Raw genomic sequence first — 72,089 nt, 5'->3', positions numbered from 1 at the left:
GCTATGTAAGCACGACATCACTGTCCACAGAGTCCTATTTATACTCTCTCCAAACATCACTTGTCCTCCTATGGTCTTGCCTCAGCAAAACATCAAGTGAGTCTCTGTATCACATATAACCAGAAACTTCCACTTCAAGTCCCTGTCAGAATCGGGGTGTGGGAAGTTCTGCAAGATGGTGCGAGGATAGGGAAGGGTCTTCTCTCACAGAATCCCAGGAACCAGCAGGACCCCAGCTGAGTCTGGGCAAGGGGAGGCTTGGCAGATCTAAGGCTAACAGAGGACAGGGCTGGTCCCAGGGATGGTATCTCCAGAGAATGCATCTCTTGCTACCTTGGAAATACTCTTTGCTACGAACCAACGTCCCCACTTTCCTTCAGCTGCTTTTGGATCCAAGAAGAAGGCAGGCCAGGGATAGATGGACCAAGGATGCCGTGAAGTAAGAGAAACATGGGACATTACCTGAGCAGAAGAGACTAATGAGAAGAGCTGGAGCTCTGGCTGACAGGATTCTTGGCAGTGCAGTGTGGTCACTGTCACCAGATGTCCATGAAACATTGAGAGTAGTTTCCCCATGAGACGCAACTGCCCACTGGCCATGGAGGTCCCAGTGGTACCGAACATCGTCTCTAGCCTGTTTTAGAGAGCAGAGCAGGGGCAAGCATGAAGGTCCCGTCCCTCATGATCTGGGAGCTGGCAGTGATACTGGGATTCTTCAGCCTCTCCTGCCGAGAAGTTTCAAGCTGTAAGAAAGCCTGGGACTGGACAAGCAGAGCATAGGTAAAGCAAAGGACCAAATGTGGGTCTCTCCACCTTCCTCACTATAGATTAGTTGATGTTCATCAGGGGACTACAGAGAGTTTTCTAGGCTCTGTGGGGCCTAGTGTCTTGCAGCCCTACGGGGTTGATCTGAAGAGAATAGCCTCAGTTTATTCAGCCCCTGTAGTGACTGCTTTGTATCCCAGTTCTTGCTGCAGAACAACAACCAGCCCTTCAGAGCCCCAGGTAACACTGTCTACCTCCTACAATGCCTGAAGCTCCCGCCAGCTCCCCCAGGGTGCCAATCACTCTCACCAGCTGAGTCCTGCAGTAGGGTTCTTGACCCTGCAGCATGAGGAAGAAAAGCAGAGTTTTTGTATCCATTTCTCCTACTCACATGGGGCAGCCTCAGGCCCTGCTTTTCCTGCCTACCTATGATCACACAGGCCCAGGCTCATCTGTCCCAACAGCACCTTGCTCTTGCAAAGGTGTTTAACCTCTTTCTCAGGCTTCCTTGGGGGGTGGGGGCCGCTGGATTTTTTCTCTAACTTCTCTGTCCACTCCAAAGTTGTGAAAGGAGCATGCTCAGATTTCTGGGCAGCCGGTTACCTGTGCAGGAGCTTGGCACAATAACAGGGTTGGAGCTGCTGGTTACTGACTGGATTCTTGACAACACAGGTTTGCTCCAGCACTGTCTTCCGGACTCACAGAAACACTGAGATCAGACCCTCTGTGGGACAATACAGTCCTGGCACTCAGCAGTGTCCAGCTGCCTCCTCTGCTTTCTGTCACATGTCAGGATGACAATGCAATGTCCTTATCACCAGTCCTAGATCTCAGGGTCACATGAGGCTGGGCCAACTTATCTTCGTGTGCAAAGGGGAACAAGGCAGGGACTAGGAAAGGTTTTTTGGGCCTCCACATACAAGAAAGATGGCAGAAGGAAGTGTCACCCAAGCCTGCATGACCCTGAGCATACACAAGGAACAACAGGGGGAAGATCTGCCCACATCCTTTCTAGACCTTGGTCCACTTGATTGTTTACAAGACTATACCACTTAGTGTCTCATTTGCATTCTGTGGTGTAAGCAGGGCATTTCCATTTCCCAGGCTCAGACTGACTGCTCCAGTAACTTGCCCAAAGTCTGTCTCATCTAGTTAAATGGTAAATTCCAGACTCAAATGTCATGGATCTGTTCATATTCCTGGGTTTTGTTTGTTGTTTGTTTGTTCTGTTCTAAGGGGTTGTTTTACTTTTATTTTTATTTTTTTCTATTAATCATTTTATTCATTTACATTTTAAATGATATCCCCTTCCTTAGTTACCCCTCTATAACGCCTCATCCCCATCCCCCTTCTGCTTCCTCCCCTTTGCATCTATGAGGGTACTTCTCCACCCACCCACTCACTCCTACCTCACTGCTGCAGCATCCCCCTATGCTGGGGCATCAAGCCTTCACAGGACCGAGAGTCTCCCCTCCCGTTGATGTCACACAAGGCTGTCCTCTGCTACTTATGTATCTGGAGCCCTGGAGCCCTGGAGCCCTGGAGCCCTCCATGTGAACTCTTTGGAGCTCTGGGTGGTTAGTTGATACTGTTCTTCCTATGGGATTGCAAACCCCTTCAGCTCCTTCAGTCCTTCCCCTAGCTCTTCCATTGGGGTCCCCAGGGTCAATCCGATGGCTGGCTGTGAGTATCTGCATCTGTATTGTTCAGGTGCTGGTAGAACCTCTCAGGGAACAGCCATACCAGGCTCCTGTCAGCAAGCACATCTTGGCATCAGCAAGTGTGCCTGAGTCTGGTGTCTGCATATGGGATGAATCTCTAGGTGAGACAGTGTCTGGATGACCCTTCCTTCAGTCTCTGTTCCATTTTTTTGTTCCTGTTTTTCCTTTGGGCAAGAACATTTCTGGGTTAAAAATTTTGAGATGAGTGGGTGTGGGACTGTAAAAGGATAGCTTGGTTTCTGGTGGAGCACTGGCTAGATATGGCCAGAGACCCAACAGGTATCTCTGCAAGGAACGGCATGCATTTTGCCACACTCCCAGACTCCAGGTTCCTGACACGCAGCCGAAGACATCCATTGATCTGCACCTTTCAGTCATATAGGGCAATGCCCCTACAGCCCCTCCCAAAGAGAGGTTTGTGTTAAAAGAGAATTTTTGAAATAGGCCGAAACTAATAATAATAACAGGGACCTTTCCCTAACCTAAATAGTTAAAAGTGCCTGCCAGCAGGTTTGGGCCCATCTAATTAGTTACAGAGGAGGGGGAGTTACAAGACAAAGGCCTGTTAAGAACATCCCAGAAACTGGCCAAGGGAGGAACTACACCCTGCCCCCATGGTACGGCCTGCTAGTGTTCAAAAAAGTAAAACAACCAATCCTGTGCGCCTGCTCGAAAGTTCGCTTTTTTCCCACCCCTCCCATATATATAAGCGCTAGACCCCTGAGCCACAGGGTCAGTCCCTCTATCCCCTATGTGAGATATGGGGATATGGGCTGGCCCAGAGCTCTGATATAATAAACCACCTCATGTACTTTACAGCAAGACGGTCTCTCGTGTGTCCTTTGGGTGCGTGTTATCCTGTGACTCAAGTGGGCCCCTCTTCTGGGGGGTCCTGGACCTTTCAGTGTCACCTAACACAGGTAGAGGGCATGACTACAGGCTGCAGAGCCTCAAGAGATCTCCTTATTAATGAGATCCCTAAATGCCAGAGGGCTTAGCCAATTAAGCATTCCTTCCCAAACCCTCCTCCCTTTACCCTCCTCTCTCCCTCCCTATTTAACTCAGGTCCACCCTGGGGTCCAGGGGATGGGGGTACATCCACATCCTCTTTCCGCCATGACAACAAATCTTTTAAAACCATGGACTTCCTCATATCTTTGGGACCCACAGTGGAGAACCGTGGAGAAGGTCTTCAACTATCAAGCTGAGCCGTAGTCTAATCTCCCGTGGAGGATCTCTCTGCATTCCTGACACAGAGGCTGCCAATTCAAGCAAGCTAGCTGAGCCAGTAGCTCAGCCAAGCAAGTGCGGTAATCAAGAGACTCTACCCCGTGGGGCACCGATGGAGCTTCTCCCTCTTGTCCCTCTTGGCTGCGGACCAGTCCAGCCCGTCTGCCCACTCCGTCTCAGTTCTTCCGCAGCAACCAGCAGCGTCTGGGAGCCCAAGGACAGAGACCACCAGTCTCCCAGTCAGCCACTTCGGCCCAGAGACCCCCACTCAGGAGCTCTGCCCCGCAGGACTTAAGGCTGAGACCTCTCCACGCCCAGGCGGAGCTCAGCAGCTTTGCAGAGCCCAGAGTCCGCCCGGTGCCTGGTGAAGTAAATTCAGTCAAATTCCTGCACTTTTGCTTCCCTGAGCTGCGGCAGACACACAGGATCCACAACTCCGCCGAACAGGACCCATGCCCACTCATGGGCACTACAGCCCCGCAGGTGGGTTGCCCCATCCCTCAACTGGGGGCTGTGCCTATCTACTGGAGGTAGTCTTTACAGGTTCTAGCTCCCCTTTGTTGGGTATTTAGGCTAAAGTCATCCTCATTGGGTCCTGGAAGCCTCTCTTCCCTGGCATCTGGGACTTTCTAGTGGCTACTCCCAGTTCCTCATCACCTACTGCTACATGTTTCTATTCAATTTCCTGACCCTCTGTACTTCTCTCCTGTCTCTCCCACTACCTGATCCTGGTCCCCAATTTTTCCCTCCTCCTCCTCTCTCCATCCCAGGTCCCTCCCTCCCTCTGTTTCCTTATTTTGTTCCCCCTTCTAAGTAGAATTGACGCATAAATACTTTGGTTTTTCTTCTTTTTAAGCTCCATATGGTTTGTGGGTTGTATCATAGGTATTCTGAGCTTTGGGCTAACATTCACTTATCAGTGGGTACATACCATGTCTGTTCTTTTGTGTCTGGGTTACCTCATTCAAGATGATACTTTCTAGATTCATTCATTTGCCTGCGAATTTCATGAAGTCATTGTTTTTAATAGCTGAGTAACACTCCATTGTGTAAATGTACCACATTTTCTGTATCCATTCCTCTGTTGAGGGACATCTGGCAATCTACAGATTCAATGCAATTCCCATCAAAATTCCAATTCAATTCTTCACAGAGATTGAAAGATCAATTCTTAAATTTATCTGGAATAACAAAAAACCCAGGATAACATAAACTGTTCTCAACAATTGACAGCACCAGTGCTGCCACCGTACCGAGCTCAGGCATAGGCCTGGGGGATTAAAAGAAGACACAGACTTGGGTCATTTGTTATGAGAGAATGCCAAAGCTTTTACTGAGCAGGTTCAATATATACACCAAGCCAGGGAAGGAAAAACACAAACAGAAACTCAACTGGGGGGCAATGAGCTGTCAAGTATAAATTCACTTCCTGGGGCACCATGCCTACATCAGGATGTTTTGATCTTAGAAAAACCACAGAATGTTACTTAGTAGACAGCAGCACACAAAAAGTCTCAGCCAGGGCATGGCAGCCCTTTGGGGTCCTACAAACAATAAAAGAACTTCTAGGGGAATCACCATCCCTGACCTCAAGCTGTACTACAGAGCAAGAGTGATAAAAACTGCATGGTATTGGTACAGAGACAGCCAGGTAGATTAATAGAACAGAATTGAAGACCTAAAAATGAACCCACACACCTATGGTCACTTGATTTTTGACAAAGAAGACAAAACCATCCAGTGGAAAAAAGAAAGCATCTTCAACAAATGGTGCTGGTTCAACTGGCAGTCAACATATAAAAGAATGCAAATTGATCCATTCTTATCTCCTTGTACAAAGCTCAAGTCCAAGTGGATCGAGGGCCTCCACATAAAACCAGATACACTGAATCTAATAGAAGAAAACTAGGGAAGATCCTCGAACACATGGGCACAGGGGAAATGTTCCTGAAGAGAACACCAATGGCTCATGCTCTAAGATCAGCAATAGACAAATAGAACCTCATAATACTGAAAAGCTTCTGTAAGGCAAAGGACACTGTCAATAGGACAAAATGGCAACCAACAGATTGGGAAAAGATCTTTACCAATCCTACATCCAGTAGAGGGCTAATATCCAATATATACAAAGAACTCAAGAAGTTAGACCCAGACAACCAAATAACACTATTAAAAATGGGGTACAGAGCTAAACAGAGGATTATCAACAGGGGAATATCTAATGGCTGAGAAGCATTTAAAGAATGTTCAACATCCTTAGTCATCAGGGAAATGCAAATCAAATGGACCTTGAGATTCCACCTCACACTAATCAGAATGGCTAAGATCAGAAACACAGGTGACAGCAGATGCTGGTGAGGATGTGGAGAAAGAGAAACACTTCTCCATTGCTGGTGTGATTGTAAGCTGGTAAAAAAAAAAATGAAAGAAAGAAGGAAAGAAAGAAAGAAAAGAAAAGAAAAGAAAAGAAAAGAAAAGAAAAGAAAAGAAACTTTGGAAATCAATCTGGTGGTTCCCTCAGAAAATTGGAAATAGTTCTACCTGAAGACCCAGCTATACCACTAATGGGCACACCCAAAAAATGCTCCAATATATAACAAGGATACATGCTCCACTATGTTTATAGCAGCCTTATTTATAATTGTCAGAAGCTGGAAACAACCCAGATACTCCTGGGTTCTTAACCCCCACCCAGAATATAGACTAGAAGCACAGAACTGTCTTGTAATTATGCCTTTTTTCCCAGCAGGGGGCTCTGCGGCATACCCTGGGCTTCTGTATATTGAGTGACAGGTTTCTAGGCTGTGCAGTTTGGGTTTCTCTCCATCCTTTCCCTCCATTTGAGCTACATGCTCTCTCTTCTTCCCCAGGCACATGCAACCCATCCCCTTCTTCCAGTTTCCATTTTCTCATTGTTTATTAGAACCAGGAACATTTTGGGAGGCAGCAAAAGCAGCTACCAAAATGAGCAAACTGGGCTGGACAAACCCAGAGTCTATGGAAGACGGCTCTGCTACCTACCCTGTAGCTTAGTCACCAGCAGGAGCAGCTGGTCAGTTGCAACCAAAGTGTCCTCTGGCTGGACTTCTACTGCCGGGAGACTCTCCACTGCTTCTTTCCAAGGATATCTTCTGTAAGATAAATTCTGGAGGAAACCCTCTTTTACTACTTCTACAGTCCCCCTTCTCAGTGTCTTCACTGGTGCAGGTGGCCTGTCAGCAACCCAGAAAAGCAAGGCATCCCTGAGTGTGAGATTTTGAGGAAGATGCAGGGCATCCCAGAGTGCAGGGCTTTAAGGAAGTCCGACCCTGACTGGGCAGCAAGCTTTGTTTACTAATGCTGTTATATGTGAGCTCACCCTAAGGTTAAGGTAGTTAGTATTCTGTCTAAACTCCACCTCCACAGTTACCTGGCTATTGCCAGGTAGTCCTGGCTATAAAAGGGGCTTCTTGCCCTCTCTTGATCTCTTGATCCTTTGATCTCTTGCTTCTCCCTGTCCCCTTGCCCCTTCTCCCTTCCCTTTCCCCTCTCTCCACATGGTCATGGCCGGCCTCTACTTCTCTACTTTTCTTCTTCTTCTTCTCCTTCTCCTTCTCCTTCTCCTTCTCCTTCTCCTTCTCCTTCTCCTTCTCCTTCTCCTTCTCCTTCTCCTTCTCCTTCTCCTTCTCCTTCTCCTTCTCCTTCTCCTTCTCCTCCCCCCCCCCCCCCCCCTCCCCCTCCCCCCTCCCCCTCCCCCTCCCCCTCCCTCTCCCTCTCCCTCTCCCTCTCCCTCTCCCTCTCCCTCTCCCTCTCCCTCCCCCTCTCCCTCCCCCTCTCCCTCCCCCTCCCTCTCTTTCTCTCTGCCTTTCTCTCCCCTGCAGAAGTTAAAACGTCAGTGTTCAGTGTTTGTGTTCTAAGGTGTTATGAAAGTCAGTGAGGGAATACAGAACAAAATACTTTAGAGCATCATTTCAGTGCAATGGGACCCAGATAATTCTAAGGTTCTGATAGCTGTGTTGTTAAAAGCAAAGAGAGACAGATGTGTTAGTAACTACTCCGAATACTTCAGAGGCTGAGGCAGAAGAATTACAAATTTGAGGTCAGCCTGAGCTACAAAGTTAGAATTTGTCTAAAAAAATGTTTGTGGATTTAATTCAGGTTGTAGACTACTTCCCAGTATGTGTGAAATCCTGGCTGTAATCCATGGCATTGCAAAAACTGAATATAAAGGAAGAAGTCTATAATAACTGTAACTCCAGAACCAGAGAGAGAGAGGAGAGAGAGAGAGAGAGAGATCAAGGAGTTTGAGTACATCCTTGGCTACATAGAGAGTTTGATACCAGCCTGGGCTAACGAGAGATCCTATCCAAAGAAGTTAAAAAGGGGAAGTGATGCAGCAAAACAATTACTTTTTATAATACATTTTATTTAATCTAATAGATCCAAAATATCAGTAGTTCATATGAATTTTGTATAAAAAAATTATTAACATTTTAAAAGTCAGCATGTAATATACACTTATGCCATATCTCAATTCAGATGTTAAATTTTTATTAAAAGTTATTTTCTCCAGGCAGTGGTGGCTCACGCCTTTAATCCCAGCACTTGGGAGACAAAGGCAGGTGGATTTCTGAGTTCGAGGCCAGCCTAGTCTACAAAGTGAGTTCCAGGACAGCCAGAACTACACAGAGAAACCCTGTCTCGAAAAACCAAAATAAATAAATAAATAAATAAATAAATAAATAAATAAGTCATTTTCTCATTCAGATTCCATAAAATATACAGTTCAAAATTAAATGTATATATCCAAGTTTTTTTTCAAGCTAACTCCAGTGTTTCAAGAAGGAACTGAACTGCCTGCCATTTGCCACTCAAATTTAATAAAAATAAGCACTTAGCTTCTAAGCCATGCCAGCTAAGTGTCAAAAGCTGTGGTCTACTGGACGGTACAGAATTCAAGGTTTGTAGAGTAGAGTTATGGGAAGTGTGTGGAAAAGGGATGCCAACTATAGAAGAACGTGGGCTGAGTGTCCGGATCTAATCGCTAGCCTGGAGCTCTGTCCATCCATCCTTAGGCTAGCCTCAAACTCACAGATATTCATCTGTCTCTGCCAAGTGCTGGGAGTAAAGGTGTATGCCACCATGTCTGGCTCTGGTGGTTCCCAATAGATGTTAGCCACTACTCTAGAGTTGTGAGCATTTTTGCACAATTAATTTCCACAGCAATCCTATACAAGGAAGTGTTTACCATTTTCCCTGTTTTTATAAAGATACTGACAGAAGTTTAGGGGACTTACTGAGGTCACAGAGCAAAAGCAGTATTTGTACCTTAAGCCTGGCTCTCTGTTCCTTCCCAGCAGAATACAGGAGAAAGGTAAAGTCTATCTGGGATGCAGTGTCGCTGGGGCAGGCTGTCTGGATGATAGCTCTAGAGCCTGGCTTTGTAGGAATCTGAACCCTTTCTTCCTTGAGCTTATAACTTCTGTCTCACTTATAGAAGAAGGCAGTAATGCAGTGGTCAAGCCCGCTTTGAGCCTGATGGATCTCATCCAAATCTCATGTTAAAACTCTGAGTCTGGGTAAGCCATAAATGTCTCTGTGGAGTCTGTGTCTCCTGTATACTCCAGTAACCTCTTGTGTAGGAGGCTTGCTGGAAATGGCTATAGAATGAGTGAATGAAAGTATGTATTTTAGGTTGTCACAGGATTTTGAGAGCCAATTAGGATGGCCGCTGTGTTCTGTCAGTCACTTGCTCTGATTTCTCTGTTAGTATTTGCATTAATATCTTCATTGTTCTCTTCAAGGCCCTGAGAGAAAGAAGAAGCATTGGCTTCTGCTCCTCCCAGTTTTGTTCTTGGGGATGCCCATTGGTGGTTGCTTCATTTTGAAGAAAAAGAAGCAGTGTAAATGTGCCAAATTCACTTTACCCACCCTTAGGAGCCTCTTTGTTTAGAACCCGGGAGGCTCCTCAACCTTCCCCTGAACCCGGGCTGTTTCTCTCTGTAGACCTAGTTTCTCCTCAGAGTGATGGAAAGGCTAGGTATTAGTTGAGGGTCTTGAGTTAGAAATAATTGTAGCCCAACTGAAATTAGCTCATATTTTGTAATTTTTATTATTCTATGTGTATGTGTGTTTTACCTGTGTGTACAGACATCATGTGTGCACTTGGTGCCTTTGAAGGTCAGAAGAGGGCATCAGAGTCCTCTGAAGAGGAGTTACAGATGGCTGAGAGAAAGGATATAGGTGCTGTGAACCGAACTCGGGTCATCTGGAAGGGCAGCCTGTCCTCTTTATCACTGAGCCAAATTTCCAACCCCAGCTTAGACTTTTGTAGAGTGTGGAGGAAGAACAGGGCATGATTCTTTATTTCCTGACCCAGTGGCCTTAATGGATAAATATCAACAGAGGCCCAGAAACCACCAGATCTCCCCATATCTTATCTGTGTGTTCTCTGTGGGCCAGCTTGACTCTCCTACTGTAATATAGGTGAGGGTCAAGGGAAGGGTGTACCTCAGCAAAACAACCTGCGGTTTTAGATATACACACACTAATCGCTCTCTAAAAGCTGGAGAAGGAGGCTGTTTCCCTCCAACTTCAATTTGAAAACTGTAAGAAGTATCTCTGATTACCCAGGTTGAAGTCATGTGGTTGCTGTTGGACCAGTCACGGCAGACAAGAAAATAAGTGTTCATAATTAGCATCTCCCTCTAGAATCTTAATATTGGAATGATAATGGAGAATTTTTCCCAAAAAGCAAGCGGGCTAAGTAACACATGGTCCTAGAAAAATCACTTCTAGAAGAGTTAGAGTTCTCACTTCCAGAGAGACGCCAAGAAGTCCCACAACATTCTTTGCAGATGAAGATGACCCTGGGCTCTGGAAACTGCTCCCCTTGGCCCTCTGCTTACCTTAGAGTCCCCTCCTTTTCTATGGTCTCCTCCCTGACTCTGTCTTCAGAAGCCTTTCCCCCTCTCCTTTGAGTCTCACAAACTGAAGACACCTCCCTATTCTCAGTCTTGGTGACTTCTTCTACTTGGTTTCTCAGGTTCATCTTTGGCCATCAAGTACAACCAAGCCGAGGTCCCAGATGAAATACCAGGTAATTTCATTGGCAATTCTAAATATGGGTTCCCTGTGCCAGATGTAAAGCCCAAAGCCCAGCTACTCAAAGCATAGTCAGCTGACCAGACATGTAGATTACTTAGCAGCTTGTTAATAATGCAGAATCTTGATCACTACCACTGGAGTACTGAATCCAAAGCTGCCTTCAGGGGCCCCACATGCCTGCTAAAGTTTGAAAATGCAGTGTGCTGAGAGAAAGTGGTTTGGGAACAAAAGCTCCAGGAAGATGGATCCCTTAGAGTTAACTGGAACTAGGAGGCGTGGTCTGTCTACTGGAGCCTCCTGGGTGCTTTGGATATTGACTGTTACCACTTGAATGTGACCTACCATGAGGACTGGGTCATTTTCTTAATTTTGTGAACAGAAAAACAAAGGCCAGGTGAAACAGTAAAGCTGTGGCAGGAACAAAATCAGACGCTAATTAAAATTAGGCTCAAGACTCCTATTACTCAAGAACAGCAGTTCTCAACCGACAGATCGCAACCCCCACAGGGGTCACATTTTAGATAGCCTGGATTTCAGATATTTATATTATGACTCATAACCGTAGCAGAATTACAGTTATGAGGTAGAAATGCAAGTATTTTAAGGTTGGGGGTCACCACAACATGAAGAATTGTATTAAAAAGTCACAGCTTTCAGAAAGTTGAGAACCAGTGCTCTAGAGCACCCTCAGAGTGTTTGCAATACAGGGTGTGTTCTTGAAACAAACTCTTATCCAACACTCAATAGCACAAAGCACATAAAAGCAGAACTGTCCCAGTGGGTGTTGGGGTGTGAGGCTGAGATGCTTGCTTTTACTTCCTCATGCCTATGCCATGGTCCCCCAAATTGCCACCTTGAACAATAGAGCTCTGGTGTGCTACAGAGCCCCTTCTGTCTCCTCAACCCACACCATGCTTCTAAAAGCTCTCTGTCACATCTCATGGAGGAGATCTACCAAGGAGACAGGGTCAGAGGAAGGACTGGGGCTGAAGTCATTATACAATGTCGACTTCCTGAGAGAAAAATGCAACCCCCCCAAAAAATGGGAATGGAAAAAATAAAACTATCAATGACTCCTTATGGCTTTGCTGTGTTTTAAAGTCAACACACCATAGCTGCCAGGTGTGTGGACTCAAGCCAGGCAATCCTGTTTAGACCCAACTTATCTTCCCTATCAATGATAATGTCTCGGTAACACAAGCTCTAACTTTCATTTTCCTTATCTGGAAAATGGGGATGCTTCATTTGCTGTGAGGAGCAAAGCAGAATGACTCCACAGTGGTCACTCGGTGACAGTAATTACTATTGTCCACTATTAGACCAACTCATACAAAGGCAGACAAAGCAAGAACACCGGAACCAAGCCACTGCATTCAAATCTTGGCTCTGCCATGTAGATGAGGACACACTTAACCTTTCTATGATCCAGCTTCTGCTTCATGATGTTATAACAGATTAAAGACACTTGGAGCATTGCCTGACACATCACAGATACTTAGTGAGTGGTAGGCATGTTTATTCTACACTTGGGTCAAATGAGCTACTTTATTTACTCCAAGGCAAGATTGGTACCCACTCAGTATGCAGTGTAAGTTCCCTGAGACAGGCACTTACACGCAGGCCATTACACTTGTTAAGTATTATGAATGGATCCCTTTCTCAAGAAAGTGGGTGCTGTGTTTTAACACTGCCTTAATTGTGCTGCTCCCCACACAAGATACACCCTGTCACTCATCAAAGCTTGCCTTTACTTTAAAGCCCACCTCAATTCTGCCACTTTCAAGGTCTTCTTTATTCTAACAAGAAGCATGCCCTCCCACCTCAGCACTTTCCTTACATCATCCATGTGATACCTATCGGAGACCACCTTATATTAATAAGTAATAAATATTCATGTATATGACTCCTCCCAAGCTAGACAGTGAACTCCAGGACCAGATATAATTTATCATTGTGTTTCCCCAGAATACCTTTCTGTGTTCTTGGCAAGGTCTATCCAGTGCGTTAGTTCTGTTCACTTAAGGTTGCTGGGAAGACCATAACACATTATATGTAGTGAACATGACTTGATTTCTGAGGGGCAAGCAGAATATGAAGTAGTCACTCCAGGTGTTTTGGTGGCTAAGTCTGAGGATGAAGAGGATATGGCATATACACAAGTGACCCTGAATGTTCAGGTGAGCATTTCTAACTAGCACATCTTCATCCTCCTACGTCTAGGACTCTCTGATGGCCTGGAGAAGTTCTTACAAACTGGAGGTCTGTCTGGGGCTAGCACAAGAACCATACAGACTGATGCTTAGTTCAGCCATGATTGCCAACCTTGAGATCGTTTGAAATGGAGGAACTCACTCTTGGGCCAGCATTATGGGGAGCAAGAGAGCCAGAGCACTGTCCCCAGCACAAAAGCAGTTCCCAACTTCTGAGACCAGAACACAGTGGGTATCCATCCTCTGGCCTCAACAGCTATATAGGAAAGGGAAAGATCTCATTCGGTGGGTAATGCTAATCTGATACACCTGTTACAGGGAGAGAACCCACTTCCTCAAAAGAAAGAAGGCTCAAATACAATCTACTGCTCTGTACAGAAGCCTAAAACAGTGAGAACAATTTTTTTCTCAAGACCCATCAAGTAAGAAGGTGTCCCCAGTGATTTTAATTGAAAGTCCTAGATTCCCATGGCTGAGGAACTCAAGTCTACTCAGTATTACAGATTTAATACATTTTATGGTCAACAGGGGTGTCTGATGCACACCTGTGTGACAGAAGACTGAACATTTAATAATCGATTTAATATCTGATGTTGATTATTCTCAACATCAACTATAAGCCTATAGGACTATTTTTTATATAAACATGTGCACACATATAAACAATATATCCTACTTGTATTTCACACAGATACACACAGACACAAACACACACACACACACACACAGAGAGAGAGAGAGAGAGAGAGAGAGAGAGAGAGAGAGAGAGAGAGTCTAAGACCTTGATCCACCAAAATGGTAATTTACAATTAAAAATTAGTCAACAATTTATTGCAAAGAAAATGTGCCATTAGTTACAATATGTTGGTGTCTTCTAGTTTTGAACAGGTCAGCTAATGGTAGAATTTACCATTAAATAACAATGGCTACAATAACTAACTTATATAAAGTCTCACAATTATTAAGGCTTTGACAAACATGTTCTCTACATCCTTGTAGCAATCTCTGGAAATGTGTTGTCTTCACACTCGAAAGCTGAAGAAGCTTTCTCAGAACAATTAATTCTGCCTCCTGTCAAGTTCATGGTCATTGAAAGTTCCAGTACTGCTAACCACAAGCACTTTGCCTTTTTATAAAGTTTCTATGCAAGTATATATCACATGCCGAGCGTATTTCTCCCAGTACCCACGACCTTACCTTTTCTCACCCCTTCCCTCCCTGTTGTAGAAATTTTTAAATCCTGACCCACGTTTCTACCCCACCTTTGACCATTTAGCTCCCAGATAAAAGACACACACACTCTCTGTAGTTACAACAAGCCCTAATTGGCACAAGAGCTGGGCATCTATTAGATAGATAGATGCTATTAGAATCTATCTATGCTATTAGAATCTACTTTCCTATAGATAACCCCAAGTTATCACTTACTGTGTTTCATCTGGGCTGCTCTTAACTCCAATTGGCCAGCCTCAGGACCACATTTTTATGGCTCACCTAACCCATGGCAGCTTCTCTTTCCTCCTTCCCGTCTCCTCTGACCCCAAGCCCAGGAAACCTAAACCCTACCTATGTCCCTTCTGCCCAGCTATTGGCATCTTTATTTACCAATCAGAAATAGCTTGGGGATAGAGTCACAGACCTTGGGGAGGGGTGCACTTAGCATTACAATAGACCACAAGACCAACTAAACCTCAATACCTCCCAATAGTCCCCTTGGTTCCCCTAAACAATTTTACTTCCACTTTGATATCATACATACATACATGATTTTATGTATGTATTAATCTATAAAATCTAGTAACCAAAAATGAAAAAAATCATGTTTGTCTTTTCTGAGACTCTTTAATTCACTTACTTTATCTTCAGTTGCACCCGTTCTCCTACAGATAGCATGACCCCAGTTCTTCTATGTGGTTAAATAACATCCAGAGCATATAGATGTATCACATTTCCTTAACCATTCCTCTTGTTGAGCACAGAGGTTAATTCCATAATTTAGTTCCTGTGACCTGTACAGCAACAAACAATATATATATATATATCTGTAATTTGTTGACTTGGTGTTCTTTGGGTGAATGCCCAGTGGTGGGATGGCTAGCTATAGCTCTCCCTCTCCCTCTCCCTCTCCCTCTCCCTCTCCCTCTCCCTCTCCCTCTCCCTCTCCCTCTCCCTCTCCCTCTCCCTCTCCCTCTCCCTCTCCCTCTCCCTCTCCCTCTCCCTCTCCCTCTCCCCACCCCCTCCCAGTCTCTGTGTTTTATCTTAATTTTTTAATGTCTATGCATGTTTTTTCTGCATGTTATTTCTTTACACATCATGCATGCAGTGCCCACTGTGGCCAGAAGAAGGAGTCAAATCCCTGGAGCTGGAGTTACAGAGTCGTAAGCTGCCATGTAGGTGCTGGGAATTAAACCCAGGTCCTCTGCAAGAGCAACCAATGCTCTCAACAATGAGCATCCACCCCAGGCCCCTACTATAGTTTTTAAAGACAACTCAATGCTTACTTCCATAGAGACTAGATTAGCCTACACTCCCACCAATGGTGTGTAAGGTTCCCTCTAAGCACATCCTTGGCAACACTTGTCATTTGTTTTCTTAACGACTCACATTCTTTTTTTGGTTTGGTTTGGTTTGGTTTGGTTTGGTTTGGTTTGGTTTGGTTTGGTTGTTGTTTTTTTGTTTGTTTGTTTGTTTTGTTTTTCGAGACAGGATTTCTCTGCGTAGCCCTGGCTGTCCTGGAACTCACTCTGTAGACCAGGCTGGCCTCAAACTCAGAAATCTGCCTGCCTCTGCCTCCCAAGTGCTGGGATTAAAAGCATGCACCACCACTGCCTGACACGACTCACTTTCTAACTATGTAAGGTGGAATCTTAGTTTTGTTTTTTGTTTTTTTTTTTAATTTTCATTTCTCTGATGGTGTCTTAGTTAGGGTTTTACTGCTGTGAACAGACACCATGACCAAAGCAACTCTTATAAGGACAGCATTTGATTGGGACTGGCTTACAGTTTCAGCGGTTCAATTCATTATCATCAAGGCAGGAGCATGGCAGCATCCAGGCAGGCATGGTGCAGAAGGGGCTGAGAGTTCTACATCTTCATCTGAAGGCTACTAGCAGAATTCTGGCTTCCAGGCAGCTAGGATGAGGGTTTCAAAGCCCACAGTGACATACCTACTCCAACAAGGCCACACCTCCTAATAGTGCCACTCCCTGGGCCAAGTATATGCAATCCATCATAAATGGTTAGTGAAATTGAATGTTAATATGTTTATGGGCGTTTTGTATTTTTAGGGGGAAGCATTTTCTGTTTGGTTCATTATCCTACTTATCAGCTGGGTTGTAGATTTTTGCTGCTGCCATTGTGTTAATGGGATTTTTTTCATTTCTTTGTACACTCTAGATTATCAGTCCTCTGTCAGATGCAGGGATTGTAATGGTGCTCTCCCAATCTGTAGGTTCTCTGCACTCATTTAGCTGTTGTCCTTGCTGTACTAAAGCTTTTCAATTCATGAGTCCCATTTGTTGATTAATAGCCTTAGTTCCTGAACAATTGGGTGCTATTCCAGAGTGTTTACCTATGTCTACATCTTGAATTATTTCTCCCTTTTTTTCCCTAGAACTTTCAAAGTTTCAGATCTTTTACATTACAGCATTTGATCCCATAGGGTTGGTTTTGAGCAGAGTAAGAGACAGGAATCCAGTTTTACCCTCTTACATGTGGGCATCCTGCTCACCATCACTACTTGCTGAAGAGTCTTCAGTGTGTGTTGTTGGTATATTTGTCAAAAATCAAGTGGCTGCAGTTATATGACTTTATGTCTGGGTCCCCTATGTGGTTTTGTTAATCTGTGTGTCTGTTTTGTGCCGTTGCCAGGCTGTTTTTGACACTGCATGGCTGGACTATAACTTGAAATCAGGGACTGTGATATCTCCAGCAGTGTTACTTTTGCTTGGGATAACTTTGGCTGTGTTTGTGCTTCCATATGAACTTTAAGATTGTGTGTGTGTGTGTGTGTGTGTGTGTGTGTGCACGTTTACATTGCTTTGTGTTAGATGGTCAACTAATATTAATTCTTTCAATCCATGAGCATAGGAAGTCTATTTTCTACCATATTCGATTTGTTTAGTTGGTGTTAATTATCATTGTATATACCCTTCACTTCCTTGGCTAGCTTTATTCCCAGGTTTTGTATTGTTGGATCTATTTGTATGTTTCATTTTATTTTGTATATAATTGTAAATGGAATTTTTTTCTCCTAATTTCTCTCTCAGCATATTTACCACTGGTCTGTAGAAAAGCTACTGACTGTGTATGTCAAATTTCTATCTTGACTTTTTTTTAAAGTATTTATCAATTTTAAGAGGGTTTTTTTCTTAAATATGCCTTAGCAATTATTCTTGCTCTGAATCTGGCTGATTGTTTCATCCTCACTTTTCTCAAAACATTGAGTCCTCTAACACTTTTGCTGTTGAATCTACCCCCAAATTTCACCCACCCTCCTGTAAAACATTCAATAAGATTTTTTTAAACTTTAAAATTTTTCAAACTTGCTACTGTCTGTAATTAATGGTCCAGTCAGTGATGTTTATTGAATGCCTTTTATTCACAATCAGGTGGTGCTGTGAGGATCCAGATGTGTTTGCAGCAGCACCCTGACTCTGAGGCTATGTCTTTTATCAGTCATTTGATAGAAGAGGTTAAAGTTGAATCTGTCAGTGAAAGAAGGAGAAAAACACTATGTGATTACTTAATAAGTTGTTTTTAAAATTTCACAAGTTTTTTTCAGATGCTAGTGTAAGACCTCTAGGAAGTGAGGACCTCACCCAAGCTTCAGGAATTCTGGGCCACCCAATAACTCACAAGACACCGAACTCAATGCAATCAGCAAGAAGTATATTTTAAGCAGCATGCTGAGGTCAAGACCCATAACCCACACAGGGGCAGTGGGGTCTGACCCCAGGCTTTGGAGATTGAGGGAATATAAAGGCAAAAGCCACAAGGAGAAAACCACAACCCAGGGGAGAAACCACAGAGGGAGTGAAGGGGGGTTATTGGAAAGTACCTGTGGAAAGTCCCAGCCCATTACTCAGTTTGTGACAGGGTCCAAGGAACAGTCATGGGGAGCATTTTGTATAAGTTATTCTCAAGAGCCTATTCATATTCAACCATCTATCTTGTAGTCAGTCAAATTCCTGAAACACAGAGCTCACGACCAAGCTGACCTGCACTCTTGGTTCTGCTCAGCCTGCTAGGAGTTTTTGAAAATTTTTAACCCTTTCACTAGTAGTAGCAAATATCACTGCACTGGGGGATAGATCAGTTGTCACTGCACTAGGGGATAGAGCAGTTGTCATTGCACTGGGGAATACAGCAGCTGTCACTGCACTAAGGGATAGAGCAGATGTCACTGCACTGAGAGATAAAGCAGATACAACTTCAGAAGAAAAAAATTGAGTTGGGATTTTGAAGATGGATACTCTGCCAGGTATGGTGCCATAGCTTTGATGTTTGAAGCTGGAGAATTGCAAGTTTTAGACCCTGTCAGGGGAAGGAGGAAGAAGCAGAACATCTCAATAAACAGGATTCAATAATCACATAGTCAGAGAGCAGCTTAGTTTGTCATCTTTTGCCTCCTCCTGACTTCAGGCCTATGGTTTAAATGTTTAGGGATTTCTCTGTTGACCTTGAGAATTAATTTATATAGTTTACGATATTTCGTAGCTGCTTTCTTCTGCAGTCTAATTCTTTGGGTCAAATTTACAGCTATGAATATTAATTGTTCTTTACTCCAACTTTTAATGTGGCCCCAAGACATCACATGCAGGGCTCCACAGCACCCCCACCTACTCTACAGTAAGAGGAAACTAGTGCATTTCCTCAGCTATGTTCTTTGCAGAATTTATCTGTCTTCAGGATTTGGGGGAACCAGGAGTTCTAGTTCTGGGTCCAAGGCCATCATGTTTCAATCAGGAATTTCTCAAAGCTATATTAATCATTTTCTAACATACATCTCTGGACAGTGTCTTGACACCTAACCTCCTCCCACCCCACACCCATCATCAGTTCAAGTTTCATCTTCTCTGTAGAGTATTTGCTATATATTCTCCAGAACTGAGGTCTAATTGGAGCCTAACCTCTTTTATCTAAATTATTACATACATGCTTGCCTCGTTCCTATAGTTACACAGACTGGAATTACTCAGTGGTAGCTTATAAAATGCAAGGTATTTTATTGTCATTTTTAAACCTGTAGATTTGCTTCACTTAACTATCTAGTACACCCCTTCAGAAAGTCCAGCCCATGGCCCTTATCACTAGGAGACTTGCCATAAGTTAAGATAGACAAGCCTTGTGCTGGCCTTGCATCTTACCAGCACTGACTAAGAAGAGTCAGGTTCTCCATGGCTTTGTTAGCCTTATTCTTGCATGTTCTTTTTGACTCATCTAGACTGTGCACACACCACAGCAAGATACAGAGGCTCCCGAAACTCATACCTATGAACATTTCACCTGAAGCGAAGAGCAGCTGCTACTTCCAGGAGTGAGGATTTGGAGGAAAATGCACATCATAAATCCTGCTGTTTCTGCAGAAAGGACACATTGGAATTTCCTGCCATGGCTTAGACTTGCCTGAATTTGATGCCTTCCCCTTCTTGTCCTGATGTTTACCTCATGAGCCCATCTACAGGCCAGGCAGAGTCTCCTTAGAGCCTACAGGCTTTGAATACACTTGCTTTATCTGTCTCTGTTCGTCCTTTACAGTTCCTCCTCTGAACTAAAATGCTTCAGAGAGTGTTCTCCTGCACATGGCTTTGGACCCACTTGGCTTCTGTTTCCTGCACTGCATATATTAGAGTACCTATCAATTCAAGCAGAGCTTTATACTCAGTGAGAACTTAAGTATGACCAGTGTGTGGTTTGAATATGTGTGGCAGCCCCTCATAGGCTCATTTACTTGAATGCTTAGTCATACAGTGAGGGAGAAATGGTTTGAGAAGATTAGGCGTGGGTGTGGCCTTGTTGGAATAGATGTGGCCTTGTTGGGAGAGTGTGTCACTGGAGGTGGAACTTGGACATCCCAAAAAGCCCAGTGTCTCTCTCTTCCTGCTGCCACTCATCTGGATTGAGAACTCTTGACTCCTTCTCCAGCTTTTTGTCTGCTTACATACGACCATGATTGATGAACTAAACCCCTAAAACTGTAAGCCAGCCCAATTAAATGCCTTCTTTCATGAGAGTTGCCTTGGTCCTGGTGGCTCTTCACAGCAATAGAACACTGATTAAGACAGAAGTTGATACCAGGGAGCAGGAGTTTTTGCTGTGACAGGCCTGAACATGCTACTTGTTGGAGGAATATGAGACTTTGGACTAGCAAAGTGGTTGGACACTTTAAGCAGGGCTTAATAGACCATCCCACTAGGCACATTAAAGAAAGTGCCTTGGGTGATTTGAACTGTGGGGACCCAGCTCAAGATGTTTCAAAAGAATCAGCGGTGTTCCTACATGGAGGCCAGAGAGGCCATTACATGAAGGTGTGCAGCGAAGCCTGGATCACCTTGGGGACCCCAAGGTGTTGGAGATGCCAGAGCCGTGGGATATCTTCCACGATGAGCTGCAGACTAGGTGTGGAACTAGCTTAAGCTAGGGAAGTGTGTTGTAGTCAAGAAAGCGGAAAGGAATCAGAGATTTGAAAAGCACTTTGCCATCAGACTAGGAGATGCAGAATTTGGAGTCTGTCCTGCCAGTTCTCGTTCTTATTTTGCTCACTATGCACCGTTTTCTCCCGTTTGGAAAGGTAATGTGTCTTTTGTGCCACTATATGCTGGAAGTATGTGATCTGCTTTTTTTTAATTTTGATTGTGATTTTATGGGGGTTACAGTTAAGAGATTAACATGAGTCTCAGAAGAGACTTTGAACTTTGGACTTTTAAACAGTGTTGAGACTGTGACAGGCTACAGAAATTTTTAAAGTCAGACTTTTAAGGCTATAAGCTTATGGAGGGGGGCAGGGAATGCAATGTGGTGATGGTTTGAATAAGAATATCTGTCTATGACTCGGTTGCCTGCCTTTGGATCCCTTTTTCATATCTAGGCTGCCTTGTCTGCCTCAGTGGGAGAGGATGTGCCTAGTCCTGTTGGGACTTGATGTGTCAGGGTGGGTTGGTACATTCTCTGAGAAGGGGAAAGGGAAATTGGGGGAGGGATGTGAAGGTGAGACTAGGAGAAGGAGGGGCCTGTGGTCAGTATGTAAAGTGAATAAATAAATTAATGAAGAAAAAAATTAAAAATAAGAACAGCCCCCATAAGTCTGTATACTCGAATGCTTAGTTATCAGGGAGTAGCACTCCTTGGCCATGTTGGAAGTGTGTCACTGGGGGTGGGCTTTAAGTTTTCAAAGGACCAGCCAGGTCTAGTGGGTTTCTCTTCCTGCTGCCCATGGATCAAGATGTAGAACTCTCAGCTACTTCTTCAGCACTGTGTCTGCCTGCGTGTCACCATGCTCCCATCATGATGCTAATAGATGAAATGACAAGCAGGCCCCAGTGAAATGCTTTCTCTCCTAAGAGGTGCCATAGTCATAGTGGCTCTTCACAGCACTAGAACACTGACGATGACAGCCAGTTTGTCAGCTCATTTGAAAGGATCACTGTGTTTGTCTAGTGTCATGGCAAAAGCTCAGCAATCAGATATACAAGCATGACAGTGCTGTATACAGAACATCCCAGAACAGGGAATTCCTAAAAGACTACTTGCAAAGGGTTTCTTCCGGTCAAATGATATTGAAGGAGACCAGGACTGACCATCCTTCATACCCTCTTCTAAACAGCCCCTCCTCCCCAATGTATTTTCACACATGAGCACACAGGTCTATATGAAACAATGCCCACTCTAGTATTACTTAAAATAGAGAGTGGAAAATAACCTAAAAAGCCATTTACTGAGACTCTGTTTAAATACATGATAGTATCCCCAAGCAGTGGCAAACTTGTAAAGAAAGCAAAGTCTAATACGCTATATGGAATACATTGTTGGGTGTGAAGAACAAAGTCCAGAGCAGTATATATTGTGTGCCATCAGCTAGATTAAAAAATTGTGAATCTATATGCTTATATAAGGCATGATATAGTCTAAATGGAAATATAAAACCAGTGGCTGCTTCCAGAGGAGAGACAGAGAATCTTAAGACTGAGGGGACATTTTTATTGGATACTGTTTTGTATTGCTTGATAGGGAAAAAAAACTTCAAAAATTAGTGGTTTTACAACCCTTTTAAAAATATTTATTTCATTTTTTTAAATTATGTGTATATGTGTGTGTTTGTGTTGGGGTATTTGTAGGTACCTGCAGAGGCTCACTGATTTGACTTGACTGGTCACCTATATTGCTGGCCAATGAGATTCAAGGATACATCTGTCTTGGTCTCTCCTATCTCCCCTCTTCCTGTCCCAGCAGTGGGACTATAATGTGTACTGACACACTCAGCTTCTTAAGTGGGGTGGCCGGGATACAAACTCAGGTCACCATGCTTGTGTGGTAGGCACTTCACCAGCTGATTCATCTCCCCAACACCTTTTTAAATAGCTCTTTAAAATGTTTAGGCCAGACATAGCACCGCATGCTTATAATCTTTACATAGGAACTGAAGCAGAAGGATCACAAGTTTGAAGCCAGCTTGGGATGCACAGTATGACTCTGTCTCAAAAAGGAAAAACTACTTAAAATGCCTCTGTCATACAAGATACCAATATTCACCCAGATATTCATCCTTATTATCAGACTCAATAAGGAACAGACAGAGCAGCTCTCCTCTCCCCCAAATTTGGCTGCAACCTGACCCTGACTTGTAAGATGAAGTGTGTGTGACTTCAGTGACATTCTTGTTACTGTAGTATATACTCACATCTCGTGCATCTCACAGCCTTCTACCCTTTACTGTTGCAAATCTGCTCCCCTACATATGGCCTTGAGATCCACATGGTTGTGTGCTGTAGTGTGCACATTTGTGCTCCTGGACATTCAGATCATACTGCATACTCAAGATCTTAATTACTAGCTGTTCCTCAGTTAGGAGTATGCGTCACTGTCCTTGTGAGGCGCTACTACAGGAGCTCAACAATCAGACACACAATACAGTGGTGACGTACACAGCACACTCCACAACACAGCCTTCCAAAAAAAAGCCTGGGCCTTGGAGTTTTTCTGCTCTCAAGAACTACGAAGCCCATGACATTTCAAAGACTAGAAGAAAGTAATGATAGTGTCGGCAAGATGGCTCAGCGGGTAAAAGTCCTGGCTGCACAGCCCGGAGAACTGAGTTTGAACCCCCAAACTCATAAAAAGGTGGAAAGAGAGAACCAACTCTGCAAACAGTAATTAAGATAGTGAGTATGGAGCACCCATGTACCCACTCCCCGGGCACAACCGTGTGGACTTCAAGGCCATGTGCAGATATGTGAGCAGATGCAAGTCCTTAAAGGACAGAGGGCTGTAGGACCTCCACATGCATTCGTGCACACACACACATACACACACACACACCAATACACACACTACTGTTTGATTTCTGACCCTGGCTCAAGGGACTGAGGCACATATTTTACACACCAAAGCAAACCTGGTTCCAGGTTCTCCCAGAATCCCTCAGTCTCTACCCATTATACCCTACTTCCAACCCTGAACTGCCCTTCCCCGAGAGGCTCTTCCCTATGTAATCCAGACATTTTGGTCTCTCTCTTCTCTATTCTTCTCCTCTTCTTTCTCTAAACCTACTCCCTTTCTCTTTTTCTCTTATTCTCTCACCCCATGATGACTCCCCCAGCCTCAAACCTTAGGCCAGCAAACTCTCCTGAGTGCAGCTGCTTTTAGTTTAATATAATCTAATCTGGTTTGAATTGGCTCATTTCACTGATGATGAAGAAATAACCCATCAACTACTACTACTACCATAAAAATAAAGAAATCAATGGCAGTATCTTCGGCATTCATCTGAACTATTGTTACTCCACCTTTAAGATTTATGTTATGTGTATGATCATTTTGCTTGCATGTATGTACATACACCACATGCATGCAGCACAACCTGTGGAGGTTCAAGAAGAGCAGCGAATCACCTGGAGGCCCAGGAATTACAGGCTGTTGTAAGCCATCTGATATAGGTACAGGGAGCTGAACCTGGGTCTTCTAGGAAAGGAGCAAGTGCTCTTAACCACTGAGTCGTCTCTCCATCATTTTATTTTTCTGGGGATTGGGGTTGAGACAAGGTTTTTCTGTATAGCTTTGACTGTTCTGGAACTCACTATGTAGACCAGGCTGGCCTCCAACTCACAAAGGTTCACCTGCCTCTGTCTCCTGAATGCTGGGATTGAAGGCATGTGCCACCACCACCCAGCTTCTCCTTCATTTCTTATTGTCTCTGCTTACCAAACACCTTGACTCAAATACCAATATCTGCCTCAGACCACAGAGTCTTTTTTAATATACTCATTTCTTGGCACTTGCTTTAAGATGTGCTCTCTCTGTGTTTCTACCTAAGGGGATGCTAGCCTACTTGGCATGTACAGGGATCAAGCAAAGCACAAGTAAGCCCAAGGTTTGGCTATTCTTCATGAGGCTCCGTAGGCCAGGTCTCCTGGCTCTCTGCTAGTTCTGTGTGAACAAGACCGACATCTGGCCAGAGTCAGTTCCACATCCAGGAGAATTTAAATAGTCATGTTAATGAACGTTAATCAATGACCCATGCACACTGAGTACGGAGAAGCTTATCAGCTTAATCCAAGCAAAGGATCGACACTGCCTCTGACAGAGAACAAGTTTTCATGCCACATTCCCATGATAAGTTCAGGGTGAAACTTGAAGAACAAGACTAAGACTCTGAGCCAGGAATGAAGTTGTTTGCCTTTCATTCTAGCAGAGGCAGAAGGATCTCTGTGAGTTTGAGGTCGGCATGGTTTACACAGTGAGGTTCAGGACAGCCAGGGTGGTATATTGAGACCCTGTCTTCAAAAAAAAAAAAAATTCTGAGCTTTGAAGTGAGTCCTTTCACAGTTTATACTTGTTGGTTTCTAGAGATCATCCAGTCTTGGGCCTGCTCCTTCTTCATTGCTGACAGAGTTAGCCTAAAGAAAGATGGATAGCATGGTGCGCTCAACCGCCTCATCTTCAGCAATCAACTATTTGAGCCCTCCCTTCAAGGTATATCAAGGAGAGCACTTCTCAGGACTCTGAACTTGGACACCAATGGTGTGAGCCTTTTTCCCAGATGTATCACAGGGAGCACTCCTTGGGATTCTGGGTTTGGATAGCTATGGTTTCTGAAAGATTTCTACAAAGAAAACAAAATTGGTTGGGTGTGGCGGCACACAGCACTGATGCTGGCACTTGGAAGGCACAAGCAGGTGGATCTCTGTAAGCTTGAGGCCAGTCTGGTCTGCATAGTGAGTTTCAGACCATCCAGAGCTACAGAGTGGAAAACTGTCCTGAAGAAGATAAAGATGAAGACAAAAAGTCAATGACAAGGTAGATTTCTGTGATAGGACTTTGTAATCCAACCATCATATTGTGGGCAACAGTCGTCTTAAGCACCTGTTAGCAGGATGACGTACATGTTGGGTGATTCTTGTGTCCAGAGACTTGTTTGAACTACACCATCTTATTGCGCTTCTTTGCACTCTCCCTTGTGAACAACCGGCCAGAAGATGTGGTGTGATCAGGGCTTTGCCAAATGGAGAGGAGCCAAGATTCCAGCCTCCGTGGAAGAACTGCCAGCCAACTCACAAGCCAGATAGCATAGCCTCAAACCTCTTTAAGAGGTTTTCCTGTGCTTCCTTTTCCTTTGAGTCATTGTCATCTCTCATTGTCCTTGCTTTGGAAGGTAGACAGAGGAAGAGTCTAGAATACAGGCATCTCATAAAGGTGTTGGGGATGGTGGATAACATCTTAGAGAACCACAAGAAGGGAATCTCCCTCTACCTCACATATACAGTGCTGTATAATTTTAAATTATATAATTGATAATAAAAATAAAATAAAAAAATAGATCATAGATTACAATGGCTCAGAATGTGGCCAACACAACCTGTCTACCCATTCCTATCTGATCTATAAGTTTGGGGGATTTTTTTTAATAACCTTGATCATACAGTGGCTGTTAGAAGTTGTTTTCAAGCCATATGCAGAGGTACATGCCTGTGATTCCAAAGCCTGGGAAGTGTTGGCAGGAGGATCAAACATTTAAGGTCATCTTTGGCTACTTAACAAATTCAGGCCATACGGAGCTATGTCAGATCCTGTCTATAAAGAAAAACAATAAAATATAAACCATGAACAAACTACATCCTTTCCAGTTTAGAAGCTGGTCCACAGACACATACAGACTCGGCATCATTTGATGTGCTTCCTTCCAAAGTCAATGCTCATGCCTGACACAGGACAAGACCACTTCCAACAACTATCAATAAACATCGAAGTTCTCCAGCTCCCTGCGGCTCAGCCTGGCAGGGTTGTGAGCTTTCAGCCATTGCTTGCCAACCTGCAGGGAAAAGGGAAAAACTTCAAACCTTCACCTGGATTATCCTTAAAATAACCTCGTAGGGTGTGGTTGTCTATCTCCATGTTACACACTGATTAAAAAAGATCAGAGTGTATAACACGTCCCTCAAGGCCAGTGATGAGTGTGGAGTGAATGGAACTTGAATCCATTCTCCTACTCAATACTGGTATTTTTTCCCATGCTTCTTTGCGGCCCCTAGCTTGCCTTGGCCATACAGTCTCCCTTGCAACTCTTGGCATTATGCCACTGTGCAGCTAAGATATCCTCACATATTCCCATAGGCAACCACACAGCTTCTCCCTTGTGACTAAAGATGACATTTATATTAGACCTTGGGTGTTTCGATTACAATATGAGGCTAATACTTAGGGTGTTATTTGTACCTTAATTTCCCTGGGTATAGACTGTAAGCATAGAGACAGGGCTATAATTCAGTGGTAGAGTACTTGCTTAGCACACCCAAAGCTGTGAGTTCTATACCTAGCACTGTAAAGAACAAATGAAGGGTATGGTTATATTATACTTACCTTATAGAATGAAGCAATTTATGCACAGGCACTGGCAATTTGTCTTAGAAATTAACCCCTTAGGAAAAAACTCCTGCCTTAGCAAAAACCCTAATAAATGTTAGATCCCTCTTTCTTTCTTCCATGTAGAATTAATGGGTGTCAGTTAGCTACAGGATTCAGTTTGAACAACGTCCTCTGCAGACATCTGAGATCACCCACATTCTGAAATGGTTCCAAATAACTTCCTAGTTTTAGGAAATGACTTAGAGTCATTTATCTTCCCCTCTCTGATTCTCCTCTGTGTGTCTCACATATATCCTTTAACATTAACACACAACCAGGGAACAAGGTTAGGGACAACCCTAGCTTAGAACCCACACCTCACAGACTTTAACATATGATATGACTTTGAGTTAGACATTTAGTCTTCTGGGACCTCAGTGTCTTTCAGGATCCCTAAAATCCCAGCAACCATGTGGTTGTATGGGTGACCTTGTTATAGGTATATCTTCTTGGCTGGATCTCAGGAGTCCACAGACACGAAACCCAATGTGAAGGAGAGTTCCAGAATCTTACCTCTTCATACACAGTGCAATTTAAGGAAGGGTTCTGGTTCCTCTTCTTGGATCCAGACTAGAAATTAAGGGTTAAGAGGGTTTAAGTTTAGGATAAGAAATGCCTTATTCCTCCTGACTCTCATACAAGATCCTGAGGAGAAAACCCTCCACCTAGAGTCAATAGCAGTCCTTAATGGTACCCAAAGAAGCATGATGCATTCTAGTCTATGATGTGACCCCCTGAGCTAAAGTCAGAATTTAGTACCCCATACCCAATACTCCAGTACCTCCAATCCACAAACACACATTCCTCCTGTTCACACATGTAAACACATGTCCCTCAGGCATACCTGAACCTATGTATCATTGCAATACACCCTCTTCTATGCAAACAGCTCAGGCATATACATGTATGCAAACTTTATACATACCCTGAACACAATGGTATTATGAATCATTAGCTATGCTTTGAGTAGTATGTGGAATGTTTTATTACTGTGCATATAGTGTGTGTGTGTGTGTGTGTGTGTGTGTGTGTATGTGTGCATGTGTGCTGTTGCAGTGTGCATGCAAGCCGCTACCTTGGAAACCTCTTCAATGGCTCTCACCATAGCCTCAGCTGTCCTAGTAAAAGCTCTCAGATCCTTCTGTACAAAACGCTGATTTTCTATTCCTATCCTTTACCTGCCACAAAAAGTCTAAGAAAATCTTACATTCCATTGTTCTGTGGACTTCAAAACTGCTTTTTTCTCCAGGCAGAACTAGAAAAACATTTCTCCTTGTTAGTCCCTTAACATTCAGATAGAATCATTTAACAGAAGCTTCTCAGCTACACAGAATGAAAGACAGTTCACTGGAGTATAGACCCATGCTCTGCAAACACACTAGAGTACACACATGTAAAACGCACAAAACCCTCCAGAAAAGTAGACTCCTCACCTTCTTGGAAGGATGGACTACTGAATATATTGTGTGTTTTTCTTGTGATGTGGAATCAGAAGGCTAATGAAAAAAAAAGGTATTTCAGAAATATAAATTGAGCACAAACAATCCTTTGCCTGAGCTGTGCTTCAGTGGGAGCTGTCAGCGTTGATCATCAATGAGAAGCCTGGAATGGCTGGAGGGCAGGCCTGAGGTTGGCCACTGTTACTGTTAGTAACAATCACCACTATTTATTGTACTCTTAGTCTATTTATATATTTTATTTCCTAACCCTTATGTTATACAAAAAAAAAAAAAAAAAACCAGAAATGTCCCTTCTACCACAAACAAGATTACAGATTCAGGAGAAGGGGTACGGGGAGGAAAAAGGAAGAATGAGGAGAAAGAGGATGAGAAGGAAGAAGACAACCTCATTACACAAGTAGAAGACAAAATGACCCCAGTATGCCAGTAGAAGAAGAATTCAAACCCAAAATTTTCAAGGGTTCCATAACAGTTCAATGGCTCCACCTGGTGAAGTCTTACTCCTCTAGACCTGAAATACATGTTCCTCATGGCAGGCAACCCACCATCTCCCTGGTAAGATGCTTCAAAGGAAGAATCTCATTCTCATTCAGCACCCACATCAAGAGTTCTTCCTCGGATTTATTCAAATTATTCTCTCAGGAGTCCAAAGCAGCTACAGGCAATGAACAGGCAGATATTGATCACCAGTAAAATAGATTTCTTTGTGATACTACTTTGCCAATAAGCTGAGGGTTTGACTGTTCCTGAACTTGGTCCTTAAAGAGGGGAGTGGAGGGAGGAGGAGAAGAAAGTCAGATGAGAAGTGAAGAGCAGAGATGGGGAAGAAGAGAATGAAGGAGAGGAGACAGGGAGAGGAGATGGCAGAAAGAGGAAAGTTTTTATTAGAAACCTTCCTCTGCTGCCCATCATTAGGCATTTTCCCTTGGAAGAGAAATACCTGACATGGGTTATCAATGAAGTCATGTTATCTGCCAATGTTACAGAATGTCTTTCTAATTCATGTATGAACATCTGTACTGTCAGGAGTTAGAGGCATGGCAGGAAGAGGAAGGATGGAAATTGAGAAACTGTTTGGCTCAACTTTCTTACTATTCGGCTATGTGGCCTGGAACACATCAGTAACAAGAATCTTAGTTTGCTCATTTATAGACATCATAGGACCGTCAGGTGAGATTAAGAGAATGGCCATTACTATTAAGTCTAAATAAGATTCTTGAAAAGACCAATCCACATCTAGTCTTTCTTTCCTTAATAGAGATAATGATTAGGGATACCATTAGGATAATCAGTACAAGGACTCCAGTTCTTTGAATCAGAGGAAAAACAAGCTGAATCCTGTAACAAAGTTCATTCTCCTATAGACAACATGGTCTAGACTTCTGCTAGGTTTGAAAGAATGAAAATCACTGTCAAGACACTCTAAGTGTACTGATCATTTCAAACAATTTGATAAAGCACCTGTGGCTGTGTTCTAGGCCCCAGGGAACACCAGCATCTCATTCTCCATTCAGTGGTGTGTTTTAAGTGAGGCTTAGGAAGCCCTGTAGACTGAAATAGGACGGGTTAAAGAGGCCAGAGGGTACCTTGCACTGGACCATAGAGTACATGGCGCCTCTATCTCCAGGGAATTTCTGCTCTGACATCTGCTCCAGCACCTGCTCCTGCACAGAAAAAAGTAAAGGGGCATAAAATGATCTCTGTCTAGGCTCAGGTTGAGCAGAGAGAGACATCACAAAAGAAGAGGTCTCCAGAAGGAGAGGGGTGTAAAGCTGGGAGACCCTCATTATCAAACAACCCAGAATGAGAGATGAAAAGAAGTGTGATTTGCAGTGGACCAGCAGCAAGGAACAACCCAGGAACCAACAACCTGACAGGTTCCCTGTCTCCTCCTTCCCTTTAGTAACATGGAACTTCCTTCTTGCCTTCGCTGACTTTGGAGTGAAAGTTGCCAACGTAACCACTGACAGTGGGTAGAGCTCTACTCAGACTTGTGGTCCTAACTTTTCCTCTTTAGGGCATTGAAATTCAGAAGGTCCAAATATTTTAAAGACATGGCCATCATAAGGTCTCTCTCTAAATCCAGGCTTCAGGGTCAGCCTAACCGTGGCCTCAGTCCAACCCCAGAGAAGTTATAATGCTGAGTGAAAACCTGGGTTCTCTGACCCCAGCAAGGGTCAGAGAGCACATGACCTTTCCTGCTTCCCTTCCCTCGTGCCTGCTCCACAGGCAATTAGAGAAGAAAGTATTCCATCTTGCATGTACTCAAGAACATAATGTCTAATGGGTCTTTCATAGGGATCGGGAAGGCTGAGCTCTCCAGAAGAAGTTGAGAAGCAGAGAAATACTGGCCCTTCTTGGCAGCTAGAAAGTCAGCGGGAGATTGTTGCTTTTCTCTTCTGTCTGAACATATGTGAATTGTCTCCAGAAATATCTTCTAATACTGCCCCATTTTCTGCCCCATTTTGTTGCTCTCCCCACCTCTTTTTTTTTTTTTTTTTTTTTTTTTTTTTTTTTTTTTTTTTTTTGAAAAGTTCTTAAATAAGAGGATGGAACCAGCTCTGGCTAGCACAAAGGAAAGCTGGCCCTGAACTCAGATTCTTTACAGTTTATATAGGTTCTAACTATAACACTGCAGACAATAAGTACATGAAGACTGTGCTCATCCTAGCACTCAGCCCTGCTGGTGAGACTTATCTGGAATGAGAAAGATGCAGGGACGCAGCCTGGGGAGGCAGCAGTAGACACATTCTGCCCTGTGCTACTGATTTCTACTGAGTCCCACCCCTTGGCAGATGGAGTACAGCACCATGATGCCCTTTCTGCCTCGTTTTCATTTTCTCTGCTCTCTTTCTTTTCTCCTTTTTCTCTTTGGTCAAAGCCAGGAAACTGGTAGAGGAAAAAAAAAATGGAAGAGAGCTGAAGATCACCTCGAAAAGACGCCTGTCCGATTCTTTTTGTCCCCTCTTATCTTCCTGGACAGCTGAGGAAGATCCAGAGGCCCTAGAATGTCCTTGCTGATCCCTGCTGACTTGTGAGTCCTTGACACATTCATATATTGTCAAAAGTTCCTTAGGGCTGGACTCTGTGTGAGGAAGAAAATAAAGACTAGAACTTCAGAAACCAGAAAGTTTCCTGACCAAGATTCCACTTCACAAGTCACACCTCTACCAAAGATGGTCATGATTTTTAAAATGGCTCTAGAAAACAGGCAGGCTAATGCTCTTGCCAGAATACACAAAGAGCATAACAGAGAAATTACCCATGATATATATTCTCCACCAAGCTAGAAAATCACCAGCTAAGCCCAGTACCTTAGATAAATCCACATATTGGAGACCATGCTGTAAATATCCTCAAGCCACCATAGATAGTGTGGACGGGAGGTGGCAGAATTTGGTTGCCCTCCCCAACCCGTATTCACACATATCCCAACACCTCTCCCAAAAAGAGAAGGTGCTGTGTTTAGAGTATAGCCCATGGACACAGGGTCAACCCACTACACTTGAAACCTCAAGCAACAACATCCCTTCAGGAGCCTTCTACTTACGTGACTGCTTTCTCTTCTTATTCCACACATAGAAGCAAATGACTGCTCCAAGAAATAGTGTAACTAGAATACTGATGGTCACCATCAAGTGTAGAAATCTGAATTCTGCAGGACACAGAAGGTAAGAAGACTGAGCACCTACTGCCCCATACATTAGCTTCAGAAACTATCCCAAACCCACTGTCCTCTCATAGCCTGTCTCCTCACATCCTAGGGATTCATAACCCTTGTTGCTCCGCCTCAGTTGGGTGACAGACTGGTCCAGCTTATAAATTCCAGAAGACTGGTGCTGCTTACTTACCTTACTTGAAAGAAGGAGATAATGTTTTCTGCTTCTAGGAGCTAATTACATGATCTGATACCTGTAAAACATCTTGTTCCACAACTAGTACAACTATCTACTGTTCTAACTCAGCAAATATTCACCACAGATCTAGTACCACCAGCCTTCCATTTTTCCTTCCTGGTTCTTCCTCATTTGAACTTCTACATTCACCATCTGTGTTACACATAGACGCTGATCTGTCATCCAACCAACAAGAAGAGAACGGTAAATAATTTCACATTGCAGGTGTCCACTAATGAGCTTTTCATAAACATTATCTCATTTGATCTTAACAGCAATCCTATGAGGAACCTCTGATTATTATTCCCATTGACCTAACAGAGAAATGGAAACTCACAGAAATTAATTAATCTTCCTGGGATCAGAAAACTACAGAAATGATGAAGTAAAGCCGGCCAAGGCCCCCAAACCAGTGTTCCTGCTACTGTGCCTTCCCTCACTCCTGTTTGATCATTTGCTGCCTATGAAGAACTTGGTTTTGTTGCCCCACCCCTTGAAGAAAAGTTCTTAAATAATAGGGTGGAATCAGTTCCGGCTAACACACAATGGGGAACTGGTCCCGAACATAGATTCTTCACAGTTTATATAGTTTCTAACTATAACATTGCAGTTTTATACAAGCTTAATCTGCAAGTCTCTTTTGGGTCCCAGAAACTTGGAATAATTAAACATGTTTTACGGAGACAGAAACTGCAAATTTTGTTCTTTGGGGACATTTCCGATGAAAAGATACTTTTAGATATCTTGAGATAGGCCAGAGATACTTTTCCAAGGCAGCTGTTAACCGTGGTCACCTTGCCTGTCTGGCAGAAGTGTGCTTTTCCGGATAAAAGGCAGAGAGAGGGTTTAAAGAGCGGCTATCAGCCAGGGTCATCTTCTCTAAACCTCCCAGCAGAGGCATGCTCCATTTGGTATGGGAAAGGCGCCTAAAAGGCAGCTGTAAGAGGCCAGAGCCATCTCCTTTGAACTTCCCAGTGAAGGCAGCCTTTCTACTGCATTTTCATATGCTTTAAAACTTCATGTTTTTAAAGCAAATATATTGGCAGGGAGATTCTTTACAATGTTAGCTTATTACTTTCATTTTCTCCTTCAGTATCTACACTTTGAGTTAATCCTGTTTAGGTCTGTAATTCCACAGAGGGAATCCTAGCTGAGGATTCCTACAGGAGGGACTTACAGTTCTCTTAGCCACGAGCTTCTGGAGGCTAAGAACTGGGCCTTTTGCTCTGGCTGCTTGCTAAGAATTTGGAAACTACACTCACTTGGGGGTCTGCCATTGAAGTAAGGAGGCTCAGAGACACAGGCCATTGGGTGGAGTAGTGGCTCAGGACACTGTCGTGACAGGGCTGCACTTCCTAGCCAACTCCACCCATAGCCATGCCAGTTTCCTTATGACTAAAGTGACTGATAGTAGACTGCATCAGTAGTCCAGGCCTGAATGCAGAACACGGAATACTTCAGGTCCAGTCCTGTGAGAACCTAAGGGTGTTCCAAGTAAAGCTTCTGAGAACCTACTCCTTGTGCTTTTTCAGAGGTTTTCTCCTCTGAGAAAGGGGAGATGTACCTGACCACAAGATAAGAAAATGCACTTTATGGAGCAAAACTTAGCATGGTAAAACCTGAGCCCAGAGTAAAGCGCTACAAATATTCTCTGCTGCAAATTTAAGGATAGAGACTCTGAGGGCTGGGTTGGGGTGGGGTGGGTTGGGTTGGGGTGGGGTGGGTTGGATTTGATGAGATGAGTTGGGTGGATAAGATTGGGTTGGGTGGCTTGGGTAAATTAGATTGTCTTAGGTTTAGAGGGTTGAGTCAGGTGGGCAGGATTGGGTTGAGTGGCTTGAGTAGGTTGAGTTGAGTCAGGTGGGGTGGGGTGGATACGGTGAGTTGGGTGGGCTGGGTGAGTTGAATTGGGTTGAGTGGCTTGGGTAGGTTGGGTGGGGTTAGGTTGGGTTGGGCTGAGTTGAGTTGGGTTAGGTGGGTAGGATTAGATTGAGTGGGCTAGGTAGGTTGGGTTGTGTTGAATAGGTTGGGTTGGGTTTGGTGAGATAGGTTAGATGTATAGAATTAATTATGTTGAGTAGGTTTGATAGGTTGGGTGGATGAGGTCCATGAAGTAGGATAGGTGGGTTGGGTTGGTTTGAACTAGATCGTTTTACCTATAAGTGCCATGCTGATAACACATTAAGTCTTTATATAGTAAAAAGTGATACAACCTTAACTCAGATATCTTAGAATAAGCAATAAATGCAGGGCTGTGCTAAGTACCTTGGCATTTTCCTGCTGCCCTCACTGACAAGATACAGTGTTATTACCTCCCAGGAAACTCTCCAGCTTGAGGTAAGACATCACTCCTCTCTTGCTCCCTTGCTCTCTTCTCTTCCCTCCTCTCTTTTTTCCACATGTTCATGGCCAGTCTCTCTCTACTTCTCCTCTCTCTCTCTCTCCCTCTCTCTCTCTCTGCTTTTCTGCCTTTCCACCTCTACTACCCTTTTAACTCCCCTCTCTTAATAAACTCTATTCTATACTTAAAAACAAAACAAAAAAGACATCACTCAGGAGAAACTGGGTCTTCAATCTCTCAAATTAAGAAGACAATGTTCAGGGCATCACAACAGTCACTAAACAACTAAATATTCCCTGTAAGGAAGGAAACTACTATTTCCAATAGAAGAAGAAGACATAAGTCCTTCCAGGCTAAGACAGGCCTGTTCCCCTGAGAGGCCAGGCACGTGCTGAGGAAAGGTCCAAGGCACTGGGCTAGAAAGCCATGTGACCTCACACCGGGGTCTCATGTGAATCTGGTTGTGGGATTCACATGAGACCCGGGTGTGATGCTGTGGGTCAAAGTGCCCCCACTTACTGGGAGAGATACCCTCACAACTGCTGCTGAAGGTCCGGGTGTGGTTTGCCCAGCTGGCTTTGTTGCTAACATTGCAGGTGTATGTGTGTAGGCTGCTGGGGTCAGTCTGGATCTCCCAGTGGGTCCCATTCCTTTGATTGGAGATCAGCGTGCTCCCTCTGTACAAAGCATAGCTCACATTGTCATCCTTGGGCACCGAGCAAGACAAAGACAGTTGACAAGTCCCATTAGCCCAGGACTTCCACTGGACCTTCAGGTTGGGTGTCTCAACATGATCTGGAAGCAGAGGTTCTGGTCAGAGAGTTCTGGAAATACAAGTCCTACAGGAATCAGAGGGACAGAGTGGATAGTGTTAAAAACTCACCAAATATAAGAGTCTGGAATTTCTTAGTGCAAACTATTCCTCTATTGTTGGTGATCTCCAGCTGGTAGTGACCACTGTCTTGCAGCTTAGCTGACTTGATACTAAGAGCAAAATTGTCAGAATCAAAACCATAGGTTTCATTAAAAGCCACAGTTGGGCTTTGGAGATCAGAAGTACACCAATTCAGGATCTCATAAGTTTTTGCATGTGAGCCCTGTTGTGTCTTCTTCCATTGAACAGAAACATCTTTTGTCTGTATGTTGGAAGGCCGCAGCCAGACTTGCTTTCCTGAGACACCAACCACTTCTACAGAAGAATCTGAGCAGTCTAGAAAAAAACAAGCAAACAAACAAACAAACAAAACCTTGTCTGAAAACAACTGAAAAGAGTATGAGACCTGAGAAGTGTAGGCAGCTGCCTGTCACTTCCTTAAGCTAAGGACCTGGAGCAAGTGTGAGGAAAAACCCAGAGGCACATCTGTTTCTCCTTGTCCCCAGGCTTCATCCTCTAGTTGGAAAGGACTCACAGACCAACAATGACAGCTAAAATCTCTTTTGAAGATTCATTTTTTAAATATATATATATATGCATGTGCGTGCGTGTGTGTGTGTGTGTGTGTGTGTGTGTGTTGGTTGGTTTGTGCAGATGAGGGCAGTGCCCAAGAGGCCAGCAGAGGGCACGGGATTCCTTAGAGTTGGTGTTTACAGATGTTTGTGAGCTGTCCCACATGAGTGCTAGGCACTGAACTCAGGTTGTCTAGAAGAGCAGGTGCTCTCCGAACTGCTAAGCCATCTCTCCAGCCCCAAACTAGAAACTCCTGACCCTACATGACAGACAAGTCTCAAATGTGTTGCCAGTACTTAAATTCACAAGAACCCTGTGAAGATCTTATCCTCATTTTTATAAGTAAGGAATTGAGTTAGAAAATACTTAAGTAGTGGCTGGAGAGATGGCTCAGTGGTTAAGAGCACTGGCTGCTCTTCCAGAGGACCTGGGTTCAATTCCCAGCACCAACATGGCAGCTCACACCCGTCTGTAACTCCAGTTCCAGGGGATCTGACACCCTCACACAGACATAATTTCAGGCAAAGCACCAATGAGCATGAAATAAAAATAGGTTATATACATTTCTTAAAAAGAAAATACTTAAGTAAATAACCCCAGCCACACAGCAAAATAGTGAGCTTTAGAGAGAGATTTCTGTTCAGCTTTTTTCTAATATAATTTACTGTGGGGTATATGTACGTGTGTGTACAGGTGCGTGCACTTGTGCATGCGGAGACTGGAGGTGGATGTTAAGAGTTTTTATCATTCCCCACATTGTGTGTATGTGGGGGTGAGGTGAGGGGGGACACACTCAGCCTGCAGCACACATATGAAAGCCAAAAGAGAACTTTCAGAAATTGATTCTTTCCTTCCATCTTTTTGAGGCAGGGTTTCGTTTATTCTTTCTCCAATTCTATGTACTCCAGGCTAGCCTGTGCGCTTCCAGGTGATTCTCCTGTCTCTGCCTACCATTTCACCTCAGGAGTGCTAGTATCACAGATGCTAACTACCACACTGGTTTTTGTGAGTTCCAGGGATCAAACCCAGGTTGTTAGAATTGTGCTGCAAGTGTTTTGACCTACTGAGCCAGCTTGCCAGCCCTCTGTCTTATTTTTGGAGACAGGATCTCTCACTAAACCTGAACCTCATTGGTTCATATAGGCTGGCTTTTTAATGGGTGCTGGGGATTTGAACTCCGGTCTTCTTGCTTTCAGGTCAAGTGCTATTACTATCCACTAAGCCATCTCCCCAGACCCTTCTTTTTGGATTTTGAAACAGGATCTTACTAAGTAGCCCAGGCTGGCCATGAACTCACTATCCTACAGAGTAGATGGAACATGTTCCCCCATGCTCAGTTCCCAGAAGATAATTTTATAACCACCAATGTTATAAACCCCACGTCACTGGTGTGACTCACTCCATTGTAATTTGGCTGTCAAGTTTCCTCCCAAATGTTCATATGCTGTAAGATTGATCCTCAGCTGATGGCATCATTGAGAGGTGGTTGACTCATGGGCACTAACTTCATCAATCAACTACACAAAGATGGGGCTTGGTCAGTGGGTCACTAAGGACACAGCTTCGAAGGCGATGTCTTTCCCATTCCTGACTGTGTGTCTTGGCTGCCCAGCTGCTAGAAGGTGAGTACCTTTGCTTTGTCAGATCCTCCCACCATGACATTCTGCTTCATCACAGCACAAGTGTGAGCCAACCGTCAACTAAGACCTCTGAAATAAGGCTGGAGATATTACCTAGCAAGCACAAGGTCCTAGATTCAATCCTTAGTGCTACTTAATGCCAAGAACTAGTGTCATACAATAGTACTCTCAGCACTCAGAAAGTAGAGGCAGAAGAATCAGAAATTTAAGGCCATCCTCAGCTACATGGTAAATCAGAGGCCAGCCTGGGCTACATGAGACCTCATCTCAAAAGAAAAGAACGATTAAAAACTCTTAAATAAGCCAAATATAAATTTACCCCATTCTAAATTTGTTCTTCCAGGTATTTGCCACAATGACAAAAAAAAAAAAAAAAAAAAAAAAAATGTGACTCCCAGAACACCAAGGGAAACACACATGGCCAACAGTGACTGCCAGAAATTTTGAACAGTCAGACCCAGTAAAAATAACGCTGGATTCATAGCTCATCTTGTGCCCTAAAATAAAGCTGGACTCATAATCCTCTCAAAACACTTGGCACATTGCACTGTGGGTGGTACGCGCTAATGCTTGGCGTTTACTATTGTGTTAGGAACCAGACAGTCTCTGCAAGAGTACTCATGAAAGTTTTAAAACTGTGCCTTCCAGGTATATGTCTGCACTTCCCTCCCTAGGGATCAAGATGTGATTTACATAATATCGTGGTGGTAGACTATAACATAGTAGTAGACTTTAGATAGCTACCTCAGGGCAGCCCAGAGCAGTAAGTGACTCCATTTGCTAAGGAAGCCATGTGGTGCCATCCAGAGGTGGTAGACAACAAGAGTGACAATCTTGAGTTAAAGAGACTGCAGCGTGGAGTAGAGGGGTCAGAGAGTAAAGTAAGAGAGAAGTAGTAACACACATGGTTCTTAACAACGTAGCACAACACAAGATGGTGGCTAAGAAAGATCCTCCAGTATCTTCTTCCCACACCAAATTACCTTGATAAAACTTAAGATGATCCAGTGGGGGCCACAGTGCCCAATCATAACAAAATACAAATATAGAAAGGAACCACCATCCATGTCACATGCACCCCAACTCCAACCAGTCCAGTGTAAAGCGTGATGTCACAAACGTGGGAGTGTGAATGAGTTAAATTCTAGCTTTAGGCTCAAAACCATGGACAGGCCTGACATGGTGAAACTCACATGCTGCAGAGTGCTGCAACTCCTACCACCAAGCCAATACCCACAGACTGAGTTACCAGAACTACATTAGTCCAAGAGGCTGAATGATGCACCTCTCTCTCTTGTAACTTCAGATAGCAGGGCAGGAAATAAGACTCCAGTAGCTGGGGGAGGTGGTAGGCATGTCTTAGAGCTCAGTGACAGACCTGTCATAGTAACAATCAGAACTGAGAAGAAACTACACACGCAGGACAAAGCACACACACACAGGCCCTGCATCAGATGAAGACCTAAACACTAAGGGCCCCTAAGACTGATGTCTTAGCCCACATCATCCCCAGCTGTGGCATGTCCTCATGCATCCCTGAAGCTGTGTAAGTCCTTGAAGCTGTGACACTCAAGCATGACCCAGGTTAGCTCTAACAGACTGACTTCACCAAAACAACCTGACACAGGTTTTGACACTGGCTTTGCCAGTCTCTCATGGGTCTTTAACATGGCCAGCTCATGTCAAGCAATACACAGTCACTCAGAACTTGATTCAGTCAGGACTTCACTGGCTCCCTACACCCCAACACTCAATAAAATGTGCATCCCAGCACTCTGGAGGGTGTGTCTGGGAGAATCAGAAATTCAAGGTTACTCTTGCTTACATAACTAGTTTGAGGCCAGCCTCAGACACATGAGATCTTGTCTGAAGAAGAAGAAAAAGAAGAAGAAGAAGAGCCGGGCGGTGGTGGCGCACGCCTTTAATCCCAGCACTTGGGAGGCAGAGGCAGGTGGATTTCTGAGTTCGAGGCCAGCCTGGTCTACAGAGTGAGTTCCAGGACAGCCAGGGCTATACAGAGAAACCCTGTCTCGAAAAACCACAAAAAAAAAAAAAAGAAGGAGGAGGAGGAGGAGGAGGAGGAGGAGGAGGAGGAGGAGGAGGAGGAGAGAGAGAGAGAGAGAGAGAGAGAGAGAGAGAGAGAGAGAGAGAGAAGAAGGAAGGAGAAGGAAGAAGAAGAAAAAAAGAAAGAAAGAAAGAAAGAAAGAAAGAAAGAAAGAAAGAAAGAAAGAAAGAAAAAGAAAGGAAGGGCAGGAGGAAAAATGAGAGAGAGAGAAACAGAAAGATTGAGAGAGAGAGTGATTGAGGGAGGAGAGGAGAGAAAGGGAAAGGGAGAGGGAGAGGGAGGAGATCGGTGGCAAATGAAAGAAACACTTATCTCTAAGTACATTCATAACCTGGAAATGAAAGGTTAGAACAAAATTTTCCATGAAAATGAAATCAAGAAGAGAGTACTCATCCATCTATCAAAAAACAAACTTTAAGTAGCTACCAAAAAAATCCTAAGAATGAATATTACTAAAGAAGTGAAAGACCTCCATAAGGAAATTTACAAAACATAATGGAAGACGTTGGAAAGGACTAAAGAATAGAAAGACACACCACATCCTTGGATTTGAAGAATCATTATTATGAATGCAAGCCACATCAAAATATCAATGATATTCTCCACAAAAATAGGAAATTATGTGAATGCATATGTAATCTACATGTGGGTGTGAGCATATGAATGCAGTTACGCACAGAAGCCAGAAGAAAGTGACAAACTTCCTCTTTGTGCTGGGCATTACTCCAGGACTGGGGGTGGTGGTCCTGAATTCAAGCCTCAATATCTTACTATTCAGGGCCCAAGAGCACCTGGGTATTGGTTGGGAGGAACTTGTGCTATGCACCATTTAGCAGTATCCCTGGCCTCTGCCCACTAGATGCCAGTGATACCCTAGCTTCAGTCATGACAAACAAAAATGTCTTCAGACATTGCCAGACGTCCCCTGGGGGAAAACTGTCCTCATTGAGAAGTACTATTCTGGGGCTGGAGAGATGGCTCAGCCGTTAAAGGCTAGGCTCACAACCAAAAATATAAGAGAAGTACTATTCTGGGTATTGGGGTAGTGCCGTGAGGAAGAGAGTCAACATGCCTTCCCCTCCTCCACCCCCTAACCCCCACTACCCACCACCCATAAAGCTCACATTCCAGTTGGAGTGCATGTTGTAACAAGCAGAAAATTAAAACAAGACTTCTCAGAGAAGCCTGAGTGCCATGACTTTAAATTTAAATTTAAAAAAAAAAAAAAAAAGCATTTTAATTTAAAAGTTGACACCAGAGTGCCTGGGGTAGCATGAGGATTTCTTTAGATTCCTGGTTTGGGAAAAGCTCCATGCTAGCATGTGCCTGACTGGGAAGTGAAAAATCAGCTGAGGGAGGGGCTATCAGAACATTTCCAGGACATGAATGAACTAGTTTAAACCCTTTTTTGGTAAAGGACCCAAGCAGCGGGCATGAACCTGTTGCAGACTTTTTTTTTTTTTTCCAATATTGAGGATTAAACCTCAGTCCTCATGGTAGGAGGGAGGGAAGGAGGGCAAGCTCTCCTTCCCGATGCAGAACACCAGAGAGAAAATAACCAGGACTAGGACGACATCTGATCTTGCAGTTGGCAGCATTGGAAAAGAAATAGACACATGTCATAAGACTTCGATTCCTAGAAGCATGGCATTACAGAGATAAGCTATAGATTTAGCTTATAGAGATAAACTACAGAAGGGAATAGGGGAAGGACCAGACCACACCGTAGAGACTTATCTAAGTGAGTGGGTTGGAGGAGAGCTTTTCATTGGTTGATACACACGAACACAGATATGCTCCTCTCAGATAACAGGCGATGAAGGGGAAGATCTGAGGCACCCAGGACTGATAATTGATCAGCAATATCAGCTACAGGAAGAGTCAACAAGAGTAAGGTCCAGACAAAAAGAAGCTGCATCGATGTCACGCAATTCATCAGCCTTGTGCTGAGCTGAAAGGTCTGGGAGCCAGACTCCATCCCCCATAAGGCTGAGATTATAGATGGGCCCTGAGTATTTCACAGGAAAAGACGCCAAGAGCAGCCAGCAGTGCCAAACCCAAAGACTCCGAGAAAAGAAGCTGATATGCTTGCCACAGAATCAAAATCTACAGGGCAGGATTTTAAATAAGAAATAGAATCCTGATCAATGAAAGGGGAGCAATTAGAACAGAGAATGAAAGAGGGGTGGCTGAAGGGTGTGACCATCCCCGCATCGATGGCTGGTGTGACTGTCCTGCATCGCTGGCTGGTGCCTGGATGCATCTTACAGAAGTTCAGCAACGTTGCTTCAACAAGGAGGTCTGGGTTGTTCAGTGCCGGCTGTCATGATTGTCCCCCTACACCTGTAGGTAGTATTTTTATCATTTTTATTTTTAAGAATGGAGCATTGGGTCATGGTTTACTTAGGATTACTATTGCTGTGATAAAACACCATGACCAAAAGCAGAGGGGAGGGTTTATTTCACTCCACAGTTCCATAATAATACTCCATTATCAAAAGCACTGAGGGCAGGGACTCAAGCAGGCCAGAGCCTAGACACAGGAGCTGATACAGAGGCCTTAAAGGGGTGCTGCTTACTGGCTTGCTCCAAATGACATGTCTAGTCTGCTTTCTTATAGAAATAAAGACCACCAGCCCAGAGATGGCACCAACCCACAATGAACTGGGACCTCCCAGATCCATCACTAATGAAGAAAATGCCTCACCAAAGGACACTGTCAATAGAACAAAACGGCAACCAACAGATTGGAAAAAGATCATTACCAATCCTACATCTGAGAGAGGGCTAATATCCAATATATACAAAGAACTCAAGAAATTAGACTCCAGCAACCAAATAACCCTATTTAAAATGGGGTACAGAGCTAAACAAAGAATTCTCAACTGAGGAAACTTGAATGGCCGAGAAGCACCTTAAGAAATGCTCAACATCCTTAGTCATCAGGGAAATGCAAATCAAAACAACCCTGAGATACCACCTCACACCAGTCAGAATGGCTAAGATCAAAAACTCAGGTGATAGCAGATGCTGGCGAGGATGTGGAGAAAGAGGAACACTCCTCCATTGTTGGTGGGATTGCAAGATGGTGCAACCACTCTGGAAATTAGTCTGGCAGTTCCTCAGAAAATTAAACATAGGATTACCTGAGGACCCAGCTTTACCACTCCTGGGCATATACCCAGAAGATGCTCCAACATATAACAAGGACATATGCTCCACTATGTTCATAGCAGCCTTATTTATAATAGCCAGAAACTGGAAAGAACCCAGATGTCCTTCAGCAGAGGAATGGATACAAAAAAATGTGGTACATTTACACAATGGAGTACTACTCAGCTATTAAAAACAATGAATTCGAGAAATTCTTAGGTAAATGGATGGAACTAGAAATTATCATCCTGAGTGAGGTAACCCAATCACAAAAGAACACACATGTTATTTACTCATTAATAAGTGGATATTAGCCCAAAAGCTTGAAATAGCAAGATTCAACTCACAGACCACGTGAAACTGGATCTCTGAGTTCGAGGCCAATCTGGTCTACAGAGTGAGTTTCCAGGACAGCCATGGCTACACAGAAAAACCCTGTCTTGAAAAACAAAAAATAAAATATTAATAAATAAATAGAGTGTGGGATCTGTAGCCCTTATCAATGTTGCGTTGAACTGAGGGCACTTACTAAATTACACTACTGCATTTTATTTTTAGAAAAATAAAGCGAATAGGTTTATATACCTAAGCTGGGTTTGTCTGTGAATAAAAGAGAAGCTAAGGGGGCAGCAGGATTACTCAGAGGATAAAGGTGCATGCTGCCAAGGTCACAGCCTGAGTTCAATCTTCTGGACCCAGGAAGGAAATAACCAACTCTCAAAAATTTACTTCTAACCTCCACCTGAGCACCATGGCCCAGGAACACACTCACCCACTCCCCACACACACACAGGCACATGCACAGACACACATACATACAAATACACACAGACACATGCACAGACACACACAAAAAGTAATTAATTAATTAATTAAAATATTTGTATTTTTTTTAAAAAGAGGAACTAGGCTGAGGATGTAGCTCAATTAGCAGTGTTTGCAACGCCGCCCTGGGTTGGATACCAAGCACCACATAACACAGGCATGGTGGCTCACATTAATAATCCCAGTACTTAAGAGTTGAAGGTGGGAGGATCAGAAGTTCAAAGCCATCCTCAGACACATAGCAACATAGCAAGTTTGAGATCAGCCTGGCCTGATGAAACCCTGTCTAAAGGGTGGGGAGGTTAGGCAGACCCACAGATGTCATGACGGTTGTTGGTTTGGGTCTTTCAGGTGGGAGAAAACTTAACTAAGAGTGGGAAGCTAGTGCTGGCCAAAACCAGAACAATGGGAGGTAGCAACCACACTCTCCAAGTGACTGTGTGCAGGAGCAGACAAGGTGGGAGACACTGGGAAATGGTGGGCAGGATCGAAAAAAATCCCTAACCATGTTTCCATTTTCTGAACAGTTTTCAGCCTTTAGCAGCTGAGCAGGAACCTTGAAAAGATGGTCACTGTTCAGTATCACCTCTGGGAGGATAAAGACACTGCAGACCAGGGGGAAAAAAACTCCCAGAGGGGCGTGGGCCCAGGTCCCACCAAGAGCTAAGAAGCTATTCACAATTGATAGCGACCAGGAGAGGGTATATTATTACCTTCGAGAATAGGACCCATGTTCAAGAGTAGCTGATCAACACTGTGTGTGTGTGTGTGTGTGTGTGTGTGTGTGTGTGTGTGTGTGTGTGTGTGTGTGTGTGTGTGTTGTTTCTTAAGAGAGAGAGAAGCATGAAGTTAGGTGGGTATGTTAGCAGGTACAGGAGAGTCTGGGAGGAGTTGGGAAAGAAGAGAGAACGTGATCAAAATATATTATATGAAATTCTCAAAGAATAAATTAATGTTTTCAAAGGGAGAGAGGAACTCAGCTGCGCTCAGAGGCTATGTATCTGTGCTTGCTTTTAGCTGGGTTTTCTCCTTCAGGTCTCTACAGTCCAGTGGAAGAAGAAAGGCAATTGAGTGGGTGCGCACTTCATGCAGGAGCCTAACAAGGGAGCCTGAGTAGATACAGCGGAAAGACAGGAACTGGGAGACACAGAAACCCGCGTTTCCATCCCAGGGAGGTAGGCATTTTAAGGGAGTAAAAAAGAAATGTTAATATGAAAAGATAACGAGAAAAAGGAAGAATAACTTCACAAAGTTCTTACAGACTCGGAGTGAGAAAGGGAGCAAGAAGAGAGTGTACACATGACTGCCAGTTCAGTAGGGAGTGGCCACAGCCAGTTCCGGTGGTCAGGGATGCCTCAGCCAAGGCTGTTGCTGCTGCTCACAGCCTTGGGGGCTCTTTTCCGGTGGTTAAGAATGGATGAGGTAAAATATTAAGTCTATAGAAGAAGAACGGGGACAATTTTATGGACTTTAATGCAGCTTGTGGGGAATGAGGACAGTTGATGAATTCCAGTACAGCTTGGCGGGGTGAGCACCAAGGAGAAAGAATGGTCTATGGATCACCTGTGCTGCCATACCACAGCGATCAGAGTCAGCTCAGCTTTCTCCAGCCTAGACTTACTGCTCACCCGAAGCTGGGAGGCCTGAGTTCTTGTGAGCACGCGCACGCGCGTGGGGGGTGGAGGTGGGGGGAGTCTGTGATAGCTGGGGCTAGAGATGGAAATGGGGTGGAGTGGGGGTGAGAGGGGGGTATAATCCCACCAGCCTGCAAAAAGGATGTTGAGGTTTTTTGGGGGTTTTTTTCTCAGTTGGTTTAGAGGAGGGACAACAGATCAGGTCAATGCTGGGAAATGAACAGAGCAGGCTGAGCTCTTGCAGGACCAGCCAAGGCAAACTCACAAAGTAATGAGAATCTTGCACAGGCCACAGCCCACTTCCTGCTTAGCGCTATCCTGACTGACCACCGCCTCTTCTGTCTGCAGGCAAGCTGATTGTCCCTGTCTGTCAAAACTGTCCCAGCTGTGTCCCTTACTATTTTCACTGAAGTATTTGCTTTCTCCAAGGCAACTACCGTACTATGCCTCTCACTTAAACTCCTGGTTTATTTAGACTATTTCTGTGCCCGGATTGGTCCACTTTATTGGGTTTTCTGAGCTCTTACCACTCCAAGCCAGTCCCTCTGCTCCCCACCTAGAAGAATCCAGCATCCTCTCAGATTCCTTCCAGTGTCCCCTGACTGTCAGTGTCAGGGCCTCTTCTGCCTTCCCATGGAGTTGGTATTGTACACACCCATTTTTCTGACTGGAAGATTTTCATGGGTAAAATCTGGGGACGGGAATGTGGTTTAATTAGTGTGGCCCCTGCCTCCCATGACCAAAGCTCTGTCTTTCAGGCCGGTCTGAAATATGTGGGATTCTAACTTAAAAAAAAAAAAAAAAAATCAACCTCAGTTTCAACTGTTTCTTTGCTAAGTTTTGCCTAGTTCTCATAACATAGTAAGGTTGTCGTGACTCTGTTAATTAATTCAAGACTGGCTCTGCTATAGAGATGTCATACAAAATACCAAAGAAGCTATAAGGTTGAGGGTCCCTTGGCTCTGGCCTTTTGCTTTGTGGGCTTTACATCATTGCAGTTTCATTTCCTGGTCACAGGCCCTCAGAACAGAAAGCCCACTGCCTTGAGGCAACTGAAATCCCATGTAGTATATGGCATAAACTCTCCTGAAAACAACTCGGCAACACCTGCTAAGAGTATATACACTTAACCCCATGAGTTGACCTTGAAAGTGTACCGTCGCCTGTTAGGGTCGTAGCCTTGTTGTAAAGCCGTGCTGAAGATCCAAATGTCCAAATGTGCATCCGTAACACAATGAGCAAAGAATGGGACACGGCTGGGATGAAATACTGTCATGTCACCCAGACCCACGGCATCCAGGGACTCACAACTCCCATTAAAGAGATAAGCTGCAAGTAGCAACACGGACAAACCTCATGAAAATGTCAAGTAAAAAAAGCCAGGAACCTATACCATGGGATGTCACTTACATCCAGGCAAAACTAATCTTCGAGATTCAAAGTGAGACTATTGCTTATGTTTATAGAAATGACAATAGATGATGACTGGACATGAACACATGATTGTTCCAAAGTCATCCAAAAAGCAGCTCACTGACACATGCATTTATGTGTACCACACTTTAGTAAGAAATGTTTCTCAGCACGCCATTTGTCTGCCCCAGGGTGACTTCTACTGAACTAGAGTCCCTTTGAGTCCTGAGCCAAAATCTCTTCCTCAGGAAGCTGCTTCTCCACTCACACCTTGTTTGGGAGGAGGTGAGGTAACCAGAAGCAAATGAGTATGGCCTGCTTGAGGGCCTCCCTGGATCCCCTCCAGCACAATGACAACTAGAAACCAGTCTCTGAGAAATGCAAGGCTCAACCCAAAATACAGCTGAATCCTGAGATACCACCTGTTCCTCCTTCCTTACCTTACCTCACCCAGACCCAAAGCATACAGGGACTCCTCCCAACTCCCAACCCATCCTTTTCTTCAGAATGGACAACCAAAACTTGAATTCAGTGGGGAAGGTGACAATGACAAGGTGGTGTTTGGGCAAAACTGTGATGGGATGAAGGAAAAAGCCCATGGCTGGTGATGAAGCCATTCCCAGAGCAAGAAAAGGGAAGCCTAGTGCACACACCGCTCCAGGGAAACCCAGTGCACACATCGCTCCAGTTTCCACACTTTTCACACGGACTAAATTCCATGCAGTTTACAATGGCCTGAGGGACCTGGACCCACCTCTCCAATCTCTCCCCTTTCTCCTTGTGTTCCAGGTGACTATGGAGATGGCATAATCAGAGACTCTGAGTTCTGATCTCCCTCACACAGTCAGGCACCCATGGATCCATGCCAGCCCCCATCCCACACCAACACAAGAATCCTTACCTTGGCTTTGATGAGCCCTAAGGAGCAGAAAGATTGTAAACAGGACAGCTTGCCCCAACATCCCAGCAGGACAGAGCAGGCTAAGGGGCCCCTCTCTTCTCCAGATGCTAGGATGTCAATAGGTTTTGCAGCTAACAGTCAGCAGGACACAGCACAACTGCCTCCCTGCCTGTCCAGCCACAATTTCCTCAACTCAAGGCTGTTCAGTTCTGCTGTGCACTGACAAGGCCACCGAAAAAGCCTCAGTCCCTCCACTTGGCTTCCCACAAGCTACTGCCTCCAGTGGGTGGGTGCTCAGAGTGCACACAGTGACTCACAAAACCAGCTGCAAAATCTCAGCCCTTGGTCCTCCTCAGCCTGGTGCGGAATCCCCAACAGCACCGGCATTGCGGAAGAAAAACCAACAGCCATTATTCCAAACTGCCCCAAACCAACACACACAGCAGAAAGAAAAGTTTGAAGGAACTTAGGGGTAGGGTGGACTGAGAAGAAGAACCCTGAGTGAGAGTGTACTGACGTTGAAGGAGAAGTGTGTATAGGGTGATTAAGGAGGAGATGTAAAATGTAGACTTGCTGGGAAATATCTAATCAGCCTGGGAAGTTTATGATTTCAAAAGTTCAACATATGCAAACTGCGTTCCTCCTTTCACCCCTCCCCAACCAAAGGATGTGAAACCATCTGTGCTGTTCACCCCCTTCCACAGCTGGATTTGTCATGTAGAACAGCAGGCAGCAAAGATCCCTTTGAACATCAAGGAAGGATGGAGTCAGTGGTACCCACCCACCCCACTCCCTCAGAACACTTTACTTCAAGGCCATATCCAGAAGCCAGGTCTCTTGCTTTCTTCCTCTTCTTTTCCCCTTAGCAACAAATACCTGTGGTCCCTCCAAGCCCATCCTCTCTTTTCACCCTTAGATCTATTTCTAGCCTGAGCAAAACTGAGCACAAGTGGCATTGGCAGGACAGGTGGCTGCCAGCAGAGGCAGCAAGATGCTCTGGAGTCCAAGACTCCAGCTCACTGACTGCAACCTGTGTAGTGCTAACCAAATTCCTTTCTGAGTCCTCAAGATCAACTGCACTTGGGCAAGCGAGATGGCTCAGTAAGCTGAGGTGCTCACCCTCAAGCCTGATGGCATGAGCGAGATCTCGAGCCTACAAGATGAAGAGGGAGGGTGGACTCCACCCCTGACTTCCAAGCATACCCAATCGAACACACACATGAATAAATAAATATATGGGTTCCCCGCCCCCCCCCCATAGAGATCAGCAATATGCAAATCCTTGGCTTCCCTTCAAGATAGTTTTCAGGATCAAATTTATAGCTATCCTTGAGAGTGTGAATATAAAACTCTGGGACACACTGGTGTGAAAATGCCATAATAAGGGCTGGAGAGGTGGCTCAGTGGTTAAGAGCACTCAATGCTCTTCCAGAGGTCCTGAGTTCAAATCCCAACAACCACATGGTGACCCTCAATTATCTCTAATGGGATCTGATGCCCTCTTCTGGTGTGTCTGAAGAGAGCAATAGTGTACTCATATACATAAAACAAATAAATCTCTTTTAAAAAAGAAAGAAAATGCCATAATAAAACCCCTTATTCCATATGGTAATCTTTTTGTTTATTTTTATTTCATGTGTATTGGTGTTCTGCCTGAATTTATATCTGTGTGAGGGCATCAGATCATCTGGTACTGAAAATTACAGACAGTTGTCAGCTGCCATGTGGATGCTGGGAATTGAACCAGGGTTCTCTGGAACAGCAGTCAGTACTCTTAACTGCTGAGCCATCTCTCCAGCCCAAGTAGATTTTTAGTTTTAGGTTGTTGTTGTTGTTGTTGTTTTCAAGACAGGGTCTCTTTATAACTCTGCCTGCCCTAGAATTCACTCTGTAGACTAGGCTGGCCTTGAACTCAGAGATCTGTCTGTCTATGCCTTCTGAGTGCTGGGATCAAGCATTCTGATTTATTTATTTGTTTGTTTATTGTTCTTATTAACTTAAAAGATCAATAAATAAATGAATCTGTGCCCCGCCCTTCTAATTCATATCTTGAAATCTAACCAACCATTTGGTGGTATTAGAAAATGAAGTGTTTGGGGACGTGATCAAGGCTTGAGAACCGAGCTCACCAGAAGTGAATTAATGTTCTTATTTAAAAAGTAGCATCAGGAGACCCCACAGGCTCCAAAAATCCTGTTCATTTCTCATTCTTTCTACTATGACTGGAAAAAATAAATAAATAAAGCCTTCCCAGAACCTGAGTATGAGAGCATCCTGATCTTGGCTTGTCTAGCTTTCAGACCCATGAAAGACAAAGGTATAAACTACCTGGTCAGTGTATGGTGCTTGAACAACCCAAGCAGACTTCAGTGAAGTCCTGCATCTTTACCATCAGCCTGCATAGTTTTTCCATATCTCCTCCTAAGATGGAGCCCTCAACCCCTGGAGCTTCCTCACAGTTGCCTACCAGCATCCTTGACTTTGAGAGGTAGTGTCCAAAATGGAATGCAACAGACTCAATTTCCTCACATGTCAGATGGAAGACAAGGTCCAGCTTTTGGAAGCAAATAACGAACAGTGAATGTAAAAGCTGCCATACACTGAAGGAGGAGGCAGGACATTGCCTTGAGCCAAAGGCCAGCTTGCAATACATATTGAGTAACAGGCTGACAAAGCAATATAAGCAAGACATTGTCTCCAGAAAGAAAAATCTACGTCACCAATCCTCACCCCAGGACCAGCTCCATCCTTCCTTCCTAACATAGACGACCTACCACCACCTGGAAACTGAACTGGAAGAAGCTCCATATGCATTTTTCTATCTTTTGCTCCTAACAAGTTCTACCCACATACATAGAATCGCCATTTCTTTCTATGCACTGCCCTGTCCAGCCCTGAGGTCTTCAACATAAGTGCTTTCCTTAGCTAAATGTTTTGGAGCCTACTTTTTTCCAGGTGGTTCAACATTATTTGGTGCTGAAGAAATGAATTCCCTAAAGAAGGCATTTTCATTGCCACTGAAATACAGTGGTAAGCTATTCCCTCATACCCTTTCCCCTCGTGATGGTTATACCTGCCCTGCCAAGTTCTTGGACGGGAAGCTTCTAAGATTTAGCCACTTTATTATAAGGATTCAAGACCGGACAAAATTTATGTAAACTCAAAGGCTGATCTAACTCTGTGTTTCACTCATGGATGGATAGATGGATGGATAGATGGATGGATGAACGGACAGATAGAGATTTCTCAGGTCTCTGAAAGTCTGAGACAGAGGCTTAATCAAGGGCTTTGAAAATAAGCAGCCAAGAAGAGATCAAAGGTTCCTCAAGCTCTATCCTCTTATGCCTTTACTACTTTACAGAGAGTCAGGTCGGCCTAGGAAATCCCACCTCCAAGACATTTTGCAAACGCGGGTTTGCAAAGCCTACCTTAAAATTTGTTAGTTCAAATAATTCATTAAAATCTACTTCCAGCTGACTCCTAGCACAAATAAAAATACAGACAAAAATGAAGCAAGAGAAGAACATAGTGCAAGGTCCAAACAATTCCAGTAAACAGCGTTCTGGTCCTCAGAGAGGTAGGCAGACGCAGTCTAATTCTCAAAACAAGGTTATGGTACATTGTACATGTGTGCAAAATTGTCTCCAAACTGATGTTAAATTCAACCAAATATTTAACAATATAACTAAAGTTATTGATTTTCAAAGTCATTTTAAAACTATAGAATAAATAAATCACAAAAAAATGAATTTTTTTAAAAAGAAAAAACTTACTTACTTCTCCTAGAAATTGTATGTGACAATATATATGGAATATTGCAACCAGAAAGGCTTGCAAGCCTTGTGTCTAGTACTTGGTCACATACATTCAGGCTTACCATGAACAGAGCTGACCTCACTCTCTGACCCTTCAGAGGCTGATCTGGTGCTAAGGGGACCAAGTCCTACAGGAAATCACTGTTGACATGGACCATCTGTCATAGTCCAAGGTCCCATAAATGAAGATACTCTTGGTCAGCAAGATTCCCAGGCTTAGAAATTAACTTGTGAGAGCCGAGGGGAAAGACCAAAGCCTTTCTCTGGGTAAGGTTAATCATTTTGTGTACGTCTCAAAAGAAACAATTTTTCAGGCAGTTAAAGGTGAGCCTTTCAGAAAGGACCCAGCTGGCTTTACAAGTATATTAGCCAGGTTTTAAAGAATTAGTTCAGTGGCTTTATTTCTATCAGTCTCATTACTGCCCATGTTCTGCTCGAATGCCAGGATGATATCACAGCAGCAGGAGGCCCAAGGGAATAAGCAACCACATCAAAGACAGAAAGCCAGAGAACTACTCAGGAGATAGACACAGTTCAAAGGTTCCAATGAGACATACTGTTGTTGGTTGTTGGTTTTGTTTTGTATTGTTCTACGTTGAGTTTCTGGGGTTTGGGGGGAGTTTGTTTGTTGTTTTGTTTTGTTTTGAGGAAGGGTTTCATTCTATATATTCCAGAATTCATTATGTAGCCCAGCAGGCCTCAAACTCACAGTGATCCTCCTGCCTCAGCTTCCCACATGCTGGGATTATAGGCATAAGCCACCATACCAAGTCCAAGAGATGTACTTTGATTCCTTCTATGTGTAGTTTCCCCATATAACCTCAGAACCTCTCACTGGGCTCTTCCTCCTGCTGGCCCAATCACCTCTCAGCACACTGCTAACCATGCTCCAGAAATATAAATACTTGGGGGGAAACACACAAACCACACTCACCTCAGCATCATGACTAAGCTTTTGACAGGAAAACTGTCCTTTTTTTCCATTGTTATTTCTCAAGAGAGTATAAAAGTGCTTCCCTGTGTGTGTGTGTGTGTGTGTGTGTGTGTGTGTGTGTGTGTGTAGTTTCTGCACACTATAAACTTTCACACTCAGCACACTCAGACCTAAGAAAGGCTTTGCCTTCCCTCTGAGCCTCACCCAGAGAAGACTTTGCCAGTCACGTGATGCTAAAACATCAGGATCCTTGACATTGCTGTGCCCATGGCAACAACACACACTGGTTCAGGACTGCAGCAGTCCCTAGAAATTAGCCCATTGTTATTTGCTTTTGCTTACGGTGACTTTCAGCTTCAGGCTAAAGGAATGTAACTGTTTCATAAGGAGGTGAAACGGAGAGCGTCTTCAAACAGTACATGGGGCAGCAAATAACCTGGAGCACCTGCAGCTACTCCTGGGAGCACCTATGTCTGTGCCTGGGAGCATCTTGGCCTACGCCTGCACTTGGGAGGGAAGCACAGAGTGCAGTTCACAGCTCGGCTCATCTTGAAATTTTAACCTGGGAAACTTGCTGCTCCTAGCTCCAGCCGAGAAGCAGCCCTGAATAATTAGAACCGATGACTGGCACTAGCAGCATGGGGTAAAGACGGGATGAATAGCTGTCTATCAGAATCACACAGAAGTCTAATGAAAGACCTTTGTCAAATGTCAAGAAAAATGTATCTATAAAGTGCCTTGTACAGCTTAAAGGTAACTAAGTCACTGGAGAGATGGCTCTTCAGGTCAAGACTGCTGCCTCCATGCCTGGTGACCTGAGTTTGATTCTAGGAACCCCTAAGTTGTCATCTGACCTTTACTCACTAGGCTTGGCATACACACACACACACACACACACACACACACCAAAAATATAACTTTAAAAGTAAAGTAACAATAAATATAAATTTGTCTTACAAATTTGTACTCTTATCATACTTTATGGATTCAAATTTGATTTAGCAACATCATATTCTCAAGTTTTTATATTCTGAGCTTGACATATTAATATACCAAAGTACTTTTAAACATGCACACATATACCTACCACACACAATGACTTCTGGGTACTTGATTGCCTGCTTTGTAAATTACAGAGACTTTCAAAGTTCTAAGTATAACTGAACAACTGAAGTTTTAACGATAAAGCAACTTGTACACGCCCATGCTCCCTTCAGTTCTTTCCACTGTCCCTCTCCAGAGCCCCTAAAAAAACACGTACACACAACCAGAGTTCAGTATCACCATCCCCTAAAAACCATTGACTTAGATCATTGTAATGATGGGCATTCACAGTGGACCAAAAATGAAACTAATTTTATACAACAGCTACCTTCTGGAAGATTTAACTCCGTTTCGTGTTTTTGTTTCTCTATCTTGTAGAATCCGTAACAGAGCTGACAGATTCCTTGGCTACATGCTGCCGAGAAAGCCAGGCATGGTGTGTTTACACACCCACACAAGATCACAAAAAATTAAGAGACTAGGTCTCACTTCCTCTTCCTGTCCCACTGAGCTCTTTTCCTCCCATTCTTGTTCCACTGCTGCCTTCCTACATGACTGTCACGAGCCGTTCTCTGTGTTTTCTGGCACATCTTGTCCTTCCAGCTGCCGCTGATCTGGACCTTAGCACATCTGTGAACCCCTGAGGAGCATCCCCTCCCCTGGCTCAGCTCTCTGCCAGGGCTTCCTTCCTGCCTTCCCTTCTGTGCAGAACAACAGCACTCACAGTTAAACGGATTGTACAAGAAAGACACTCAAGATGCACGAGACAAAATGCATGTCTTCTTGCAGTTAATGCCCTCAAAGCATCATGTCATATTTATAAATCCTGATCAGAGCCTTTTGATGCCCATGTTTAAATTTGGAGAGTCCTTTCCAGCCTATATAAGCCCAATGATTAGATCTCAAGTCCTAGTCCCTTCCCATCTCTGCCTCTCATATCTAGACCTTTCCCCGACTTTATGCACATTTGTACCTCCTGCTTTCTTGAATTTTCAAGGTAAGGTGAAGAGATGACTCACTTTCTCATCCTCTTTCTGCTCTATGATTCTAAGAGTGTGTCAGAGTTTCTTTAAATGTATTTAGTGTATTTGTTACCAAGAGATTTTATTCAAACTTACCTCTCTAGGTCATCAGAATTACATGGAATTTACAGTGAATCTCTCTGATAAACCAGAGTTGTTCACAGAAAAACCAGCTGACATTTTTAGTAAAAGATTTTGTGCATAGAAAATATCAGCAAGTGCTAAATGTAATCTCAGCACTCAGGAAGCACAGGCAAATTCAAGGCCAGCCCTGTCTACACGGTGAATTCTAAGCTAATCTAAAGGGAACGACATATATAAATACTACACACACATACACACACACACACACACACACACACACACACACACTCATACACAGAGAGATTCAGTTTCCCTAAAAATTAGAGATATGCAAATTAAAAACATTTAATTGGCAAAAATAATGAAGTCTGATAACACCAAATATTTGAGAAGATAAAAATTAATTAGTTATAGCATAAAATCCTGTCTCAAAAAAAGCAACAAGTATAAACTATAACATCTTTATTTCCTAAAGCTGTGCTAATCATAAAAGACTAAACCAATCGTTAACACTAAAACATTCTATACCTCAAAACTTCAAAAGAAACCATCGATAAAATTAAAGATATAATGAGAATGTATGTTTTGACACGCATATCAAAGGATCAATAACAAGTAAAAATTTCTTGTTTATAAAGAACTTATATTAATCAGCTAATAAAACCAACGGGAAAAAGACAATCTAACAAAAAAACTTTGCACGAATAAATGAGAATTGTACATGAAAAAGAAACACAGCCAATCACAGGGGCTGAGGAGAGGCTCAGTGGGCAAAATGCTTGCTGCGCAGCCATGAGGGCCTCAGTTTGGATCTCAGAACCCACATTTCCAAAGTCAGGTGGCCAGGTGTATCGCAACATGCTTGGAGCCCTAATGCTGGGTAGTGGGGCGGAGCCCAGGGGCTTTCTGGCCACCCAGCCTTCCTCTTGGTTCAATGAGAAGCCCTGACCATTGGAAAGGTATTCTAAATCAACCTCTGGCCTCCTCAAGCATGTGCACCAGTGAGTACATCCCACGTATCCCACACATCGGTTGACACATATGCATATAGTATACACACACACACACAAAGAGATATTCAGTCTTACTGAGAATTAGAGACAATTTAATCAGCAAAATAATGAAATCTGATAACATCAAGTATTCTATAGGATAAGGATTAACTGAGTCAATCATATACTGACAATGGAAGTGGGGTTTTTTTTTGGAAATAAGTTAAAATTACCTTATTCACAAATCTAATAATACTCTAATAAACTAAATAGTAACAAAACTAGTGACCCAGCAATTGACTTCTAGTTATGGACCCATATATCCAAATGAAATTTAGACACATTTGTATCTAGAATGTACCTAGAAATACACACAACAATGTTTGTAGCACATTACTCATAATTTTAAAAAAAACAGTTTTGAAAGATTGCTCAGTGGTTAAGAACACTTGCTGCTCCTGGAGAGGACCTGAGTTCAATCCCCAGCACTCACGTGGTGGCTCACAGTCATCTGTAAGTCCAGGTCCAGAGGATCCAATGCCCTCGTCCAGCCTCTATGGGCAGCATGCACGTGGTACATAGACATACTTACAAGCGAACATGTAGGAAGCCGCAGTTAACGGTGATACATTTCCCCATTCCAAGATGGCGCAGGCATCCTGTCCTCCCACTAGTAAACAACTGACTGCGCAGGTGCAAAGGGCAAAAAGCGCGCCAAAAGTCACTGCCCATCCCGGGGCGTATTATGGGTAATGAGTGAACAGCCAATCAGAAGTGAACACGTCACTCTAGGGTACATATAGCAATGCCTTTTCTGGGCTTGGGGTCTTTTCCGCTTCTGCTGATACAAGAATAAAGCCTCCCTGTGGTAACCACCCGAACACTGCCTCTCGTGTCTCTCTTCCACGGGTGAAGGGGACACGGAGGGGCGCGGAACATCTGGTGCCGAAACCCGGGATCTTCAAGGCGCAGCGGAAGATCACCCGAGACTCGGGGCGGGTTAAAAGACTGCAAGATCAAGGTACATCTCTGAGAGATATGTTTGGGGTGGAAGCTTTCATTGCGGGTGGATATTCACCCATTGCCACCACAGCAATAGTTGGCCTCTTGCTTGCGTTGCTTTTGCTTCTAGCTTATTTGTGTTGTAAAGATCCAGCTCGCAACACAGCTATTAGTGCAAGTCAAGAGGTTTCAGGAGAGGTCCACTCCAGAGTATCAGAAACAGGGCGTGTTAGCCGGCATCAGGCCAAAGAGCCTGGAAAGGAGAAGCAGGCAAAAAAGCCTGGGCAACAGAAGCAGGCCAAGGAGCCTGGTCATAGGAAAGAGTACTCAAAAGGAACAGGGGCCACCGCAGGGCCTGTTAAGGTTAAGGACCCTTCACCAGCTGGTGAAGAGAGAGTGGAGTTCGGGGGGACCCCCTGTACCCCATTAAGGAGCTTGTGCCCACAAATCTTAGCAGCTCCGAGGAAGAAAGCATAGAGCAGGAGGCAGCTGTCTATACAAAAAACAACCGTGCTGAGATAAGACTAAGAAAGACCTTGAATTCTTCTGCCCCGCCCTTGCCTCCGGCCTATGCCTCGAGCAGTGCCCCTAATTCATTTCTCAGCCCAGGAGATAGGAGACAGTTACAGCTTGCATTTCCGGTCTTTGAAGCGGCAGAAGGCACTCGTGTTCATGCCCCAGTAGACTATAGGCAAGTCAAAGAATTAGCTGAGGCAGTACGTGCATATGGAATTGGAGCTAATTTTACTGTAGCCCAAGTGGAGAGGTTAAGTACAGCTGCTATGATGCCAAGAGACTGGCAGGACACAGTGAAGGCGGTACTTAACAATATGGGCCAATACCTAGAGTGGAAGGCCTTGTGGCACGAGGCGCTGCAAGCACAAGTCAGGATTAATGCAAACACTGAGGGACAACAATTATGGACTTTTGACATGCTGGCTGGACTTGGCGTACACGTGAACGACCAGACCGCTCATCCATGGCAGGTCTACGTACAGATAGCATCAGCTGCAATAAAGGCATGGAAGTCTCTCCCTAGGAAGGAAGGCAGCAACCTTTATTTGTCCAAGATAATTCAGACATCTAATGAGTCTTTCTCTGACTTTGTGGCCCACATGACTGAGGCAGCTGGCAGACTCTTTGGGGAACCAGAGCAGGCAATGCCATTGATAGAACAGATGATCTTTGAAAATGCCACAGCTGAATGCCGTGCAGCCATTGCTCCTTAGAGAGCCAAAGGGCTACAAGACTGGTTAAGAGTCTGACGTGGCTTGGGAGGTCCCCTTACTAATGCCGGACTTGCAGCGGCTAACTTAGAAATGGCTGTAGTCCTCCTTAAGGGTCAGAATCGTGGAAAATTCCCTTCAAAACATATGGCCCAATGCTTTGCCTGTGGGAAGGCGGGACATATGAAGAAAGAGTGCCCAAATAATCAAATACCATCAAAGCTGTGCACTAGGTGTGGAAAGGGCTATCATCTGGCTCGGGATTGCCTTTCTGTTAGAGATATAAGAGGTCAGATCCTCCCTTCAAATCCCTCAGCCATTAAGGAAGAAAATTTTTTCAAAAAACGGATATATGGGCCCAAGATCCCAGGGCCCCAAAAGATATGGGACGCTGCTGAACAGTCAGGGGACTCTTTTCGCTGCAGAGACACAAGGGGTTCCACAGGAGTGGACCTCCGCTCCACCTCCCGAGTCCTACTAATGCCACACATGGGGGTGCAGCCAATCCCAGTTGATTATAGAGGCCCCCTGCCAGAGAGAAGTGTCGGCCTTATTTTAGGCCGATCCTCTCTTACCTTAAAAGGGCTCGTGGTATACCCCGGTGTAATAGATCAGGATTATACTGGAGAACTTCAAGTTCTCTGTTCTAACCCACAAGGTGTATTCTCCATCTCCCCTGGGGACAGGATTGCTCAATTGGTTGTCCTTCCAAGCTTACATGATTGTTTTCCATCCACTGAGAAGCTTAGAGGTACTCACGGACTTGGTTCCTCAGGAACTGACTTTACTCATCTGGTGGTTGATTTTAAAACTAGACCCACCTTACAGTTAGCAATAAAGGGGAAGAACTTTACTGGAATTCTGGACTCAGGAGCGGATAAAAGTATCATTTCTTCTAATTGGTGGCCTAAGGCATGGCCTGTAAAAAGATTGTCCCACTCCCTACAAGGATTGGGATACGAGGCCAGTCCCGCAGTCAGTTCTCGCTCATTGACTTGGCAGGCACCAGGAAGGGTCAAACAGGAAGTTTTATTATACCTTATGTGCTTCCTCTCCCTGTCAATCTCTGGGGAAGAGACATTTTACAAGACCTAGGGCTAGTTCTGACTAGTGAATACTCCCCACAAGCTATAAACATTATGAAGAGCATGGGATTTAAAGAAGGGAAGGGTCTTGGCAGGAACGAACAAGGAAGGTTAGATCCTGTCTCACAAGAATCAAACACAGGAAGACAAGGCCTGGGTTTTCCCTAGTTGCCACTGAGGGTTCTATGCCCATACCCTGGCTCACAGAGGAGGCCATGTGGGTTCCTCAGTGGTCCCTATCCTCTGAAAAATTGGAAGCTGCTACAAAACTAATTAAAGAACAAGTGCAGCTCGGTCATTTAGAACCTTCTACCTCTCCCTGGAATACACCCATATTTGTTATTAAAAAGAAATCCGGAAGGTGGAGACTTTTACATGATTTAAGAGCCATCAATGCACAGATGCAACTATTTGGCTCTGTGCAACGAGGCTTGCCTTTACTCTCTGCCTTGCCTAAGCAGTGGAAAATCATAATTATAGATATTAAAGATTGTTTTTTCTCTATTCCTTTGTGTCCACAAGATAGACCAAGATTTGCATTTATACTACCTACTATTAATCATTTTGAACCTGATAAAAGATATCAGTGGAAAGTTCTGCCTCATTCTGCCTCAGGGCATGGCCAACAGCCCCACTATATGTCAGCTGTATGTACAAATGGCCCTCGAGCCAATTAAGAAACAATTTCCCTCGCTGCTGCTGGACCATTACACAGATGACATTATTATGTGTCATAAGGATTTAAGTACTTTACAGACCTCATACCCCTTATTATTAAACACCTTGGAACAGTGGGGTCTACATGTTGCTACTGAGAAAGTTCAATTTTCAGAAATTGGCTCCTTTTTAGGGACGGTTATCTATCCAGAAAAGATAATTCCTCAGAAATTGGAGATTCATAGAGACCATTTACATACTTTGAATGATTTTCAGAAATTATTAGGTGATATAAATTGGTTAAGACCATTTTTAAAAATTTCCTCAGCCGAGCTGAAACCTTTATTTGATATTTTGGAAGGGGATGCTCATATTTCCTCACCGAGGGCCTTAACACCGGCTGTGAGCCGTGCCCTGCAAATAGTAGAAAATGCTTTACAAGATGCCCAGTTGAAACGCAGAGATGAAACCAAAACCTTTGACTTATGTGTTTTTAAAACTAGACACTTACCAACTGCTGTATTATGGCAGGAGGGGCCCTTGTTATAGATTCATCCCAATGCTTCTCCCGCAAAGATTATTGAAAGGTATCCAGATTCAGTCACTCAGCTTGCCCTTCGTGGACTAAAAGCAGCCATTACTCATTTTGGAAGGGAGCCTAAGGTTTTGATAGTGCCTTATACTGCCCATCAAGTCCAAATATTAACAGCGACCTCTGATGTTTGGACAGTTCTGGTTACTTCCTTCAATGGTCAAATAGATAATCATTATCCTAAGCATCCCATCTTACAATTTGCCTTAACTCAAGCTATCATATTTCCACATATTGTGTCTCAGGAGCCACTCCCAGATGGAATGGTAGTTTATATGGACGGGTCAAAAACAGGAGTGGGTGCCTATGTGGTTAATGATAAGGTTACATCCAGACAATACCATGAAACCTCACCTCAAATTGTGGAATGCTTAGTGGTGTCAGAGGTTCTGGAAATCTTTCCAGGTCCCTTAAATATTGTTTCAGATTCCTTCTATGTGGTTAATGCAGTGAAAGCATTAGAAGTTGCTGGGTTAATTAAGACATCTAGCAGACTTGTAGAAGTTTTTCAAAAGATTCAGCTTACCCTGGCTAAGCGAAAATTCCCTGTCTTTATAACTCATATTAGGGCTCACTCAGGCTTACCGGGACCTATGTCCCGTGGAAATGACCTGGCAGATCGAGCCACAAAGTTGATTGCAATTGCCTTTTCACCAAAATTAGATTTGGCTAAAGCCTTTCACAAAAGGTTTCATCCCTTCCAAAAGTGTCATGAGACACTACGATGTTGGTTTAACATCTCTAGAAAAGAGGCCAGAGATATCGTGACTCAATGCCAAAACTGCTGTCAATTCTTACCTGTTCCCCATACAGGAATTAACCCTCGGGGAATTAGGCTGTTACAGATCTGGCAAATGGATGTTACTCACATCCCATCCTTTGGCAAATTACAATATTTGCATGTCTCCATTGATACCTGTTCTGGAGTTATGTTCGCCTCTCCATTGACCGGAGAAAAGGCGGCCCAATGTTATTCAACATTGCCTCGAGGCTTAGAGTGCCTGGGGAAAGCCTAAAATCCTTAAAACTGACAATGGACCAGCCTACACTTCTCAAAAGTTTGGACAATTTTGTCGCCATATGGAGGTGACACACCTGACGGGCCTTCCCTACAACCCTCGGGGACAGGGTATCATTGAGCATGCTCATCGTACACTTAAAACTTATTTTATAAAACAAAAAGGAGAAGATAAGAAAGCTCTGCCCACGGTGCCACGAGCTACTGTTTCTCTGGCATTTTTTACCCTCAACTTTTTGAATTTGGACAGTCAGGGCAACACTGCGGCTGATCGCCATTGCCTAGAACCAACTAGGCCAAAAGAAATGATAAAATGGAAAGATGTTTTGACTGGTCAATGGAAAGGCCCGGATCCTATTTTAATAAGATCCCGGGGAGCGGTTTGTGTTTTTCCACAAGAAGAAGACAACCCATTTTGGCTGCCAGAGCGACTGATGCAGCGACTCGCAGTTCCTGAAAATGACCCCCCCGAAGAATTCATCTGCGGACGCTCTCAGTTCTCATTTGGACTCTCCTAAATCGGGTTCCTAGTATATATAGTGAATTTAGATGGCTATCCTATCTGCTTTTCCAAAACCTATGCCCTTGCCTTCTTAAAAGGTGCCACTTCTGCTAACTTGTACCAATGTAACTTGCTTTATGTCCCAGTGCTGGTCTGCTTTTGTCTATAAGCAGGCCCTAATAGCCAGTATACTACTATGGGCCATAGTTAGATCTCAGCCTGTTCCCATGCCAGTACATTCAAATTCTACAGTGCTGCCATTGTTTACAGCTATTGAGTGTTACTTGGTTGGCGCACTCGCTAGCAGCCTGAGTTATATAATGCTACAAGTTTTCCATTAAATTTTATACTTTGTTTTGTGACAGCAAAACTTTATAGCATAAAGGTAATCTACTTGGTGTTGATTTTAGAGAAAATAGATTGCTTACATCGTTAAAGATTTGTTTTGTTTCTCAAAAATATGGTTATACTCTAATATTACAAAAGAGGCTTAAAAACATAGTTAAACTGCCCATATTCCATTGGCTACAGTTGGTAGTTCAACCGAGAGTTTGAAAATTTTTGATTTGCCTGTGTTTATAGAGAAAAGATACAACACGTGTCTTTTAAAGTTTACAGTTTAAATTTAAGGTTTAAAGTTAAAGTCAAAATCCCACAATTCAGGCCTAGTCAAGCCTCAGAGAACAGGCCGGAGGGAGGTCAAGCGCATTACATTTGAATTAAGACAATGCAGACTGAGCTGCAGAAGCCCAGGTGCTAAGCATCCCTTTTGTCCTGGGTCTTCACCACCTGGTCCTAGAAATGTACTTACCAGAATTCCTCTTTTGTCTTCATTGTTTCTTGTGAGAAGAGAGGTAAACCTAAAACCCAAAGACTTTACAACAGTCTGTGGGCTGAGAGTTATAATTATGCTGCAGAAATTAAAATTATGCCTACTTCCCTCCATGAGTATAACTGTACCTGCTGATAAAATATTGTTCAAATTGTTCTAATTCCTTTATATTCAAAGCTGTTAAAAATGAGATGCTTTGGATTCATCTAATATATGTAACAATTATTAGAGAATAAGGTTGGCCTTTATCCGATATTCTCATTGGACTAAAAAAGATTGGTTATTAAATTAATTCAAAATAAAGTTCAAATTTAAGATTTATACAGCCTAACTTGCCTACTCCAGCTGCCATTTCAGTAAATGCTTATAGAATTATTATAGATATAAAAGATGTTTTTATACCATCCCTTTACATTTCTGGTAAAGGTGAGAGGTTTACAGGCAGTAAATTTATTCATAATTTTAAAGAGCCCATGAAGCAATATTTGTTAGAAATAATTGCTTCAGAAAATGGTTAATCGTTTTACATTTTATATATATAAATATTGTTGTTGCTTTAATACAAAAAATTAAGAGGTTAAATCTTTTAGTGTATATTATTCATTGTGTGATACTTTATTAGTGAATTTCTCTAAAGAAGTTTTCTACAAGCCTTTGCTCCAATATAACGAGCTTTAAAAATTTTTTTGGAATACTTGTTGCTCCAGAAAGGATTCAAAGGCAGTGTCTTTCAATATTTGAGACCTCAGTTATATCCTAATCAGATTGTGACACAGAAAATTCTAATAAAAATAGATAGTTGGGGCTAGAGAGATGGCTCAGCCATTAAAGGCTAGACTTTTAAAATATAAAAGCTGAACTCCCAGCAACCACATGGTGGCTCACAACCATTTGTGGTGGGGATCTAACGCCATCTTCTGGCTTGTGAGTGTACATACAAAAAGAAAATGGTTTACTTTTAATCTTGATTTGCTCTTAGTGATTTTTAAAAGTTGTTTAGAGATATTAATTGGCTAAAAGCTCATCTTAAGCTTACCATAGGAGGATTTAAACCTCTGTATCTGCCTTTCTCTTGTTGAATGGTATATTTCATGAAGTACAAAATGTTTCAGCTACACGATCTAATATCTCTAGCCATTTGAATAACATTAAAATTAATAAGGTGTTTAGGAATGCATCTATACAACCGGTGTTGGTGTGTGTGAACCCCCATTTTTCTTTATGTTATCCAACTTTCAAAATAATTCTGATATCTTGGATTGTAAGAATGTTACATGCCTTTTGGCACAATGCTGGAATGGATCAATAGACCTAGCCTTGGTTGTGCACGTGCCTACCTTTGTGCCCATCCCAGTAGAAGCTGATCCTGAAACTTTCCCTACTACATCATTATTGAGACATAAAAGAGACTTTGGCATTACTGCAGCCATTATCACTGCTATTACCATCTCTGCAGCTGCAGCTGTGACAGCAGGCATAGCCATGGCTAATCAAGTTACAACAGCTACTGTTGTTAATCAAATTTCAGAAAAGACCTCTGAGGCTTTGACCATTCCACAGAAAGTGGATGCATAATTGGCATCAGACATCCTGTTGGTCAATCAGAGAGTTGATTTGCTCCAAGCCCATGTGGAGCAGCTCACGGATGTGGTTCAAATGAGCTGCGTGTCAGCAACCCCACATCCAGGTATTACACCACTGAGATTTGTGAATGATACATTTATTTAAAGCCATAATCTTTCTGCTTATTTAAAAGGGAATTGGACTGGGGAGTTGGACCAGATACAGCAGCAATTGCAGATCCGGATTTCGAGCCTTGATGGAACACGAGTGGACCCCGTTACCCATGGCAATTTTACTTCTTGGCTTACCTCTGCCTTTTTCCTTCTTTCTTAAAGGGTGGGGATAGGCCTGTTTGGTGCAGCCCTATGTTGTGGATTAGTGTTCATGATGGTTGGTCTGTAAGCTCAGAGCCCAACAAAAACGTGACAAGGTCGCTATCACCCAAGCACTTGCAGCCTTGGAGCAAGCATCTCCCCCTGAAATTTGGCTATCTAGGCTAAGAAAGTAGCCGATGACTGAGACCCTCAGTCGATGCACAACCAAGAGTTCAGCCCATTGCACTGGGTTGATGAGAGGTCTAAGTCCAGCCAGCCCTCGCCTGAATAACTGTGGTACCTGAATATCTAGAGGTGTTTGCGAGTGGGTACTCAACAGGGAATGTTCCACAAGTGTAGATAGATTTCCCGAAAGTATGCCTGATTGCACAAAGGTTTGATGCCAAGAAACCTCCCCTGGTGGCGCCCCAGGGTGGAGCCCCCCTTTCCCCATCAAAAGGCATCGAGATGGGTATGGGAAGTAAACCCATTACAATATCTCATTTTGCACAGGGGATCAGGCCTCTGCTTTCCCTCACTGAGTTGGTGCCACGCTTGATAGGCAAAAGGCTGTTCCATATTAATAATTTAAACAGGGGGAGATGTAGGAATCCGCGGTTAGCGGTGATACATTCCACCATTCCAAGATGGCGCGGGCATCCTGTCCTCCCACTAGTAAACAACTGACTGCGCAGTTGCAAAGGGCAAAAATCACGCCAAATCACTGCCCATCCCAGGGTGTATTATGGGTAATGAGTGAACAGCCAATCAGAAGTGAACACGTCACTCTAGGGTGTATTTAAGCTGTGCCTCTTCCGGTCTTTCCGTCTTTCTGCTTCTGCTTATACAAGAAGTAAAGCCTGGCTGTAGTAACCACCCGAACACTGCCTCTCGTGTCTCTCTTCCACAGGCAAAGGGGACACGGAGGGGTGCGGAACACGAACACCCATACTCAAATAAAATAGGACAAAATGAAGTTTTAAAGCACCAGGGTCTAGGTTGTAACTCAGTTGGAAGAAGGATTGCCTAGAATGTAAGAGGTTCAGTCTTCAGCACTGGTAATGCTGTACAATGATAGTGGTACATGTCTTTAATCCAAGTTCAAGGTCATCCTTAGCTACAGAACAAGGTTGAGGACAGCCTGGGATACATGAGACCCTGTCTCAATCATAATAATAATTTATAAGTATCAAAAACTACTAGAATCACTGGGCATGGTGGCATATACCTGTAATCCCAGGACCTGAGAGTCACAGTACCTTAGTTTAGGGTTACTAATGATGAGATGAACCACCAAGACCAAAAGCTATTTGAAAAAGCCAGCTGAAGCAAGCACCCACCCAGAGGGTGGGCTTCCCCTTCTCTCCGAGTTTGAATTCTGCTGTCTCTCCCTCTTCCCGTGTGACTCTCTCGATGAGTCTCATGGGGAAAAAAAAGTTAAAAAAAAAAAAAAAAAAAGAAAGAAAGAAAGAAAGAAAGAAAAAGAAAAAGCCAGCTGAAGCTGCCAAAGAGACCTGGGCTAGAGGAGTGAGGAAAGAAGGCAGTTGGTGCAGAAGATATGGTTAGGAGAAGCTGAGCTAAAAGATAGGCTACAACCGTTGTGATGGTTTGGAGCTGCTAGTATTGGGGAAATTGGGAGGAGGGACTGTTTCAGCAGACTATTGGGGAACAGAGGGAGGAACAGTTGGAAGAAACATTTGAAATGTTTGAAGGGGCTGGACTGGAAACTGGGAGGAAGAGTTGAGAACAAAATTAAATTCATGGACTCTCTTCCCCCCTCCCCCTTCTTCCTCTCCTATCTAGTGTTAGGGGGTGAAACTGGGAAGATAACGGGTGGGGAAAAGAAGACCCCACAAAGTAGCAAACACTACAGATAAAATTAATATAAATAACAGAATAACTACAAATTGAGACAAAGACAATGCCTGAGTGTCAAAGGGCAAAGTGATGAGCCTGGGGCACCAGGCAGGTATAGGTTGCAGAGATGGTGATTCTGGGCTGTCAACTTGACTACATCCATAATTAACTAAAACCCAAAAATGAAGGAAGGACCACACATATGAAGGGTTTTTGCTTAATCTGAAGTAGGGAGGTCCACTTCTCTGAGATGGAAAGACACACCTTTAATGCGTATCTTTTGAGCTGGGAAAATGTCTGGCTCATGCCTTCCGTGACAGCCTATATAGGGTCATTAAAATCAGACACTTTTTTTTTTTTTGCCTGCTTGTTTTTGCCCTCACTAGCAAGACCATTCCTTCATTGGTATTAGAGCCTACTTCTCTGGGATTTCAGCATATACTGAAGACCATCTGAGACATCCAGATGTCGGCTATACAATCAAGGGCAGGAAAAGCCTTCCCAGCCTTGGACTCCCTTTGTAAACTTTGTAAACTTATACTTTGTATACATTATAAACTTTTTAAACTCTCGAGGCAGAAAAGTGGTCGGTCCTCCCACACACACCTCCTGAGGTGCTCCAGGCCTCTCCCCTAGGCCTCACCTAATTGTCGTTAATGACATTTCCAGCCTCAGTAACTGTCACAAATGTCATCTCCAGTCCCTCATATTATGCTACTTTTAGGTGAAAAGTCTGAACAGGAAAACCGACCAATCCCTAAGCTCCCCCAAACTCAGGACTTGAAATCTCACCCATCTTCACCCTGGAAATATCCACTCTACAAAGCTCTGCACCACCCCCAAGCCCTATATAAAGGCTGTTTCTGCTCAGTTCCCTGTTGTCTGCTTCCAAGAGCAGAGGCAGCCACCCCTGGATTCGTTCCTCCACACCCTGGACCCTCCTGATAAATCTCTTTTATGAGATTTGCTGCTTGGTGTCACTGTCATCAGAAGAAACCAAGAAACAAGAGAAGAAGAGAAGAAGTGGAGCAGGGCTGAGGCTGGTGAGCTCCTCAGCTCAGCTGGGGATGCCCTTCCCTGGGAGCTGCAACATCTCTGCTGAGAAGGCTTCCTCTCAGAGCTGTGTGCTTCCTGGGCTTCCGAGTCTCAGGATGCTCATTGGAACGCTGTCCCACCTCAGAACTGTGTGGTTCCTGGGTTTCTGATCAGGAGGGTCAACACCAGCCTTGTGGACTGAACAACTACTGGATTCCTGGAGTTTCTGTTCATAGGTGGCTATTGTTGGATTAGCTGGACTGCAGCCTGTAAGTCATTCTAATAAATCCCCTTTTGATATATAGAGAAATTCACTCTGTAAGTTCTGTTACTCTAAAGACCCTGACTAATATGGTTATTAGTAGCATCCTAGTTCTTCGGGTTGTGACATGGCTTATAAGTGTGGTAGGAAGGAAAGAAGGAAGAAAGAAAGGGAGAGAGGAAGGCAGGAAGGCGGGAAGGCGGGAAGGCGGGAAGGCGGGAAGGCAGGAAGCAGGAAGGCAGGAAGGCAGGAAGGCAGGAAGGCAGGAAGGAAGGAAGGAAGGAAGGAAGGAAGGAAAGGAGGGGGAGCTGAAGATGTTCTATCATACAGACCTAATATTTCTTCCAGACATGAAGAATATTACCTCACCATAAATCATCTCAGATAATCATTAATATTCAGTTCTTTTCCTAGAAGGTGCAAAGAATATTACTTCATTTCTTTGAAGTTAAACTGAATTGCGCAATTGTTCTAGACACAAAATATAAGCACGGTCACTTTGAGGCTGGAGCCTTTGAGGAAGGCAAGGTGTCTATTGGACTCTTTTCCAAACTCAATAAATTTCTAAAATGTATAGCTTTGTGGAATTACTCGCCCTTCAGCCACTGTGACAATACACCTGAGATAATCTGTGGCTAAGGAAGAAAAGTTTATTTTGGCTGCAATTTTGATCAGTAGTGAGTTGGCACTGTCGCTTGACCTGTGGAGAAAACATTGTGGGAAACGTGTGGTAGTTATGGTGACCACAAAGCAAAAGGAGAAAAAGGAAGGAACCAGGCGAGGCCCCCCAACACCTCCTTCAAGGAGGTGCCCTAACTTCTCCTGCGATACTTCATTTCTGAAGGGTTCCACCCCTGTCAATAGCACCACAGATTAGCAACTAAGCCTTCAACGCAGAGCCTTTGGGAGACACAAAACTGTAGCAGTCAGCTTGATGATATGTTGATAGAGAAATGTTAGACCAGCACTACTTAAGGGTTCTTTGGAAAGTCGGTTGGATGGTGTTTTGCTGGAGCAAACACATGAAGGAAAGTTTCGTTAAAGTAGACACAGGTGTGAAAGGCTAAGGCAGACTCATGAAGGAAGGTTTTGATGAAGCAGACACAGGAAAGAGGATGTTCCGATAAAGTAAGCACGTGAAAGGACACATGATGGAGGACTCTTTGCTAATGACACACTTGTATTGGTCCGCCTTACATTGTGTAGTTGAGCTGCATTTTTCAGGACTCTGAGGACTCAGGCTGATTTGATGCACATTCTGAGGCAAGACAGGTGCTGAGGCAAGAACCTTAATGAGGCAAGGCACGTGGAGGACATGTGGTGTTTGGAGGGTATAAACAGAACTCCACAGAGTGACAGAGACAGAGCTTGGCTTGCTGGTACAGCTAGCTGTGCAGTACTTGTGGGTCTCACATCTTCACTGAGAGAGGCAAAGCTGAAAACTTCTCCTGGTGTTCCTCCTAGTCCCTCCTGCTGACTCGAGCAGAGGTGGAGGCCTGACTGTCTCTGCTAGGTCATGTCGCCACTGTTGCTAACCCAACTTTACCAAACTGGACTGCTGGTGTATCTGTGAGGTGTTTGCCACAGGTAGCTGCCTGCTAACCTGTGAACTGAACTGCTGATTTCCAGACAACACAGATGGGTCATTTTATAAATTATAGATATGTTGTCTATTTTAAGGAATAATTTACAAATGTTGTAGCTTTGGACAGGAAGGAAACTAGAGAGCTTGGACTCAGGAATTTCTGCCCTTCCTTTCCTCTTTTCTATCCTTCCTTCTTAGGTAAAGGAAAGGGGAATGGAAGAGGAAAGGGGGATATAGTAATATCATAGAAATTAGAGGAATAGACAAATAGGGATAGGTTATCAAATTTACTCTTAAACAAAACATTATATAGCCATATCTTACAGTGGTAGAAATCTTTATAATTAATACAAATTAAAGTTGTAATTTTACATTGGAATGGAATTTATAGATTGCTACAGGTTTAAAGATTTCATTGGTGTGAATTTCTTATATTGATACAAAATTTGAAATTGATATTGTTACTCTTTGATAGGATTGTACCTCTACAACTCATCTAAAAATACAAAGCTTAGACCCAGTTCTTCTAATAACTGCCATTACAAACTGTTTAAGATGATTAAGGGGGCTGGAGAGATGGCTCAGTGGTTAAGAGCACTGGCTGTTCTTCCAGAGGTCCTGAGTTCAGTTCAATTCCCAGCAACCACATGGGGGCTCACAACCAACCATCCATCTGTAATGGGGTCTGATGCCCTCTCAACAAACAACAAACATCAAAAATCCACAGAATTCGACATTTAAAGCCATTACATTATTAAAGATTATTTGACTAGAGACCTATTGAGCATCAGTGGGAGTTGCTCCAGTTGTGGCAAGAATTACCTCAATTCATCTACAGACAAAAATACTGTTGTTGGTTAGATTTCAAGATATGAATTAGAAGGGTAGGGGACAAACATTCAGATTCATTTATTGATTGATTGATCTTTTAAGTTAATAATAAAGAATATACAAACAAATAAATCAGAATGTTTGATCCCAGCACTCAGAAGGCATAGACAGACAGATCTCTGAGTTCAAGGCCAGCCTAGTCTACAGAGTGAACTCCAGGACAGGCAGAGTTATAATGAGACCCTGTCTTAAAAACAACAACACCAACAATAACAACAACAAAACCAAAAATCTACTTGGGCTGGAGAGATGGCTTAGCAGTTAAGAGTACTGACTGCTGTTCCAGACAAGACAGAGTAAGCAGTCATTCAAAACTCTGCTTTACAAAGGTCTGTCAGATGATCCTGGGCCAGAAGACTGAAGACTGATGATCCAACATTTGGCAAATGAGGAGTTAGTCAGCTGTCTCTACAAATTGGTTAAGTTTTGGAAGCTATGTTTTATACTTCCTATATTTTCAGGTAATATTTAAGTCATTCTCAGATTTCTGATGGTGTTGAAGACTAGTTATATAGTCTCATAATCAACTCAAGTTGTTTAACATTGAGAGAGATGATATAGATTTGAGAATATGGTTTTCAGATGATAACACAAGCTAAAAGTAGAACATAATTCAGGTATAAAATTGTAAGCTCTTTAAGTTAGGATAGATGGTAGAGTGCTTTACCTAAACTGACAAATATGATCAACTGCGTGCTAAGTGTATCTTATACTTTATAATTTAAATAATTGTAATGGTTATGCTCAATTTATAATTGAAAGAAAGGAGTCTTCTAATTGGACAAAAAGGGAGAAATGTGTGTTGCCCTGGTGCTATTTATATTCTGATGTTAATTCTGCTTCCCTAAGAGGGGCTGCCCTGACGAGGAGGGGATCACGTACTCAGGGGATTTCATGTGAACCTTCTCCCCATTTTAACTGGTCAAATAAAGTCTAGAGCCTATGATTGAGCAATGAGAGGGAAAGGTGGGGCTGGAGGTTTTAGAGAGTGGGGGGAAGGAGTGAATGAGAGAGGAAGAACAGAGGAAGAGGAGGTGGAAGGAAGATGGAGCAGAACCACTTGGCCTGGAGAAGCCACAAGTAGCAAGGGATCTCATAGCTGGGGAATAGAGTAGTGTCATGGTACATCTGCCCAATCTAGACGTACAGCTAATAAATATTATAACTAAGATGTGTGTTTTTACATGGGCTTATCGGGGTTGGAGATTTACTACAACTTTCTCACAGTAAGTATCCGCTAAACTCTCTCATACTGCTGCTCTTGGTATCACAAGGCAGAAGGCCTTGTATGCAATATGTATACTGTACACACTTATTGACTGCGTTTTGGCTTTTTTCCAGCTGCACTGATATCACAGAACATAGAAATTATGCCATCATATGACATAAATTTGAGGTCATCTTCCTTTATTAGTAGTTATAGTGTGTTGGAGTATGCTGTGTGAAGTTGTGTCTCTGTCCATGCTCACCTACCTAAGGCATTCCCTGATTGACTTTAGTAAAAATCTGATGGCCAATTAGCTGGGCAGGAAATGGAATGCTGGACTACTTGGGAGGGAAAGGGGAAGTCTGGGAAGAAGAAAGAGGAAAGGTTTTCACTAGGAGAGATGAGAGGAGATGGGCATGACTACAGGCCTGGAAGGTGTATCTGGCCATGTGGCTGGATGGGGCGAGGAGGTCAGGTTAACTTAGATGAGCTGGTCGAGAGTCTGCCCAGCTAAGGCCTAAGCTCTGAAATATTACAAGGTCTCTGTGTGGTTATCTGGAGATCTAGATGGTTAAGGAAAAGCAGCCACTGTATTATTTTCCAGCCTGAATTAATATATACAGAATATTATTATTCATTTTACAGTAGTTATTTACATATATTTA

General features: G+C 43.6%; 1 protein-coding gene across 2 annotated transcripts; it reads right to left on the bottom strand.

The window, feature by feature from the left end:
* Nucleotides 1-20,227: 20,227 nt before the first annotated feature.
* On the bottom strand, nt 20,228-48,296 carry Cd244 (CD244 molecule). 2 transcript variants are annotated; one of them, XM_076914482.1, is made up of 9 exons: nt 47,906-48,295; nt 35,711-36,037; nt 35,347-35,622; nt 32,141-32,245; nt 31,521-31,675; nt 30,177-30,254; nt 28,564-28,626; nt 27,644-27,700; nt 20,228-26,537 (listed from the first exon to the last, which is right to left on the bottom strand). In XM_076914482.1, exons 1-9 carry the CDS (start codon nt 47,964-47,966, stop codon nt 26,460-26,462), a joined length of 1,200 nt encoding a protein of 399 aa, XP_076770597.1. In that variant the 5' UTR covers nt 47,967-48,295; the 3' UTR covers nt 20,228-26,459. The 2 variants fall into 2 exon arrangements, with proteins under 2 accessions (XP_076770597.1, XP_076770598.1); XM_076914483.1 differs by lacking the exon at nt 28,564-28,626 and having other exon boundaries at nt 47,906-48,296.
* Nucleotides 48,297-72,089: the final 23,793 nt, after the last annotated feature.

The sequence above is a fragment of the Arvicanthis niloticus genome, chromosome 16, assembly GCF_011762505.2.
Source record: "Arvicanthis niloticus isolate mArvNil1 chromosome 16, mArvNil1.pat.X, whole genome shotgun sequence".
NCBI lineage: Eukaryota > Metazoa > Chordata > Mammalia > Rodentia > Muridae > Arvicanthis > Arvicanthis niloticus.
This window is presented reverse-complemented; position numbering and strand designations above follow the sequence as displayed.

Coding starts and splice junctions, on each gene's coding strand:
- Cd244 (XM_076914482.1), bottom strand. CDS start 47,966: ATGTTGGGGCAAGCTGTCCTGTTTACAATCTTTCTGCTCCTTAGGGCT. Junction 32,246..35,346: donor TTGTGAGGGTATCTCTCCCA/GTAAGTGGGGGC, acceptor TGTGTCCTGCAG/AATTCAGATTTCTACACTTG. Junction 26,538..27,643: donor ATTGCACTGTGTATGAAGAG/GTAAGATTCTGG, acceptor TTTTCCCTGCAG/GTTGGCAAGCAATGGCTGAA.